General features: G+C 30.2%; 6 protein-coding genes across 9 annotated transcripts; 2 read left to right on the forward strand and 4 right to left on the reverse strand.

The window, feature by feature from the left end:
* Positions 1-650: 650 nt before the first annotated feature.
* Positions 651-5,721, forward strand: LOC110651083 (protein NUCLEAR FUSION DEFECTIVE 4). The gene is made up of 3 exons (XM_021806268.2): positions 651-1,232; positions 3,807-4,708; positions 5,032-5,721. Exons 1-3 carry the CDS (start codon positions 903-905, stop codon positions 5,495-5,497), a joined length of 1,698 nt encoding a protein of 565 aa, XP_021661960.2. The 5' UTR covers positions 651-902; the 3' UTR covers positions 5,498-5,721.
* Positions 5,722-6,425: 704 nt separating this feature from the next.
* On the reverse strand, positions 6,426-7,549 carry LOC110651086 (uncharacterized). Its single transcript, XM_021806270.2, has one exon. It carries the CDS (start codon positions 7,475-7,477, stop codon positions 6,899-6,901), a length of 579 nt encoding a protein of 192 aa, XP_021661962.2. The 5' UTR covers positions 7,478-7,549; the 3' UTR covers positions 6,426-6,898.
* Positions 7,550-10,151: 2,602 nt separating this feature from the next.
* On the reverse strand, positions 10,152-12,358 carry LOC110651081 (amino acid transporter AVT6E-like). Its single transcript, XM_021806266.2, has one exon. The coding sequence runs from the start codon at positions 12,090-12,092 to the stop codon at positions 10,587-10,589; it is 1,506 nt and encodes a 501-aa protein (XP_021661958.2). The 5' UTR covers positions 12,093-12,358; the 3' UTR covers positions 10,152-10,586.
* A 1,325-nt stretch (positions 12,359-13,683) lies between these two features.
* On the reverse strand, positions 13,684-16,491 carry LOC110651082 (amino acid transporter AVT6E-like). The gene has a single exon (XM_021806267.2). It carries the CDS (start codon positions 16,484-16,486, stop codon positions 14,828-14,830), a length of 1,659 nt encoding a protein of 552 aa, XP_021661959.2. The 5' UTR covers positions 16,487-16,491; the 3' UTR covers positions 13,684-14,827.
* A 20,271-nt stretch (positions 16,492-36,762) lies between these two features.
* On the forward strand, positions 36,763-46,401 carry LOC110648268 (topless-related protein 1). 2 transcript variants are annotated; one of them, XM_058148493.1, is made up of 27 exons: positions 36,763-36,952; positions 37,429-37,565; positions 37,675-37,854; positions 37,958-38,071; positions 38,151-38,309; positions 38,746-38,923; positions 39,004-39,130; positions 39,252-39,361; positions 39,519-39,684; positions 39,799-39,908; positions 39,998-40,067; positions 40,165-40,238; positions 40,351-40,446; positions 40,525-40,620; positions 40,789-40,916; positions 41,039-41,273; positions 41,358-41,519; positions 41,603-41,713; positions 41,941-42,087; positions 43,197-43,307; positions 43,411-43,590; positions 43,674-43,802; positions 43,886-43,981; positions 44,364-44,552; positions 44,645-44,811; positions 45,619-45,895; positions 46,186-46,401. In XM_058148493.1, the coding sequence occupies exons 2-26, from the start codon at positions 37,486-37,488 to the stop codon at positions 45,827-45,829; spliced, it is 3,426 nt and encodes a 1,141-aa protein (XP_058004476.1). In that variant the 5' UTR covers positions 36,763-36,952; positions 37,429-37,485; the 3' UTR covers positions 45,830-45,895; positions 46,186-46,401. The 2 variants fall into 2 exon arrangements, with proteins under 2 accessions (XP_058004476.1, XP_058004485.1); XM_058148502.1 differs by having other exon boundaries at positions 45,619-45,892; positions 46,184-46,401.
* Positions 46,402-48,236: 1,835 nt separating this feature from the next.
* On the reverse strand, positions 48,237-60,589 carry LOC110648264 (uncharacterized). Of its 3 annotated transcripts, XM_058148520.1 has the most exons (17): positions 60,437-60,587; positions 59,170-59,199; positions 58,903-59,077; positions 58,693-58,821; positions 58,386-58,593; positions 57,212-57,358; positions 56,654-56,728; positions 56,191-56,262; positions 55,737-55,808; positions 55,265-55,336; positions 55,101-55,172; positions 53,460-53,531; positions 52,773-52,844; positions 51,825-51,968; positions 50,730-50,801; positions 49,364-49,510; positions 48,237-48,774 (listed from the first exon to the last, which is right to left on the reverse strand). In XM_058148520.1, exons 3-17 carry the CDS (start codon positions 58,930-58,932, stop codon positions 48,590-48,592), a joined length of 1,569 nt encoding a protein of 522 aa, XP_058004503.1. In that variant the 5' UTR covers positions 58,933-59,077; positions 59,170-59,199; positions 60,437-60,587; the 3' UTR covers positions 48,237-48,589. The 3 variants fall into 3 exon arrangements, with proteins under 3 accessions (XP_058004503.1, XP_058004498.1, XP_058004490.1); XM_058148515.1 differs by lacking the exon at positions 59,170-59,199 and having other exon boundaries at positions 60,437-60,589; XM_058148507.1 differs by having other exon boundaries at positions 58,903-59,199.
* Between the last annotated feature and the right edge of the window lie 359 nt (positions 60,590-60,948).

Genomic DNA, 60,948 nt, shown 5'->3' on the forward strand with positions numbered 1-60,948 from the left:
AATTAAATTTATCATGTTAAAATTAAACATTTTATCAAAAACTAATAATGACACTAAATTAAAATTGATGAATACTTAAGAATTCAAAATATCCAAAATACACAGTAACTTATCACAACTTGATCATTTCAGGTCAGCAAGAAATATTTTACATTATTTTAGAAAAAAATAATTGCTAAAATCCCAATTGTACATTATTTTTTTATATTTAATAATATTAAAAATTATCTTTAAGGCTTTAAAATTAGGAATTCCAAATTGATCCCAATCAATCAAAGGTTACTTTCAAATAATTATTATTTATTTGGGTTCTATAAAATTTTTAAAAAATATTGTATAAGGAGTGACAAAATATGAGTAATCTATTCACCTTTATTTTCTCGTGCGGTCTATGAATGCCTATTTGATATCGTAGTTAAAGGTTTAAATTATTTTTTTAAATAAAAATATTATTTAAAATATCATTAAAAAAAATTATTTTATTATTTTAATATTATTATTAAATTTTATAAAATTTAATTTTAAATTATTTTTTAATTAATATATTTAAAAAAATAATTTCCTTAACAGTAATTTTAAAAGCGGTATCAAATAGATTTTTAATTAATAATTTCTTTTTAGAAAAAGGAAAACGCTTTTTCATTTGGAATATGTCAGATTCTGCAATTTTTTCGTTCACACAGGGAAAAAAATTTAGTTTGACTGGGGGCCGGCTAATCGTTAAATCTTCACCTATCCTCTACAGGCTTTCCGCTCTCTTTGTATGCATCCATATGTATGTCTTGCCCTAGTTGGGAGTTGGAACGAGAAGATATATATCCAAAGAGAACTCTAAAAGTTCCCTTTCGGGTGTGGAAACAGAGACCATTTAACAAGAAAAATATCATATCATGTGATCTAAGATGCCAAATATAGTGCTTAAACCTGGGAGTAGGCCACCTTGGGTGGGATTGGCAGCCGCTGCATGGGTGCAGGTGGCTGCAGGGAATGGCTACAACTTCCCACTCTACTCTACTGCTCTCAAATCAGTGCTTGGATTCAACCAGCAGCAGGTAACAATTCTTGGAGTGGCTAATGATATTGGAGAGAATGTGGGTTTGATCCCTGGTATTGTCATCAACAAGCTCCCCCCTTGGGCTGTGCTTTCTGTGGGTGTCGTTTTTTGTTTCTTGGGGTATGGCGTTCTTTGGCTTGCTGTTAGCCAAACGGTCTCCGGTTTACCTTATTGGCTGGTGAGTTTGATTTTGAAAAATTTCACGTTTTTTGTTTATCCAATTATGGACTTGGTGGGTTTGAAACGATCGTTTGATTGTATTTGCTATTCTCTAGTCACTGAAACTATATGGTAGTGAGCGAGAAACTATCCGACCTCCATGTGATCCAGTTTGTTTATTTTTAGTTTTTCTCCCCCTTTATTGAGTTTTCCATTTGAAATTGATTCCATTTCCCTGTATGTACTGGCTGAGAGTTTTCATCCTAAAATAAATTTAGGATTTTGAATCCTTCCCTTTTGTGTTTGCTTTATGGGCTCTTTTTTTTGGGTACTTGGAGAGCTAGTACTTATTTCATGGAATTGCAATAGTTGCTTCCTGGTGCACTTGCATCAGTTATCATTTCTGATCAAGTTTTGGCAAACAATAGCATGGAGTTCATTTGTCCTAGTTAATACTTGGGTTTGGATTTTTTTAGTTTTTAAGGTGGCTTGATACATTCAACCAACATTCAAGCCCATGGTATTTTGAGAACAAAATATCAGATTGATTTCTTGAAACTATTGCAGGTCGTTAATCCTAATTTTTTATGAACCTTTAGCATACCCATTTGATGTACAAATCATTGAAGAATCCACTTTGAATTTTCATCTTTTTAACTAGGAACTTGAATTTATTGTCTATCCATAAGATGAATATGGTAGAAATGTAGACATTGAAATGGATGTATGGTATTACAAGAATGATAAGATTGGGAATTATTTCTTCGCTAGAGAGTGCATGTAGCACACATTGATAGAGTGTCGATTAAGATGATTTGATCATGTTCAACATAGAGAATCAAATACTCATGTATGAAAATATGATAAATTAGTGGTGGAAGTAGTGAGGAAGAAAATAGGGTCCTAAAATGAAATGGACAGAATTAGTATCAAAATATTTATAATTTTTTGATATTGATGAAGAACTGGTCTCAAACAAAGTTGAATGGCAAAAAAAGATCCATATGACTGACCCTAATTAGTTTGGAATTAAGGCTTAGATGTTGTTGTATATATATTGAAACTTTTTTTGCTAAAGTTTTTGGTTTTTTTATTAATTTTTTTTTTTCTGAATTTTTTGTCCTTTTTGCATTTGCTTGTGTTTATAATCTAACTTCATGCTCCTTATGAAGAGGATGTGGAAATTCTTTAGTGATCACTGATCACTTTTACTGCTTTCTTTTGTATTACCTAGATGCTTGAGATATTTGTTCTTAAGTTCTTCCCACAGTACTTGTTCTTACATGTCTTGTGTTCTGTTTATGGATATTGGTGATCACCTTCACAGGGGAAATAAGTTCCAGTGATTTTTCTGGAGTACTTGCTTTTCAATCTCTCATTTCTTTTCTGCAAAATGGTCATATGAAAAAAAAGGGATTAAATTGTTTATTTCTTGAATAAAAGCAATTTATGTTCAACTATTTACTCACGTTTCCATCTTATCTTGTTTAATAGAGTATTATAGGTTTTTATTTTGTTCATCTGTGGAGTAACATAGGAAAGATGAATATGTGTTTCAGACACCACGTCAACTTTGATCTTCTTGTTATCTTGACAATGAGCTTATTTCCTGTCTAGTATTCACTTCTTCTTTGGTGCATGCATAATTATCATAACTCACCACAGTATAACCACAGCAAATTGGGATTCAGGATTGCTTATCCAAAATGTTAAAGACTTCCACTGCATTAAGTTTGGCAAATCAGGAATTCTTTTAAATTTAAGCATACAAACTTTAACCCATGACTACCGTATCACTCTAGCTTCTAGTGAAGCAATCTGTATATGCTCTTTGTAAATCTACCTCCATTTCATCCTATAACTTCCTTAACTTCTTGAATTTAGGAGTATGTTCATCACCTGCTAAGCTCCAAACCTAACTTAGAGCTACTTAATCACATTCTAACTTATTGGCAACCTGTGTAAGCTATTTAAATTTCAACCTCCATCAGTCCAAATTTTTGGTAGCATCCTGCTCCGATTATGCGTAGCAAATGCCCCACCAGCTTTCTAGGTTACTCATGAATATCATTAGTTAGATGTCATGTTCTTTTGACTTTTAGAAGCTCTCATGGACTGATGAGCTTACTATTTAATTTGAGCGCTAGTAAAACCTGTAGGTAGTAATTAATCAACTCATTTCTTCACATTTCAATGCATTATTTTGATAAAATGAGTTACCAGAGTTAAAATGTTTGTAGAGAAAGCTCAGTGCATAAACTTTCCTCTTTTCCCCCAAGAGTTCTCATGTATCTCATATTCTGTTTTGTATTTGTTTAAAGTGATCCCCATTCCCCCTAGCCCTTTTGTTCTCTCTTTTTTTTGGCATTAAAAAAAATAGCATACAGTATGCCTGTAGCTAGTGATTGTGGTCTATTCCTATAAATTTTGCATTCTTTTCATTTGAAATTCCATCTACTTATTCAGTGAACTTTTGCAAAAAAATTTTTTTTTTGGCATTTGCAGATTAAGTCTTGGTTGCAGTATTTAAGTTTTCAACTTTCCATTTTATCATATATGTGCTTGTTACCTTTGCTATTTGTTGTTGTTGTAGTTATGGCTTGCACTTGTTGTTGGCACTAATAGCAACGCATGGTTTGGCACAGCTGTACTTGTAACCAATATGAGAAACTTCCCTCTCAGTAGGGGTACTGTTTCTGGCATTCTCAAAGGTTATGTTGGGATCTCTGCTGCAGTTTATACTGTGCTTTTCAATTTGGTGCTTGGTGACTCTGCTTCAAAGCTTCTGCTATTCCTTACAATTGGCATTCCTATTATTTGTCTAGCAATGATGTTCTTTGTTCGGCCCTGTACTCCAGCTTCTGGAGAAGACTCTTCTGTCCATGTCCATTTCATTTTCACCCAAGCTGCAAGTGTTGTGCTTGCCCTTTATCTTCTCATATCCACTGTAATAAGTGATGTGATTCCTTTAAGTGATACTGTTTCATACATATTAGTTGCCATAATGGTTATTATTTTGATGTCTCCTCTTGCAATTCCTTTCAAAATGACTCTTTTTCCTGTAAGGCCTGAGAAACGTATCCCTGCAACTGGTTCTTCAGATAGTCTGGTTTCAGCAGAAGGTGAATCGGCCCCAACAAATCCTTTGTTGACACCATTTTCATCAGCTTCATATCTTGGAAGTTTTCTTGATGGTGAGGATGCTTCAGATGTAGAAATACTTCTGGCTGAGGGAGAGGGAGCAGTGAAAAAGAAAAGGAAACCTAAGAGAGGGGAGGATTTTAAATTTGCCCAGGCTTTAATCAAGGCTGATTTCTGGCTTCTTTGGTTGGTATACTTTCTTGGAGTTGGTTCTGGAGTTACCATTCTCAATAATTTGGCTCAAATTGGGATTGCATATGGTCTTGATGATACAACAATATTGCTTGCTGTCTTCAGCTTTTGCAATTTTGTTGGCCGTCTTGGCTCGGGTGCTGTTTCTGAGCACTTTGTCAGGTTATTCCTCACTGACTTAGAATCTTGTCCTAGGTTGGAATGTGAAATTATTCTTTCCTTCTAAAGAAGCACCATGCTTGATGTTTTCATTAGGCATTCACAATATTTCCAATTTTACTAGATTGAAGTATATTATTGTTGTTTTGGATTTTCCTTTAACGTGTATGTACTCGGTTATTTTCCTACCTCTGGCTTTTCAACTTTGTTTCCCCATTCCTAGTTTATGACATAGACTTCTCATATTTCCACCTTTTGGTTGGATGTGATTTCCTTCTTGTTTTAGAGGATATGATCTTTAATATGACACATTCATGATATTGCAGGTCAAAAACAATTCCTCGAACTGTGTGGATGACACTTGCACAAATGATCATGGTCCTGATATTCATTCTATTTGCATTAGCTCTTGATGGTATTCTTTATGTTGCAACTGCTATGATCGGTGTCTGCTATGGTATTCTATATTCCATAATGGTGCCAACTGCCTCTGAACTTTTCGGCTTGAAACATTTTGGCATAATTTATGCCTTTATGTTGCTGGGAAATCCTATCGGTGCACTTGTTTTATCCGGGCTGCTTGCTGGTTATGTGTATGATGCAGAAGCTACTAAGCAAGGAAGTTCTACCTGTGTAGGTCCTGATTGTTTCAAGGTGACATTCCTAGTTTTAGCTGGCATTTGTGGGTTGGGCACCATTCTGAGCATAATCCTTACAGTTAGATTACGGCCAGTTTACCAAATGCTTTATGCAGGGGGTTCTTTCCGTCTACCACAATCTTCAGGCCATTAATGAACAGAAATTATTACTGTTTCGTAATAAAGAATAGAAACATTGCCTATTTTGCAGAGTTCATAGAAGTACAGTTCACGAGGAAATAGATTGAATTCGCTACAAATGGCTACATATGGTGTAAATTGCTGAGAAATTAATCATCCCCAAGTAAGAATTTATTGGCTGTTGATGAGTAAATTTGGGTTTGTTCAGTAAAAGCTTTTGTAACGACTTGAATTTTTTGTTTTTTGTTGGGTGGGTGTGTATATATATATATATATATATATATATATATTTATAGGCCATAAACAATATTCTCATAATGTTATATTGTTGTTGAAATGCTCTTAAGAGAAGTATTTTCTTAAATATTTTAATTAGAAATATTAATTTAAAATAGTGCCTCTTCTATATTTTTTATCCTTTTAAGTTTTGCTCTAGCATTAGCAACAAAGTTCTATAGCATTTCTTCTGTATACAGAATTTAAGCTTTCAATAAACAGTAGAAATACACTGGCTGTCTTTTTTCCTGAGCATTCAAAATAAGTCCTTATGAAGAATACTCAAGTGCCTAATTTTCTTTTTTTAGTGCCTCTTCCATGTTGTGACTGATTTCTGGCCTATCAGGTAGGAATCACTTCAATATGATTTTCTCACACTACCCTAGCAGCTGTTTGCCTCTCTCATTAAATTCTATCTTCAAATGAGTATGGGTGTCAGGTCATGCTTTTGCACGCATAACACAATTTAAGTTGAAATGAATTGTGCCCAAGTTAATCCACACACACGTAAAATCCTTATGTGAATCGAAGCTTACCTCTGTGTCTCTATTTTCTGTTGCCAGTTCCGTTGTAAAGTGAAGGGCAGGTTCACAGATTTAATAAAGAAATTTCTACTCCCAAAATATGTGTCAAAAGATTAGAAAAATTGATTCCTTGAAGTGATAATTTTAGCTTCTTATTCTTTTACCAAATACACTTCACTACATATTTGCATACCTAAAGCAATGTTCAGACTCTTCTCAGAGAGACTAATGCGATTAATACCTTCTTTTCTGGCAAAGATTGAAGATTACACTACACGGAAGCAAGGGGAGACAATCTCGTTGCTGAAACAGGCTCTGACCCTGGATGCCAAAGTATGTCCTCTGTCTGACCCACCGTTACAACAACAATTCAACCTTAATCCCTAACTAGTTGGAATCCTTTATATGAATATTTTTTCACTATTCAACTTTGTATGTCTAACCTACCACTAATGGAGAGAAAAAAAGAAGAAAATATATCTTCTTAAACAGACAAATTAACAAGACTCTGGTGGAAGAACCCAAAGAAATCCAGCTCTCGCCACTAAAAATTAACATCAAGAAAGCATTTGGAAAAAGATAAGAGAACTAAAAACCGAAATGATTAGTTCAATTCAGGTTGGTTTCAGATTCTGAAACATGGTATCCCACCTGATCTCTTCAACAACATTTGACCAATACCCATCATCATCACCATCCATCTTCCCCTCTTTTTGAGGATCATACACCACTGGACTTGAAAAACTTTCTATTCGTCTAGGCCCAGAAATCACTATAGGACTTCCATTGGCGAGCAACAATCTCCCTTGCTTAGCCATCATCAATTTCTTGTTCCTCTTCAACATTGCTCCTCTCCATCTAGTTGCATAACCTGCAGGCCTTGGAACAACAACAAGAGCAGATTCATCGTGGGGATACCAAGCTCTTATGTACTTACCTAGAAACCTCTTTGTTCTCTTGATTAGTATAAGAACTCTTGCCATGGGATGTGGGCCAGCTCCACTCTCCTTCCTAGCAAGCTTTAGGATCTCCAGCCTATGTTTGGCTATTGATATCCCCATGCTTTGAAGAAACTCATGGTTAAAGTAAGCTATATCATCTTCTTCAAGCTCATTATGAGAAAAAGCAAGACCATATTCATAAACAAGAGAAGGGTCAAGGCCAGTTTTTGATAGCCAAGAGAACCAATCCATGACTTTGAATGTGTGATGTGAGCTTAAAGGTCTCTGAATACAAGTATATAAGGTGAGAAGGCGTTGATATATATTGTAAAAGAAGGTGGTGAAGTTGCTAGAGGAGACTTCCTTGCTTTTCTTTTATAAATTGGCTTGGTGGTTGATTCTTGAGAGTCGGTAAAAAAAAATCATTAATTACCATTTAATTATTAATGAGTTTTAGTTAAGTGATACTGATATTGTCTTTGAAATTGATGATATGGAAGCTGTACATATAAAGCTAATTAAGGAGCCTAAACTTTGGATTAAAGCCTTAATGAGTAAAGTTGGCATTGCATTAAGGGCGCTCCTCTGGCCAAATGTATCAAAAGTTTGACTACAAGGGAAGAATTTTTCCCGTCTAAATCTGATTCATTATGAATTCAAGACATAAGGGAAAAAATTTTCTTGTCTAAATCCGATTCATTATGAATTCAAGATGTAAATATGTGAGATCATGTATAATAAACCTATTATAACTTATTGTTTTTGAATGATTAATAATATAGAAAAGCTTTTTCACATCTGACTTAGGGTTCTGCTTTTCTTGGGCAATAGAAAAGATGGGAAGGCTTGAAAATATAATTATGTGTGAGATAAGATTGACTTTAATTTAATTTTGATTAGGTTTTGTTTAATTGTATTATTTGTTGTCTAACATCACTAGCTAATTATTAATTACTAGTTTATGCCATGATTAGGTAAACACCATGTAAGCTGATGCTGCTATTCACATCTTGGCCTATGTTATTATAGTTTATATATTTAATTATACTATATATACATGGAAAAGAAAAATATACCCACTAAATGATACCACATGAATTCCTATTTTATTAGTTTTTTTTTCTTATATGAAATGATATATATAATCTCAATGATTAACTTATAGTTTACAAATAATTTTTTTTTATTATATTCAAATTAGTTGAGATTATACCATAAAAAATATTTTTTTAATTATTAATTTTTTAGTTTTAGTATAAATAATCTATCTTTTTCTGTATAATTTTTAAATTAAAGAACAAGAAAAAAAAATTCACTATGATAAAAAAGAGTAAGTTATAATCATTTAAAATTTCCATAATTATAATTTTAATAAATTTATTGCAAAACTCACAATCTATCACAATAAACAAAATTTACAATATTGGTAAAATCAGTCCAATTCTTTTGTTACCATCATAGAACTTACAAGATATTTTATTAGGATCACATTACTATTTTTCAAGTCAAATTTTATATAATTGAACTAAATAAAAATATATTTATAACGTAAACCACATCGTAATAAAAAGATTAAATTATCTTTAAAATTATAAGGGTTTGAATAGGAATATCAATTCAAGAAAAATAACAAAATAAAAATTGAGATTTTTAATGAGATATCAATCAAATTAGGTTTGATCAGCAAATGACAAAGTTACAATTGTTTTGCTATTGAAGCAAAGAAATGATAGTAATTTTTTGTTCAGAAGTATCCCTTTCAGAGTTTCAAACATTCAGTGACCAACTCTAAGCAAAGTGACATGATTTGGTGGCAATGTTGGTTAAAGAGTGACCCATTTAATTTATAATTGAGTTGAGGAGTATACTTAATTAGCAGTGTGAGGCATCATCTTTGCCCACCTAGTTTGGTTTTGCTGACTGAAAACTATATATATATGCATGCATGCGCATGCAAATTGCAAATCCACATAATCAAAGTTGTTTTAATTAATTGTTATTAGTATTTCTTTCAAAAAAAAAAAAAATCAAATGTTATTAAATAAGTGAAGTATCAAAAACACCTAATCCCCATGTCCTTGTCGCTGCAAGATAAGGAAAAGTAATGGCCCTCAAGCGCTGCAAGATAAGGAAAAGTAATGGCCCTCAAGCTTGGAGCAACTCATTCATCAAGTATTAGTCTTTTTTTCCTCTTTTAATTATGAAAAGTGGTATATATTATGAATGAACAGTCTATTATCATTAATCAAACTGAACTAATTAGTGAGATAAAATTGAATTGAAATTTTTAGTTCAATTCTGTTTTTCCCTTTCATTCTGAACATGAATTTATTGATTTGGATTGAATATGGACATGTGGAGCGCTTGGATCTTCAAATACTAAGCCCGGGTTGGACAAAAGAGAAGGATGGCATATCTTTGTGATGATGATAAATAGTGGAGTTAGTGCCAACCAGGCAATTTTGGTAGTTGCACTGTCAGCAATAATGGGTTCGAATATAATTGGCAGTTTGAGGACTGTATAGCGATGAAAATAGGTTACTCCTTTGCTAACTTTGAAAGGATGCCTTGATGCTCTTAACGTCACCGAGTCCCATGCAGCGAAACACCCTGGTTTGCTAATATTTACATTGAAGATCCTAGAGGTGGTATTTGGTCCATTGGATCATGGTTGTCGAAAGTTGCGAAATCAGCGATTCAGCAACTCATGAATGGGCTATTTCGGCTCCAGAATCTGCTGCTAATTCCGTGTGTATTAGCTTATTCTGCTCACAGACCGCTTGCAAGCTGATAGAACTTTTCACAACCTTATTATTCTGTTGCTTCTGTGACGAAAGTTGAGTTTGATCAAGGTTGAAATCTGTAATCCTTTATTTCCCTGTGGCAGTGTTAATGGTGCGTTGGCCAAACTCCAACTACCGATATCAAGTGTTGTTGAATCATAAATGCAATACACTTTATTAATTGTAAAATGATTCTACATAAATTCTGGTAAAATTCACTTTAGCAGCATTGTTGCTGCTGAAGAATATAGTTAAAACAATATTAGCGGCGAAAGAAATTACAAAAAAAAAATACTGCACCAGCTGACGTGGTGGTTGTCCATATAAAGTACTTACCTGAACATTCTTCAAATGCTTAACCAGCTTGTCATAGTTGCTCTGAGAAGTCACAATATCTCAAACATCAGGACACTTGCAATCTGAAACAATATTTTGCCAAGGTTGCATCCATTTCCTAATATGACTTGATTGTTTGAAAATTATTAGGCCCCAGATAAAAGGTATCACCCACTTGACTTTGGAGGAAATTGGCAAAGCTTTCTTCATAGAAACTACCAACACATCAACTACGATGAATATCAGTTGGATTGGCTTTTGAGAGTATAAATATTTCCAATTACACCGACAATGCTAACTATTATTGCCATAATTAGCATAAACCATGACAACAACTTCTCTCCATGGCTCAAACCCTCACCTCGATGACTTAATCTCAATGCAACAAGCGATGGAAATATAAAACCTAATGAGACTGCTGTAGTTGCCCCTGTGAATTTGAAAGCCGTCCAAATGTTGGGCACCATGGTAGAGCCAAAATAAATCAGTCCCAATAGTACTGCTGTTACGGCTAAAGATCTCTTCCTGCTCTCTGAAAGTGGAGCTGATCCCTCAAACACCATGGCATCCACTGTTTGCCTTAAAGAGAAATGAATAACAGGAAAAACAAGAACCAAATGAAGAATATACCCTACCCTAACAATATAATCCAACGCAGAGCTAAAAGGAATACCAAGGTCCATGTCAAAATTGGTCAGCACATCAGCTTCTGTATCCTTCCCAAAGAGTAAATAACCCGATACGGCAGTTGAAGCATAAACAGTAATACAAAGAGCAGTTGTAATTCTCCCCACTCGATTCATCTTCCGAGTTGACCGCCCTTCGAGTTCATTATATATAGGCTGAACATTAAAGTGGCAAACATAAGCATTTGTCATGATGGGAATGACCACAAGCAAATCCAAAATGGCCTTCTTTGAACCAAAATCCGGAGTCATTCTTGGAGCCTCAATTTTTCCTTCAACTAGCTTAATAAAAGCAACAATAAAACATACCACAACAAAGACAAGAGCCAAAGCCACTGAAGCAGCTGAAGTTAAGCTCAATGAATCAATCTTATCCAGAGCACAAAGGGGTGCAAGAAAAACCACCACCACAACCAGAATCACCAACTTCCTATGATCCCACACCCCATGCCCTAACCATTGATCAAAAACCCCCATATGATGGAGAGATCCTGACATAACATCACCTATAATTATCAAATACACAACCAGAACACCTGCATTGTTCACAATTATACAAATCTCAGAAAAAACCTTCGCAGTTTTTCCTAAAGCACATTGAACAACTTCACCATAGGAAGAAGCCTTACAAAGTACCGAAAACCTAACTAATAATTCAACACTAATTTCAGACAGAATACCCATGAGAATTATCAACACAACCCCTAAAACCAATCCAAGAACCTTCATTGTAGCTGGCAAGGCCATAATCCCTGCCCCAATAATCGATGTGGTGAGATTAAAAACTGCACCATAAATCCCAGACCCATTATTGGATTTGGCAAGAACAAGTGGATAATTATCGATATCAAAATCGTCATCATCAACCCCACCACCACTACCATCACCATCATCAACTAAAATTTTAGCATTCTCGATCCTGGGATCTCTAAAGTTCTCCCCATCATTAAAAGGAAGCGATTTGAGGTGGGCTTTTCGTGGATTTATTGGGATCTCAGGATCATGATGCAATTGTAATTCTACATATGAGCTCTTGGGAATAGCTGCGTAATTGCTATCCATTAAATACACCAAAAAGAAAAGAAAGAACTAAACTGATATAGAACCTTTGCAGATCTTGAAACAGAGAAAAAAGCAAAAGAAAATGATCGTGAAAGCTTACAGAGAGATGACTGAGAGGGGCCCAAGATCTATCTGTGAGTCAACCTTTGTTTTCTCTTTGACGCAGAGGGACAGCGGTGCTTAGCAGACAAGGCATTGGAGCTTAGGGAGGAATACGTCTCCTCATTGGTCGAAAAATTTGCCTCTTTTTTTGTTAAGAATTTTTTTTTTTAATACTAAAGACGGCAATTTTAGTTTCAAGTCTTCACTTTGTCAGTCTCAAACTAAAAAAACTTAATTCTGCCATTAATTGTGTTTTTTCTTTATTTAATTTTAATTTACAAATTTCACATTTCAATTTAAAATTTCATATTTTTTAATATAATTAAACTTTTATTAGAACTGAAGCTCTAACAAAATCTCATAATTTATTGTTTCACATTTATTTAAGATAAAAATTTTACATTAAATATAAGATTGAATAAATTTTTTGAGTTAATTTTTAAAGTATAATTAGATTCAATCTATTTTTTTCATGTAATTAATTATTATTATTCAATGATAGATGTGAGCATAAATAGCCATTTAATAAAATAACAAACTTACAAATGCAAGAAATTCTTGTTGATTATTCTGTTTGTTTTCTTCTTGTTCAGTTCAATTGAAACGTTCTCTCTGCAAGTCTCACATGATATTTTTTGGAATAAAATTTCAATTATTGTGTGTGCTCGTCAACACAAAATTAAAGTTCTTGCTCATTTGTGAATGGTTAACTGTGATCATTTCTTTCTGATGACTATCAACGCTATCAATGATGCCCCTATCTAAATACTAATTAGTCCTCTTCTTTCTGTAAATTTAGATGCTGGCTTAATTTTAAATCCATTTATTATGATAAAAATTTATTTTATTATTAAAGTAAATATATAATTTTTTATTTATCATATCATTATTTATTCAAATAAAAATTAAATAATATAAAAAAAATATGAGCAAGGATGTAATATATATACATTCCTTACGTGATATAGAGACATATACAATTTTGTTTTTTTAAATAAACAGGAGATAACATAGATTAAGAGAAGTATAAAATTATTTTCTTATCTTGAAATAGTAACATTTAATTGAGAACAACTTTAAATCTACAACGTTTGGATAAAACAATTTTTAATACTTTCATCAAACGGGTTTGAGGTAGCTATTAAATATGAAATCTCCTGTTACTTATCTCAACGAACATCTACACACCCATGTCCATGTCCATGTCCATGTCCATGTCCTTGCAAGAAAAGGAAAAGTAATGACCCTTAAGCTTGGAGCAACTTCACTCAGTCACAAGTATTGTTAGTCCATTTTTAATCTTTTAATTATGAAAAGTGGTATATATTAATTATGTGCCCATTTTTATACGTCTATTAACTATGTTTTCAGGGGACAAACTTTTGAAGGTGAGGAGAGATTCTATTTTTTAGAGAAAAATAAATATATCAAAGTTGAAATTCTTACCTCTTAAATTGTGAGATACTATTTATTTACAGAATTATTAATCTAATAATAAAAATAAATATTCCATTATGATTTTTCATTGACCTTCTACATTATCAATTTTCACTTCTAAGACAGATATTCCATCAAAAATATAAATTAAAAAACATTTTTTTAAAAATAAATCTATCACCTTTAGCAAGTTAAGCCCATTATTCTCCTTTCCCATTGCTAAAAGAAGAAAATATAATAACGGATAAGCCCATTGTTATCCTAAAAGATCAAGGAGTTTAGCACAAAGCAGAAGCATCTGTAACAGCTCAAAGCCTTCACTAATAGAGAAAATTATCGGCATTTCAGCCCTAAGAAGCCAAGCCCTCCAGCGTTCTAAATCTGATTCTTCTCAAGTCAGTTCTCTGTGCTCGGCTACTTGCAAGAGGATAAAACTTTTCACAGCCTTATTTCTCAACATCAAGATATCACAAAGCTCAGTGTTTGAGGCACCTCCTTGATGGTGCCATTGCAGTGATGGTGAGTAGAAGGTTCTGCAGTTAAGCAAACGTTCGCCCCTGGATAATACTTCAGTTATTCAGAGGCATCCTGTTCTATACTTTGCACTCAACTCTAAAGCTTATTTTCACCTATTTCAATTGAATAATGAAAGTTGAGTACGAAAACTGTGATTCTTTATTTCCCTGTGGCAGTGTTAATAGTGTGCTGGCCAAACTCCAACTACCGATATCAAGTGCTGTTGAATCATATAATGCAATACACATTATTAATTGTAAAATTACTCTACAAAAATTCTGGTAAATTCACATTAGCAGCATTGTTGCTGTTGAAGTATACAGTTAAAACAATAGTAACGGCAAAAGAAATGACAACAAAAACCTACTGCATCAACTGAAATGTATATTTTTAGATCAACTTACATGTGTTGGGTGTCCATATAAAATATTTTACCTAAACATTCTTCAAATGCTGAACCAGACAGTCACAGTTGCTCTGAGAAGTCACTATATCTCAAACGTCAGGACACTTGCAATCCGAAACAATATTTTCCCAAGGTTACATCCATCTCCGAATTTGACTCGATTGTTTGAAATTATTAGGCACCAGAGAAAGTATCACCCACTTGACATTGGAGAAAATTGACAAAGCTTTCTTCATAAAAACTATCAACAAATCAACTATGATGAACATGAACATCATTTGGATTGGCTTTTGAGACTATAAATATTTCCAATTACACCAACGATGCTAACTATTATTGCCACAATTAGCATAAACCATGAGAACAACTTCTCTCCATGGTTCAAACTCTCACCTCGATGACTTAATCTCAATGCAACAAGCGATGGAAATATAAAACCTAATGACATTGCTGTAGTTGCCCCTGTGAATTTGAAAGCTGTCCAAATGTTGGGTACCATGGTAGAGGCAAAATAAATCAGACCCAATAGCACTGCTGTTAAGCCTAAAGATCTCTTCCTGCTCTCTGAAAGTGGAGCTGATCCCTCAAACACCATGGCATCCACTGTTTGCCTTAAAGAGAAATGAATAACAGGAAAAACAAGAACCAAATGAAGAATATACCCTACCCTAACAATATAGTCCAACACGGAGCTAAAAGGAATGCCAAGATCCGTGTCAAAATTGGCCAGCACATCAGCTTCTGTATCCTTCCCAAAGAGTAAATAACCTGATATGGCAGTTAAAACATAAACAGTAATACAAAGAGCAGTTGTAATTCTCCCCACTCGATTCATCTTCTGGGGTGACCGCCCTTCGAGTTCATTATATATAGGCTGAATATTAAAGTGGCAAACGTAAGCATTTGTCATGATGGGAATCACCACAAGCAAATCCAAAATGGCCTTCTTTGAACCAAAATCTGGAGTCATTCTTGGAGCCTCAAATTTTCCTTCGACAAGCTTAATAAAAGCAACAATAAAACATACCACAACAAAGACAACAGCCAAAGCCACTGAAGCAGCTGAAGTCAAGCTCAATGAATCAATCTTATCCAGAGCACAAAGGGGTGCAAGAAAAACCACCACCACAAAAAAAATCACCAATTTCCTATGATCCCACACCCCATGCCCTAACCATTGATCAAAAACCCCCATATGATGGAGTGATCCTGACATAACATCACCTATAATTATCAAATACACAACCATAAAGCCTCCATTGTTCACAATTATACAAATCTCAGATAAAACCTTCGGAGTTTTTCCCAATGCAAATTGAACAACTTCACCATAGGAAGAAGCCTTACAAAGTACCGAAAACCTAACTAATATTTCAACACTAATTTCAGACAGAATACCCATGAGAATTATAAAGACAACCCCTAAAACCAATCCAAGAACCTTCATTGTAGCTGGTAAGGCCATAATACCTGCCCCAATAATCGATGTGGTGAGATTAAAAACCGCCCCATAAATCCCGGACCCATTATTGTATTTGGCAAGAACAAGTGGATAATTATCGATATCAAAATCGTCGTCATCATCCCCACCACCACCATCATCTTCTAAAATGTTAGCATTCTCGATCCTGGGATCTCTAAAGTTCTCCCCATCATTAAGAGGGAGAAATTTGAGGTGGGTTTTTTGTGGGTGCATTGGGATCTCAGGATCATGATGCAATTGTAATTCTACATATGAGCTCTTGGGAATAGCTGTATAATTGCTATCCATTAAATATACCAAAAAGCAAAGAAAGAAATAAACTGATATAGAAACTTTGCAGCTCTTGAAACAGAGAAAAAGGGAAAACAAAATGAACGTGAAAGCGTACAGAGAAATGATTGAGAGGCCTTTGTTTTCTCTTTGACGCAGAGGGAAAGAATTCGAGCTCATGGAGGAATAGGTCTCCTCATTGGTCGAAAATTTTTCTTTTCTTTTTTATTATTATTTTCGGCAAAAGGTATGCCACGTCATCTCGGCCCGCATAAATGATGAGTTGGCTTGGATTTATGTCAGGTGATCTTGAATCTCGCCAACTCCGCTCCGACGTTTATTGACCAAAGCAAAAATCTAAGGTAGACATCGACGCGGTCGGCCAGATCAACGCTTATGAATTAAAGGTTGGAATGGGTCAAAGGTTCTTTAATTTCAATTTCAATTTTAATTCAATTTAACCTACTTCATTTTGATTCGATTAAATTTATTAAATTTAATTATTTTAAAATTATTTTTATTTAAAAAAAATAACTCATTTTCCATCTGATTCAAAATGAATTAACAAATAAATTTATATTTTATATAAAATATATTTAACAAAATATTTCATATAAAATAAATTTATATTTTTTAATTATAGATACATTTCTAAATTTTTTAATTATTGCATTAATATATAAGTAAGTTATTTTTAATTAAAATTAAATTTATAAATCCTATTACATTTATATATATATATATATAACGGAAAAATATTATAAAAAATCATATGCATTGATTTATAAAAAAAAAATATTAATAAATATGTAATATATAATAAAATTATATGTATATAAAATTTTTAAATAATATAATTGCATACAAAGAATATAAAATAAATTATATATATGAGAAAAAATTTAAATAGGTAAATATATTATTTAAAATTTAATAATTAATATAATTTATTAGGCTTGAGTTTAATTATAAAATTAATATAATTAATAGAATGATTGAAATTTATAATACTAATTTTTTATTTTACAATTGTACATTATTACAAATTTTAAAAATATTAATGTGTGTACTATAAAAAAATAATTTTTAAATTTTTTAATATTATAATTTTATTTTAACATGACAAATAGTGAATATATATATATATATAATTAGAAATCATACTTTGAATGCATAATTTTTATTTTAATTAAATAAATTTATATTTAAATACAAACTTAAATTAATAATTTGATTTAAAAATAATTTAATTTTCATATAAATATAAGTATTATATCATTTAATAAAATTTTTATTTATTTAGATCCAACAATTTTTTTTGTTGAAATTTCACATTTACTTTTTAAAAAATAAGTATAAAAATTTTAATTTAAAAATATGTTATAAATTAATTTGAAAAAGTATTTTATTGTAAATCAAATAATTGTCTATGTATTTTTTAATTTAATCATTTTAATTAAAAATACTAATATATTAACATTAGTGTTTTTTATTCTATTAGCATTGATTATTTATTGTTTATATGAAAAGAAAATTTTAGTTAATAATTTATTATTTATAAATAATTTATTAGTGTTAATTTATTTATTAATCTTATTTTTAAAGTTTTTTCTTATATTATTAAAAAATATAAAATTATATAAAATATTATATATTAAATAAAAATTAATAATATTGATACTATCCATAGATAATTTTATCAAATAAAATTAAGAAATCTAATTGAAAATAATTAAAAATTCAAAATTATATGAATTATATTAAATTAAATTTATTTTATTATTCTATGTATAAACTCTTAAATGTTATTTAAAAAAATTAAATTTTTCATACTAATTATATATATATTATAAAAAAAATTATATAATACTAAAAGTTAATTAGTTGTAATAAATTTATATATTTATATGATTATCATTCATATATAAATAAAATTATATTATCGTCTTGTTTTCGTGAAAGATAAAAGATCAAATCATGTTAATTTTTAGCTTTTTATGTTAATAGAGAAGGAGAGCAGACACTGACAAGGAAACTTCACTTCTCACAACTTTCTAATTGTGGTCGAACATGAAAGCAGCAAATGGATGAGGACCACCATCGTGCTGCACCACAAGCCACAAGGCTTATGAACTCCTTCTCTTTCTTCCTCTCTCTTATTATTATTATTATTATTATTAATTAAAATATCTTCTATATCCATTTTATGGAATACACAAGATTGATTATATCTGAATTTATGACCGTCTCTTAATCGAATTTGAGATCTTCTTTTAAGAGTATAATGAGTTTTATCATTACATATAAAAGTCTATTAAATTTGAAATGTGTGTATAAAATTATATTATTTTATATTGATACATTTAATTAATAAATAGGGTGTTAGAATTTAAACTCTAAATATTTTAATTTGAGAGATTTTAATATTATATTAAAAAATTATTTAATTTAAAAATTTTAAATCATAAATAAGGGATCCGAGAATAATTTTATATATGTTTAGTAGGTGGTGGGGTTTGACTTGACATTGACAAATTAAAACAATCCATTTCCTATCATTTTCCTTTACAATGGCCAATAATGCAATCCTCCCCCATTTTTAGTTCATATAAAGTCTAATTTATAAAAATAAAAAATAAAAAAAAAACTTTAAGTAATGTAATAAAAAAAAATTATAACTTGTTTTAACCTTAACTAGATAATATAAAATCATTTCTACGCTAAAGTAATGTCCAATTTGAATTATTTCTTTTCAAATTTTCTTCAACTTTAACCAAAAATAAATTAATAAATAATAAATGAATTATTCGACTATACTCGATTTAAAATGAAATAAATAATAAATTTATGATTCATAAAAAAAATAATAAAATTCATTCCACACTCAATTATTGTCTATTTAAAAATAGCGATAATAATAAAGCTATATCTAATTTCAACATTAAGAAATCTCTTAGCCCTGTCTAATTTAATTTTTAATTTTAATTATTGGACGCACTCTTCATAGTTAGATCCATTTGAAGAGACTAAAAATAAGTTTTTTGAAAAAGATATATATATGATTTTTATAATTTTTATTATTAAAATTAATATTTAATACTTTTAATTAATAAAATATTGTTCTATTTGTTCCTATATTTATTGAAAAAGTTTAATTTAATATATTTTTTTACTTTTGAGTTAATTTAGTATTGAAGTTTTCATTAAAGCTTAAATTACTCCAAAATTGTTATGCATGAAATCCATAACTTTTTAGAGGTATTTTAATTTATATTTTTAATTTATAATAAATTTTAATTTAAATTTAAATTTTAAATAATTATATAAAATATAAAATAAAGTTTTTTATATTTATAATTTTAATTAATTATAATTACAATTATTTTATTTTTCTAATTTTACCTAATTATATTATATTTTTATATTTTATTTTAGTTAATTATAATTAACTTTAAATTTTTTAATTTTAATTTTTATTTTTATTTTGAATTAATTATATGAAAGTATGAAAATATTATTTATTTTTAAGTAATTATATTTTTATATTTTTAATTTTAGTTAGTTAACACTTATTATAATTTTTTGAATTTTAATTAGTTATATGAAAATATAAATATAATATTTTTATGCTTTTTAATTTAATTATTTGTAAATATAACAAATTTAGTTTTCAATTTCAAATTTAAAAATAGCATTTTTTATTTTTATTTTAAATTAATTATTTTTTAAATAATATTTTATTATTAAAAAAAAAGAAATTATTAAATATTTATTTAATTTGATGGGTGTATCTCACCTTTTTATTACTGGACTATTTTAAACTTTAATGAAAATTAATTTAAAAATGATAAAAAATATATTATTATTAAATATTTTTTAAATATTTATAGTACTGTCTAGTCTCCACTAATGTGTTAGGAATTATGTCATGTCAACCTGAGAAATACCGACAATATATCGCGAGAAATTTAAATAGTACTAGCCGGTATGCATGGTATAACGTTTTCTCAAAAAAAAAAATCAAAAGAACGATAATTTACTATACCGAGAAAGTCTCATCAGATTTATAGATATCGGAGAACGCGACTAGATATAATAATATCACATAAATATATAGTAACAAAATAGAAAAGTCAAAATAAAGAAAGAGAAGAGATGAAGATTGACGTGGAGAACGGGTTTTTAGAAAGTTAATGATGCAACATCAACCTTCATAGACCTCAATTTCACGTTAATAACCTTTTTTATTTACCTATATTTATGCTTCAAAAATCTAACGTCAAATAAGTGGACCCACCGTTGATTTCAACCTACTTTGAGTAGTTTTTCGGTGGCTATTCCTCCTTTTATTTTTGTTACGCATTTTTTATTTTGTTATGTCTACTTTTTATTTTTTCTAATATTATCTAAATTCACATTTTTTAATATATTTATATTTATCTTCATATCTATTATTCATAATTGATAGAACTCAAGTATTTTCTTATTTGTAAAAATTTATTTGTCTTTTTATTTGCGAAGATTTGATATTTCTTTTATTGTAAAGAATTATTGTTTCCACCTTATAATAATTTATTTTTCATTTAATAATTATTACACATAATCCTTCGTTATTTTATTAAAAGATAATAAAATCCTTTGTTATTTTAGTAAGAGATAATAAAAAAAAGTACATATTTTCTTTATAAGAGAAAATTAAAGTTTGATAATTTTTAAATTAAATTTATAAAAAAAATTTAAATCAAATAATAATAGATTATCATTAAGGATGATAATGGGCCAGGCTTTTACGGTACTTGAACTGACTAAACCCAAGTATAATAAATTTAGATAATATATAATGGAATTAAAATTAAAAAAAAATTCATGATAAATTCAAGTTGAGATTCAAATTTTATATGTTTGATATTCGTTTATATAAATATTTAATTAAATATAATATATATATATATATATATATTTTATAATAATATTTATAAATTTTATATTTTATTTTAAATAAAATAAATTTTAAATATTTTGTGAAACTATTAAATTTTTAAAAAATAAATTACTAATAAAAAATAACTTTATGTAAATTATAAATTAAAATAAAATTAAATCAATTTATATATTTTTTAAAAAATAATAACCAAATTTGAGATATATTCAAGTTTTAAAAATATTAATATAAGTCGTGTTCGGGTGGTATAATTTTGATAATACCCTATCTAATTTAACATGATTTTAACTAAATTGCTAACTTTTATACTCTTTCAACATTATCAAGTCATTTAAGTCATTTAAATCAAGTGATTTATTTTAAATATTTTTATATAAAAACATAATAAATAAAATTTCCTACTTCATATCTATATTTCATCTTTATTTAATGAAAATCGTTTTATTTTCTAAAAAAACTTATTTAATGAAAGCCCTTTTCATTTCATCGCTAATTTAAAAAAAAATAATAATAAAAATGAGAACGTGTGGCACACGTGATTGTGAAATCATCTCGACAGTATCGTGTGGCGTATGGTCTGGTTGTACTTTTCTTATATATTATTTTAATACCCAACCAGACATTAAATTAGTAAATTATTGATAAGTTGGAATAAATAACATCCATAAAAAAATAATGGAGAAAATTAAATCTAAATATAATAAATGATCATTTATTTAGAAATTAAAATTTTATAATAATTTAATTTAACTTAATTTTTTTATGTTTAAAATAAAAAAATAACTTTTTATTTAAAATATAAATATAAGGACAATTTGAGTATTTGACAAGAAACACCGCATCATAATATTTGTCTTATTGAGAATGCATCGTCATAGTCTAATAAAAAAATAAATTAGCAATGCGGAGATCAAGAAATTCATTAAATAAAAAAATAAATAGAATTTTATTTAAAATATAAATATGTCATTTTCTCAATCTTACTATTCTTTATTAAAATATTATTAACACATGGCATTGAATTCCTTGGATAAATTTGACTTAATTATGTATTTCTATTCTGCATGCATGTATGTGCATTAAATAAGAAGAATATTTTAATCAAGGCGCAGATTCTTTTTTATTATTATTTATCTTATCATCAATTAAAAACACGATTGGTGAGTATTAAATGAATTCACTGTATTTTAATTTTTTAAAAATATATTATTGACAAGACAATAAATAATAAAACAGATATCAATTTATATATTTATTAATTAAATATATAAATTAAATTATATGCATTAATTAATATATTGAATGATGCGGGGAACATGCGTGTGAAAGTGGTTCACTTCCGATTAGGAAAGAGCCATAGACGTATGTTCCATTGCAATTGCATCGATGACTTCTTAGCCATGAGTTGATTATGTGATTTTCATTATATATAGTTAATTCTTTTAAACAAATATTTCACATTTTGAATAAAAAATATTATATAATTAATATTAAAAAAATAATATTAGTATATAAAAATTGTTTCTAATCATAAATATAAAAAATTATTATCATTAAATTGAGAATAAAAATTTAATATATGTATATATATATATATATATATATATATAGAGAGAGAGAGAGAGAGAGAGAGAGAGAGAGAGAGAGAGAGAGAGGCTACCCTTTTCGCCAATATTATCGATAGGACGGAAATGAAATGGATGAAAGCGTAGTGGGAAGAGAATGATGGGTCATGCGAATCAAATGGATTCTCACTTGCGTGCCACTTTGAAATCAAACCAATCCTAAAAGTTGAAAAAAGAGAACTTGAAGTTGATGGAATATATTTGATTAATTAGGTGGCGGTCATCCCTTTTTTTTTTTTAATGGCTTTTTAATCAGAGAAAAAAAAAAAATATATATATATATATAATGTGATTTTGTGGTTTACGTGTTTTAATTTTTATTAATTTAATATTATTTTTTTATTAAAAAATTAAGAAATTATCTATGTTAATGCACGTATTTATTAATATTTTTAATTTATATTTTTTTAATTTTAATATATAAAAATAATGTAATATTTTAAAATTTTTATTAATTATTTTAAATTTTATTTTTATTATTTTTATCTTTCAAACATTTAAATAAAAATTTCATGATAGAAATAATTAAAATCTACCTATATATAATATAGATGTAAATATATGTAATTAATATATGTTAATATATTATAAATTTTCTTATAATAATGGTTAGTTATTATAGTATTAATACGATAATTATTATATAATTTATAATTTACATGTAATCAAGAATACCATGTGGTAATACTATAAAAAAGAATCTCACTTGTTAAACTATTAGAACACTATCTTACTTTTTATATACACATGGTGAAAAATAAAATTAGTTACTATTAAATAACGTTGACAAAGTGGCACATTGCAAACATGATGCTTATATGGGCAGCGCCATATTTTTGCCTTATCGCATTAAACCATGAGTGAGTCTTATCTATACCCAAGTGTATACAATTAACTAATTTATACGTGTGACATTGTGATCTTATCTAAAATTATGATAGGGTCTACTTAAAATTATAATTCATTAATTTTATATTAATTGAATGTATATACACTCATGTATGTTTTAATTCATTGCAATGATTTTAACTTGTAAAATTAATCATACGAGTCAAATTATGATTTTAATAACTATGAAAATAACAAAATCAAAATTATAAAAAGTAAAAGTTACTATCCTAATGTACACATATGTTGTTTAATTATTAAAAGATATTATAATTAAATATATGTTGTTTATGATTATGAAAATATCTATCAAAAAATAGTTTTGAAAATGACATTAAATTTATTTTTATAAATGTTAAACTAAATAAATTTTAATATTATATAAAAAAAATTAAATTAAATTTTATCTTAAAAAATAAATTAAAAAAAAATAAATTCAGTCAAGTCTTATATATAATTCAACCTGTACGTGACGTCTGTTTTACAATTCAAACTTGCTATACACGTTTGCATGACGATTATGAAATTGATAACGTAGATTTGGAATGAAGCCAATACTACGGTCTAAATCCAACGAACCTAATGACTAAATAATATTTTAGGTAGGGGTGATTATTATTTTATTTAAATTGAATGATTGAATTAATATAATTCATTTTATTGATTTGATTATTAATTAGTTAATTTTATTTTATTTTGTTTAAAATTTTAATTAATTTAGTTCAATATTTTTTATAATAAAAAGGTAAATTAATCAATTACATTGAAATTAAGTATATATATTTTTTATATAAATTGAACTGAAAATAATATAATTATAAATATTAAAAAAGATATTATATATATTAGTAAATTTAATGATGAATTTATGAAAAAAATAATTATGGAAATCTGTAAATTATATAATTTATATGTGTAAAAATTAATGTGGATGAGACTCAGGAGAGCCTACGTGTGGAATGAGTTTGGCATTAGAGACAAATTTTCATATTAGTACAGTTGAGAATTGAGACCGGTCACTTTCTATCAACTCAGTCACATAAAAACAAAAAATTAATAAATAATTAAAATTAAAATTAAAATTAAAATTAAAATCAATTAAAAAAAAAAAGACAAAGGTTAAGGAGTCATTGGTAACGTACCTCCACTTTCCTTGATAAAAAAACAAGACCCACTCTCTGACAACTGACAACTGACAACTGACGCGAGAAATTGAAAAAATATCTGATAAACCCCAATTTGTCGTATCATTAAAATTGGCGGAGGCTTTTCTCACGGTAAATAGGAAAGTGATGATTTGAAGATTCTTTGTAGCGTTTGGAGTTTGGAAAAGAAAATATATAAAAAAATTAGAGACACATGTAATATATAAGTTTGAACTTATTTAAAAATAAATTTAAAAATTATTAAATTGAATATTTATATTAAATATATATAAAATTATTTAAAATAAATATACAAAATATATAAATTTCAATATAAATATAATAATTATTAAATTTATTCTCTTATAAAATTCAGTTTACGGTAGGTGCACTTTTAATTTAATTATTGTTAAAAATGTGGGAAAAGAGTTATCGGAAACTGCAAGACTACTTAAGAAAGAAGGAATAATTCTACTCTCAAAGGCGGCACGTGTATTTTACGTTCCAGGAAAAGTATGGCACGTAGGACTAGGAGCTATCTTAATTCTTAAAGAAGAACCAATAAAAGAAGACATGCAATTGGTACGGTCATCCAGCTGTAACGTGACATCTGACAAAACCACTTTATTATTTGATAGCGAAAGATTTCTATTTTCTCTTTATTTATTTATTTTATACTTAATATATTGGTTGAAGAAACTTTTTTTTTTTGAAAATTGGTTGAAATTAAAATCTGAATTTAAATTAATAACGTCAAGTCCGATCGGTGCTACATTTATTAATTGTAAAAAAAAAAAAAAAAAACCAATAAAGCTATTGTATAGTAGTTTGAGAGGGGATTATTTGTCAAAATGGTCATATGATATGAACAATTTTTTTAAAATTTATTTTACTTTAATTAAAACATAAAGAATTCATAAATTTAAAGACAATTTTAATATTAATAAGTTAAAATAATTCGCTGGTTAAATAACTTATTTTCAAAATTAATAGTAACATGCTTATTTATATTTTTTACATAAAATTATTGCATATATTATGTCAAAATTAAAATATAACATAAAAAAAAAACAATAAAGTGCTTACCCTTTAAAAGGCAAGAGATAGAAGGACCCATATGTTGCATTTCCTTTATGTTTATGGAACGATGCTAAGAGGTCATAAATAAAAAGCCAATGGACTTGAAATATGAAGTATAAAAATTTGTGTGCCCCTTTGGAGCTACCTTAGCTTCAAAGTTCTTGACCATCAACTTACATGGATTTGGCAATTATACATCATTTGTCTCATATATATATTATGTTACATGTGAATCACTACTTTCTTCTATATTTATCCCTCTATTTTCTACCACAATCACTTTTTCTACTTTGATTTCTTGCTAATGTACAACTTTTGGACCATAATTTGAATTTCAATCTTTAAAATGAAAATGAATAATGTTTTCATTTATATTTAGTAACATAAATTAAATGTTTAACTTATTAAACAATCAAAAATATTGTGATAAATGTGTGTATATTAAATTATTTCTATTAAAATTTTGATGAAAGTGAAAAGAGTTAATTAATTTTAGAGTAAAGAAATAAATTTTATCTACAAATAAATTACACTATATTTACAATAAAATTCATTTCCAAACTCTAAAACGTTATAATAAAATTATTATTTTATTATATCATTTGTATTTACAACTCGACTTAACCCTATAATTATGAAATTATTTTAATATGTTATTAAACTTTTTTAATAATATCATAATTTTTTGTTAAATTTTCTAGATTCACTGGAGGCTTAGTATACTGAATAATAAATAATGGGCTACACAACGAAAGATAATTATATATCTTTCTCACTAAGATAAATTATCTTAAAATAGATAGGTGGAACACCTAAACTTGATATGTCCCTTATTTTATTGTAGTTGCGAAAAATGAGGGGTTTTTGAAAATGATGGTCATAACCCCTTAGACACGAGACTCAAAGTTATCAATTGACGTGTTCGATTTAATCTAACCCCATAAGAAGGGACTTACCATCGAATTTGAGATGATATACAATGAAACGAACCATTGGATAATCCACCATCTCCTCCCATTACAATTCTAAGCAGAGACAATATTTAGTTATTATATTGGCGTGGAGAGTCGAATCAGAGTTGGATAAGAGCTCTCTATTTTTACAACTTAAAAATGAAGACTAATCAATCTATCATAAATTTATATATTTTTAATTTCTATGAGTTAAAGATGCATATAAATTAAAATTTAATTATTATCAAAATTAAAAAATTTAAAATTTTTATATTATAAGACAAACTTAATGATTGAATTATGCAAAAGAGGGCTATGTAATACAACCCAAGAATTCTGCAACTTCTCTAACACAGGAATTGTAATTATTGCTGAATTTGGTGGTGGGTTGTTATCATGGAATTGGGGTTTGAATAACTTTAAAATCATGCCAAATTATTTGAAATTGATTGGTGTCTTATAATAATATATATATAATAATATATATATATATATATATATATATGAAGAGGATAAGAATCGTTCATAGCTAGATTTCCAATATTGCCTGCCTAGAAGGAGATGCTTTAATTAACTAATTTAATTAGTTGGACAATGGCATTTTTCCAATATTGCCTGCCTAGAAGGAGATGCTTTATTTAACTAATTTAATTAGTTGGACAATGGCATTTTTGCAATTGGGCCTACAGAATTAATCTTATTGTAGCATCATTCATGAAGAAGATGGCATTATATATCAATTGTGCCATAATTTTTGGCTTGCAATGTAATCAAGCATCATCTTACAATATAGGCAATTAATTGTCACTATAATCTTTATTTGCTAATCATCTAATCTTCTTGTTCATGTTACCTTGAAAACAGCAGACACATGATACTTAATCATAGATAAGAATGAATTTAATAAATTTTATGTTATATAAATTTATATAAAATTAATTAAAATGTATATAAGTAATATGAATTTTATATAAATACTTAATGTAAAATTATTAAATTTATTTTTATATAAACTTCTAATTCTGTCCCTGTTGTTATTGATTTTTTTTTTTTAAATTAGAAACCCTCTTAAATAATAAATTTTTTAACAAAATTGGTTTAGGATTTTAGAATAAATTGAAATTTTACATAATTTATATAAATTATTTAGTTAAGTATTGCGTGAGAAATCTTAGTATTAGGAAATGGGTAATAATTATTATTGATAAAAATCATAAAATTGAAATATTCACATTCGTTAATAAATAATTTCATATAGCTAAATTTCAAAACTAGTACAATTTGTTGGTATCCGGCAAAAGGGGGAAAAGAAATTTAGAGGGAACATATATAAATAATTTTATATAATTAAATAAATAAATAATTAATTGATTGATTGAAAGGGTGTGATGTTAGGTTAGAGTCTAAGAAGAAGAGAACAAGGACGTGGATTTTGAGCATGAAATTATAAATAATTGAAAACGACTCATAAAATAATAATAATAATAATAATATTGATAATTCCCCAGAATAATGAAAAATGAGTGTATCCAAATCCAAGGGTTTCGTTTTCAATTGAAATGAAATGGCTATAAAAATCATAGAGCAATTAAACAAAATACTTTTCAAGGATAAATTGTCCCTTTCAAAGTGAGTTTCCTTGAAAGCTATCTCCTCCATCTATTGCTTGGCATTATCAACATCTTTCTTTTTCTTTTTTATTTTCATTTTTAAAAAAATAATAATAATTTCAGGTGTCTCTATCAACTATAGAGTAGAATTTTAGCTAAAGCAACAAATAAAAAGTGTTAAAAAAAAAAAAATTCTCACGAGCTCGGCTAGCTTTTCTCATCACAAGCAGCCGTGGCTTGGAGATATATATTGTGGTCTATCTATCTTATACTTTTTTCTTTTTAAGTAATTAATGGTTTGGGCCGTGAATGAGATGATAAAGAGAATTTGATGTCTTGTCCGGATAAGATGTCATTTTTTATTTATCCCTCGTGTGGCAACTCACACCAGCCAGCTATCAAAAATATTTGGAAAGACTGCACCACCTTAGAAGAATGAACAAACAAAGCAGTCAAGGTAGTAAAAGAGTAAAAGGAGTGGCTTCAAATCCGTCACCTCTGAAAATTTCTAGCACGGGACACCGAACTCTTCAGACTGATGCTAGTGACATCTACTGGGGTGCTGTCCTTATTGAAGAAATACAAGGAGAAAATCATATTTGTGGATATGCTAGTGGAGAATTTACAGAGCCACAAAAATATTATCATTCAGTGTACAAAGAGATATTGACTGTCAAAATATATGATGTGATCCACCTATTAATTTAATAAATCTATATGTTTGTTTATCGGATCTATAGTAAACCTGATATAAGTAAGAATTTCTCTATATTTAATAAATAAATTTTATCTTATATCTTAAATTTATAATAATTTAAATTTAAATAAAAAAAACTCAATAAATAATATGTCTGTAGCACTGAATTAATACATAATTACTTATATTATATGTGAATTTGTTTAATACACATCTCTCCCCGTTTCTTCCTTTCCATTTCTATCCAAAAAGTAAGATTGTTGAAATTAACTCATACTATTTTATAATTATTAAATTAAGAAAAAATAAATATTTGAGGTGGATATGCAAAGTTTCTGCTTTTTTTTTTTTTACTTTAAAAATTAATTAAGATATTTAGCCAATTATATATGCATGGCAGTTTGTCATTTTTTTGGTGAAATTGATATTAAAATTTAAATAAAATATTTAAATTTTGCAAAAAGCATTAATAACATGAATTTATTATAATATTTATTAAATTTAAACAATAGTTTTAATTTAATATTTTTTCATGTGCGCTTACTAAGGTGTTGCACTATCTCATTATTAAAATAATTCACATTTATAAATAGTGTTTGTTATTTATTGTCCACTTATTTAGGATATCTTGGAATAAGCAATAAAATAACTTGATATAGTAATTAACTATATAGTAATAAGCAAAAAGTAAGATTTTTTATTTTTTTTTTAATTTTTAAATGAATTGATAAAATTTAATAATAATAAATAAAGTAAATTGAAAATAATAACGAGAAAAGGCAAGAAACTTTAATTAATAATAATAAAAGTTCGAAAAATCTATAAATTTCCATAAAGAAGTGCAGGCTGTCTTGTTTGAATGTTAGGCGTCCTTGGCCTGCTTAATACCAACTCATTTTTTGATTATATTTTGGGTCAAATTCTCGTGAAGTGAGTCATGAATATGCAGCCATTACAAATTCATCAAATCATAGTTTGTTTTGATTTTCTCTCATTCCCATTTCAATAATAATAATAATAATAATAATAATAATAATAAAATTGTATTATAAATTAATAAAATATTCGCATAAACTGCAACATTTAAATATTTAAATTCATTTTCTTATATAAATTTTATTTTATGCGTATTAAATAATAAAATTATATAAATTAATAATATAAATATATTAGTTGTGCTTTATTATATTTATTATAATTAAGAAAGACTAAATTAATCACATATTTAACATGGTTTAAATTATATAAGGAAATAAAAATTTTTATAATATTAAAAGTTTATATTATAATAATAAATAGAAAATTCAAGCAATCAAAATAGTCTTATTAATTTTTTTTTTTTATATCTTAAAGGTGCAAGGAGTGGAAATATTTTAAGTTAAAATTTATCTACCTACCTCTTCTAAAATTTAAAAAAAGAAAATGATTTATTCTGCTGTGTAATTTATCAATTATGACTAATTATTATGTTTTCATTGAATAAAAAAAATAAAAATAAAACTCTTTTCATTCTTTAAATGTGAAAGGAGATCAACTTATTATTATTGTTTTAATGTATTAGACATATAAGTAGTGTGATTATGGTAAAAACTTATGGTGTCGATCATAAAGGCGAAACGTTTTTGTTAATGGATAATTATATTAAACGTACATATCACAATTTTTAAAATTAAAAGTAATTATATTTAAATTTTGTAATTTTATATTTAATTTTATTAATTGTAATAAAATATATTTATTATAATTTTTTTTTTATTAATTATTATTTGAGATAAACAAAATTTAAATTTGATTTTGATTATAATTGCTTTTGATTTCAATTAAAGTATATAATTTAAAATTAAAATATTTAAATATAAATTTTATTTGGTATTGAATTTCAGAGTCTAAAATTATTTTTTTAAATAAAAATATAATTTTAAATGCTGTTAAAAAAAGTAATTTAAAAAAATTATTTTATTATTTTAATATTTTATTAAAAATAATTAAATTTAAATTTTAATTATTTTTTAATATTTTTTAATTATTACAGGAAATTCTCCACTAGCATGTCCGCAGATATACTTTTCCCCTTGTATTTTCTCTTGGACTTGATTGACTGAGAGTTAAGGAGAATTTGGTGCGCTGACTGGACATGATATCTTTTTCAATTCGCGTGGTATCTTAGCCTCATAACATTTCGGGGGTCTTGAGTTCGAGTCTCATCCTTGCGTAAAAAACAACCTGCGCTAAGAGTGGGCCTGATGAACCCAGAGCCTGCGTAAGTAGAGCCGTGATAGACTTAGACCTGATTAAACGAGAGTTAAGAAGAATCTACTGCTCTGACTAAATAAGATATCCTTTTTAATTCTTAATAATAATTTTAATAATTATATCAAATAGATCTATAATTATTAACAAGTCAAATCATTTGGCTAATAATAATAATAATAAAAGAAAAAGTACAGTGTACTAATATATGAACTTCACCAGTTGGAGCGTTACCCCACATATCCACATCTGAAGGACAATCCAACCTAAAATAAAAATAATAAAAAAATAAAAATGGAGAATGACCATCGACAATTAGTCTCATTCAGACCGCCATTGTCTAATATTCCACAAAATTTTGTTTTTCTTTGCACTTTATTATTATTTTTTAATCCATCTTTTTCCAACTCCTAACATGACAATATGACGTGTCTTCATCACCCATCACTACCCTACTCGACCCCACTCCCCCCCCCCCTTTTTTTTTTAAATATATAAATTACACATCTTTTTAATTTAATTTAATTTATATAGTGACCCTTTTTAAATAAATTTCAAAATTTTATATTAATTTAGATTAAAATTAAAATTTAATATTTCATAATTTTATAAATATTCTTGATATGATGTTAAAGTTTAATAATAATAATAACGACATTTTGATTATGGCCTTTGAACTTGTAGTTTAGGATCCAATTAAGCATAGTTTTAAAATCAATTTGACAAGATCAATGACGTATACTTCTCATCTGTCTATTAGATTTTTTTTTAATTTTAATCTTGCTAAAATAATTGAAATTATGGATGAAAAACTTGGAGCATATGCCTTCATTTTTCTAGGGAATATGACACTTTCAAGCCTCCCTCCGTGCATATAGTATCTCTATGCGCATTAGTTCTTATCCTCATCTTTTTTTTTTTTTTTCACTTTGATTGTTACAGTTCTCTAAATAATTAAAAAAAATTAAATATAAAAAATTATTTTTGACATAAGTTGGGATATGGACCAGAATCATAAAAAGTTACATCCAAAAATAAAATTTTCAGGAGAAGGAATGAGGCAAAGGAAAATTTTAGAAAAATTTGTGTATTAGAAAGTGCTAGTTTAATGACTAATTTGTTACGATTTTTCTAATCGGATTTATGTGATAATATAAAAAATAATTATTAAATTTTAATATTTTAATTTATATAATTTAATTTATAATATTTTTTTAAAAATATAATTATCAGTGGATTTATTTCTATTTGACTGAAATATTTTCTTTTTTAAAATTCCTCTTGCCCTACTACTTTGGATAATTTATTTGTGATCATTAAAAAATGACAATAATATGATATGTGATAATATTAATTTTCCAATTAAAAAAAAGGTCAATGTCTATCGTCAACTGTAATTTTAAGATTCAAAAGTTTTATGAAAAATATAAAAAAAAAATGGAAATTAAGTTAATTTTCTAATTTAATATAAAAAGAAAAAGAAAGAATGGTGATAGAAAAAGCCAAAGTTGAGTATAAGAGTCATTTTCAAATCTTGTCAAAATCTTAGAGCCCAAGTTTTTCAAAGATGCGTTAAGTTGTTAATTATATCCCCACTACCGATAGCAAAGTCTACAAATTAATACTATTAATTCTTATTAAGTGAAATCAACTTTCATTTCCACTTTTTAATCATAGTGATGGTTGTACCAATTTCTTTTCCCTTTGTTTATCTTGCGTAAATATACACTAACCGTTAATTATAATTAACGATGAGCATTCGATTTAAATCGAATCGAATTGAATTAAATCATAAAAATTAAATTAGAAATTTTAAAAATCGAATCAAATCGAAATGAATGAAAAATCGAATCAAATTAAATCACTTTATTTTTGGTTATGTTCAAATTGAACCGTTTTAATTTTTTATTATTTTTTAATTTAAACTTGATTTTCAAGTTATTTTATATGATTTTAATCTTAGTTTGAACCTAATAACAATTAATCAATGAAATTAAATAATTTATATATATAAAATTACATATAATTTATAAATTTATCATAAAAATAAATCAATTAAAAAATCAATAAAATTATTTAGTTCAGTTCGATTTAATCGGTTTTTTTTCTCTTTAAAATCGAACCGAACTGAATTATTTTAAAAATCAAATTAAATTATAAAATTAAAGTGATTCAGTTCGATGTATTCTATTTAAATTGAATAATGCTTATCTCTTATTATAATAGAAGTCATTATGATTAATAGTTATATTTTAATATTTATTTATTTATTTTAAGAAAAAAAAGTTTTTCTAAAGTGTGCCCACAACATTCAATAGTGGGGTTGCAAAAGGATGTCCCAAAATAAAAGGTTTTGATTGAACTTCTTGTCATGGTTCTTTTGGGAATAAATTTAAGAGTTCTGTACTATAACTGAATTAAATATTTTACCAGAGGCCAAAAAAAAAAAAAAACTAACTCTTTTAAAGAACTTTCATCCCACATGCTTCGTCTCTAGCGATGAACATGATTCCTTTGTTGTATTATTATTATTATTATTATCTTTTAAAATTCCCTTTTAAGTATATTTTAGTCTAATAGGTTACATTGTTATTATATATATATATATATATATATATATATATATATATAATATTCATTCTTACCATAATAAACTTGAGAATTTATAGTTGTGAAAATGATTCAGATATTATTAAATTAAAATTTATTGATTATTAATCATAATAAGTGGATATTATCAATTAATTTTTAATAACATATTAATTATATTTTACATATTTAATTAAGAAATTTATATTCATCAACGAAATTTAAATTTTTTATATTATAATAATGAATATAATTTAATTATTAAGTTACTAAATCTAATTAGAATAATAAAGAGGATTGTTATTATTATTATTATTGTTAGAGTCCTACATTGATAATAAATAAGAAAAAATAAGAAAATATATAATCAGAGATATCAAAGTTACGAGAAAATATATAATAAGAGAACAAATTTAATTAGCTTAAAAATTTTAATAAAGATAATTCTGAACTCAATAATTGGATTTTATCGATAATATTCGGTATTCTCATAAACAAGAGAAAATTTTCCCCTTATTTAATCATATTTTCCAAAATGCCAAATAACTTCTTGGTAAAATTTATAGCAGGCTATTTGTTATCAAAGGTGGTTCACTCCATTACAGCCTATGGATATATCATATATGTTTTTTCACCATATATATATATATATTTTTTTAATATGTCGTTTAGTTATAAAATTATTTATACTTTTATGAGCTTATTTACATTGTTATTGGAACTATTACTGAAAAAATAATTTTTTTTAAATATATTAATTAAAAAATATTAAAAATAATTTTAAAATTAATTTTAATAAATTTTAATCATAAAAATATTAAAATAATAAAATAATTTAAAAATTAATTTTTTTAAAAATATTTAAAATAATATTTTTATTCAAAAAAATAATTTCAACCCTCTAAACACAATTATATATGTTGGCTTTTCTTATGTCTAGTAAATTTATTAGGCAAGATCTTGTATTTTCAAATGAATGTAGTAAATATAAAATTGATTTTATATAAAAATAAGTTTAATAATTTTTCAATTAAATATTTATATTAAAATTTTTACTAAATTAATGCACATAAATTTTAATAAAAATATTCAATTAAAAATTATTAAATTTTTTCGTTTTTCTATATGTTAAATAATAATAATAATATAAAACATTTAAACTATATTTATTTAAAATATATTATCTATTTCATTAATTATTTTAAAATTAATAAATAATAGAAATTTAATATATAAATTTAAATTAATATAAATAGAAATAATCAGATTGCGCAATTGAAATATTGACATCTCTAATATCCAAACAAAATCGGACATATTTTTTCATTTGATAATTGCAACCCATCACATCAAATCTGCCTCAGAGTCAGACTGCAACCAAAAAAAAAATTGTAGGCCCCATCGCTTCTGACACCAGTCACACGACCACTTTGTTCCATTGTCAGTGCTTCGTGTCTTCCACGCTCCTCCCTCGTGAGAGTGGGCTTGAATTTTCTGTCCTCTTTAATGCTAGAATCTTGCCCTTTCTTTCGTTTTTGGTCCTGTCCGTTTGAAATATTTCACACCTGTCCCTACCTGCTCTGTTTTCCACCGTTGATCTCCCTCGTGATTTGTTGTTTCCAGCAATTTTTGATTTGTGCGGACCATCTCATCCTTTCTATTGAGCTCTTGTCGGCTTCTTTTTCTTTCTAATTTTTATTTCAAATTCTCAAGTCAACTTTCATTTACTTTATTTACTTATCCTGGTCAATCTTACATTTATATTTTTTTAAATTATTTTTAAATATTGAAAACCATTATATAATTATATAAATTTAAGTTTATTAAAACCAAAATACATGGATTTGATAGAAAGGGTAGTAATGGCGGACGAACATATGAGATACAGTAACCCCCACACTAACCCAAACTTCCCCACCTAATTTTTCCATTTAATAACAACTTTTCCATTAGTCAATTATTGCTACACCTATATATCAAAACGGACTTTCTCTTCGCTCATAAATATCTCGCGATAAATCGTCAACAAATCTCATTTCTCATCTCATCTCATCCATTTCCATTTATCGAAATCATGAACCCAAACTACTGTATCACGTGATACAATCAGTGCCCACGTCTCCATCTCTGCGCAACTGACCCTCAATGGCAACTCTTGTAATATTCTCCTAAATCTAAGGGTAAAATTACTGGGTCCCGTCCGAGAAAAAGATTGTTGTTTCTAGAGGGATCTGAAGAGTTAAAAAAAAAAAATATAAATAAAAATCGCTGTCCTGATTTTTTTACTCTATTCCTCAGTTCTACCTTCACCTCAATTCCTAGCCGTTCAATCAACACTTGCATTGAGAAATAGCTATTGAACAGAGAAAATGCTTTGCTCTAGGGTTGCTAAGTGGGTCCATGCTTTTGCCAGAACACGAAATAACGGTGGACTTTATTGTAGAAGATATTTCACTCGAGATAGACAGTTGTCAGCTAGAGATTCCGAGCCGATAAACTCGACAAAACGTAGCCGGCTAAGTAGGGACCACAATCAACTGTGCTTATACATACGAACCGGATCTTATCTTTAATAAGCTATCATTTGATTAGATACGCACTAGTGATAAGCGAGTGCACTTATCACCCTCTTTATCTGTCTCCTCTTCCCTATAAAAAACGCCATTCCTGCAAGTTTTAATGTTTGTGTGTGTATATATATATATAAATTTTCTGGGGAGAGGAAGTCTAGAAAGAGAAAGATAAATCTAGCTTCATTTCTGGAGAGAAAAAGCTGTGGTTTTTAGAGAGAGAAAGCTTCTCGTAGCTCTCTCTCTCTCTGTATATCTCTCGTTCTGGGTCTCTGATCTCTCTGCTTTGTTTACGAGGTGAGTTTCTTAGAAATTTCGCTTTTTGCTTTACGCTATAGAATCTATCACTTTATTTTTTTGTGTGTGTTTTTATTTTTTGAGTGCTCTCTTTCTCTTGTTTTTTGCTCGACCTGCTTTTTTTTTTTGGGTTCATTTTTTCCCTTTTTATCTTTGAATCCTATCTAATATAAAGCTGCTTTCTGTATCTCTTTGATCCCTGAAAATATCAAAACCCTAATTTTGCTTTTGTTTTCTCTTCGTTTACTTGTTTCTGATCCTGATTTCATTTCATGTTAAATGCTTATTATGTGTAGTAATTATGCCCGAAATGATGATTTTTGGTGTGTTAATGGTTAAATGATCTGCTTTGAGTACGATTTTTAAATTCACGCGATATTATTATTATTATTTTTTTATCCTTTTTTGAAATAGCTGGTTAGTCATGGCTGACACTTTTTTTTATATATATAATTTTTGTGGAATTTCCTACCCAGATCTAGTGATAATTAGGTGATATTTGCGCATTTCTAAGCGAAAGCGGGGCTGTTAAGATGTCATCTCTTAGTAGAGAGCTTGTGTTCTTGATCCTGCAGTTCCTTGATGAGGAAAAGTTCAAAGAGACTGTTCACAAGTGAGCTTTCTAAATTTAAGTTTTCCTTAATTATTTATTATTGGGTATGTTTCAGTAATTATGACTTGCTGATGTGGACACATTAATTATTGTTTCAAATGTTAAATAGGCTTGAACAGGAATCTGGGTTTTTCTTTAACATGAAGTATTTTGAGGATGAGGTGCACAGTGGTAATTGGGATGAGGTGGAGAAGTATCTCTCGGGTTTCACGAAAGTGGATGATAATCGATACTCCATGAAAATCTTTTTTGAGATTAGGAAACAAAAGTATCTTGAAGCATTGGATAAGTAAGCAAAAGATTCCAGTTTACATCATTTTCTGCTTTAGGAAGTGTCGCTTGTATGTAACAATTGTTCTACATATGGATGACAATGTTTGAGATTTTGATAGGCATGATCGTTCCAAGGCAGTGGATATATTGGTGAAGGATTTGAAAGTGTTTGCCACATTCAATGAGGAGCTTTTCAAAGAAATCACTCAGCTATTGACATTGGAGAATTTCAGGTATAAGATACGGGGAATAATTCAAAGTCTCAATCTGAGTAACAATAGCAGTTGTAATGAAAATGATTGTGTCTTACAGGGAGAATGAGCAACTATCCAAGTATGGAGACACAAAATCGGCAAGAGCAATTATGTTGGTGGAGCTCAAGAAGCTTATTGAAGCAAATCCTCTGTTTCGTGATAAATTGCAGTTTCCTAACCTTAAGAATTCAAGGCTACGGACTCTAATTAACCAAAGGTAATTTTTAGGGATGTCATTTGGCCGGATGACATTTGTTTTATCTTAAAGTGACTTCTTGGGCCTTTTGCTTGACAATGTCAATGTCTTATCTAACTTGTCTTTATACATGAAAGAGGTGCAGATCCATTTGCCTTGCATGGTCTTTAATACAAGTATTTTGCATATATAATATTACCAGATTAGTTCTCATCAATGTAATATCTGGCTAGGGGTTGTGCTAGTTAAACCATTGGTGTTCTATGCGTTTCTCAAATAATGTGCCTTTTAGTCATAATTTCTGGAATGTATGTGTAAAAGCTAGTAGTGGTTATGTTTATTTAGTTTTAGCCTTTGCAGAAATCACATTAATGTTACAGGGTTATTAGGCATCAATTACTTGTTTCATTCAATATGTTGTCACAAACAAATTACTTGCTTGCTATGTAAATTACAGCTTGAATTGGCAACATCAACTTTGTAAAAATCCAAGGCCAAATCCAGATATTAAAACTCTTTTTGTGGATCATTCATGTGGGCAACCAAATGGCGCTCGGGCTCCATCACCTGCAAATAATCCTCTGCTTGGATCTTTACCAAAACCTGGAGGGTTTCCTCCCCTTGGTGCGCATGGGGTGAGTTATCTGGCCTGCTCTGTTTTAACACCATTTGAGTGATGAAATCTAATCTTAGTGCGCTTGGATTTTGTATTCAGCCATTCCAGCATACACCAGCACCTGTTCCAGCACCTCTTGCTGGTTGGATGTCTAATCCTTCCACTGTAACTCATCCAGCTGTTTCTGGAGGAGGAGCCATTGGCCTTGGTGCTCCATCAATCCCAGGTAGTATCCATAGTTTTGATATAAATTTCTAAGTTCTTCGGCATTATCATGCTGAGATTGTACGAAATGGGTAGTTCTTTTTTCTTTTTAACAAACAGATGTGTTTTGTTGCGTTGAATAGCTGCTCTGAAGCATCCAAGGACTCCTCCAACTAATCCTTCTGTTGATTATCCATCTGGAGATTCCGATCATGTTGCAAAACGAACAAGGCCCATGGGAATTTCTGATGAGGTATTATGCAAATATTAATCTAGCCATTGGTTATGTTCATGAATTTTATCTTAAAGCTATCTCTGTTTTCTTATTTATGCTTTTGAAATTGATGAATTATGTTTCTGTCATGTCTGCTGAAAATATCTATATTATTGATCTTTTCTCATTTATGCAGGTCAATTTGCCAGTTAATGTGTTGCCAGTATCATTTCCAGGACACGGTCATGGTCAGACTTTTAATGCGCCAGATGACTTGCCAAAGACTCTTGCTCGGACTTTGAATCAGGGATCATCTCCTATGAGCATGGATTTCCATCCTGTTCAGCAGACTATTCTTCTAGGTCTTTTGTTTTCTAGTCTTTCATTTGGTTGATATTGTGTATTATTTTGTATATTAACATCCTTTAAGCATTCTTGGTATGTGGTCATTGTGTGTTCTTAATATGCTGCTACAGTTGGTACCAATGTGGGAGATGTTGGGCTGTGGGAAGTTGGTTCTAGGGAGAGATTGGTGTTAAGAAACTTCAAAGTTTGGGATCTTAGCACATGTTCAATGCCTCTGCAGGTTTATCCGTTGTGCTTTTTATAGTGATAATCCTTAATGCCTGTTATGTTGGAATTACTTAAAACTACCTATTTTTTCATTAAATTCAGACAGCTCTAGTTAAAGATCCTGGTGTGTCTGTGAACCGTGTGATTTGGAGTCCTGATGGCTCCTTATTTGGTAAGCTAATCCATCATGGCATCATAGAATACATCCATCAAATGCTTTAGGGATGCAAAGGTACTTTACTGATGTGTCCTCTCTGTTCCAACAACAGGAGTTGCATACTCAAGGCACATTGTACAAATATATTCTTACCAGGGTGGTGATGATGTAAGGCAGCACTTAGAGGTATATATATATATATATATATATGATACTGAGTTGAGTGAAAGTATGGAGCTTGTTACTTATGCTGTTTGATTTTCTTAAATACGTAATGACAGTTGACTCTGATATTTAGATTGATGCTCATGTTGGTGGAGTAAATGATCTTGCATTCTCCACCCCTAATAAGCAACTTTGTGTAATAACTTGCGGTGATGACAGGACCATCAAGGTTTGTTTTTCGTATTCTATGTGTCTGTTTCAAACATTTTAGACATCATTGGTTACTTATTTTGTTTTGCAATGCTAGGTATGGGATGCTGCTACTGGTACAAAACAGTATACTTTTGAAGGTCATGAGGCACCTGTTTATTCTGTCTGCCCTCACCATAAGGAAAACATTCAGGTAGCTTTCAAGTTTCACATTACCTCTCCACTCCCATCAAGGGGGCTTCTTTTAGTTGTTCCTCTTTCCCTACTTTGGGCTTGGCATGCTTTTTTTCCTCCTTCCTATGACAAATTATTGCCAGTCTCCCCATGTTCTTGATATTTTCTTTTGCTTTTTCCCCCTCAGTTTATTTTTTCAACCGCATTAGATGGGAAGATAAAGGCATGGTTGTATGACAATTTGGGATCTCGTGTTGATTATGAGGCTCCTGGTCGCTGGTGCACAACCATGGCTTACAGTGCTGATGGTACAAGGTTAATATGCTCAACTTAGTGTGCCATTAAATCTTGTATTTTGAGGTGTATTGGTGCATCGACAAACTAACATCAACCTATTCATTTGGCCCTTTTCTTTGGGTTTATGGTTGGAACTGTAGGCTCTTTTCATGTGGGACAAGTAAAGATGGGGAGTCACATATTGTTGAATGGAATGAAAGTGAAGGTAATGTGAAAAGGAGCTATCAAGGTTTCCGCAAACGTTCTTTGGGTGTTGTTCAATTTGATACTACAAAGAACCGATATTTGGCTGCTGGTGATGATTTCTCTATCAAGTTTTGGGATATGGACAATATTCAAAATTTGACATCAATTGATGCTGATGGAGGTCTTCCAGTAAGTTCCTTTTGTACCAGTAAATTGTTAAGCGAATATGTTGGAGGGTGATAGATGCTCATTTTTGGCTTTACTAATTTGTAGGCAAGCCCACGTATCCGCTTCAACAAAGATGGCACTCTCTTGGCAGTTTCTGCCAATGAGAATGGTATTAAAATATTGGCAAATTCGGATGGTCTTAGATTGTTGCGTTCGTTTGAGAATCTTTCTTATGATGCCTCACGAGCATCTGAAACTGTTACAAAGGTACTATTATTAGATTATTAGTTCTTATGCAACATTGACCTGTTAGCAATCAAGTCTTGCCTAACATGTTTTCTCTTGTTCAGCCCATAATTAACCCAATCTCAGCAGCAGCAGCAGCGGCGGCGGCAGCTGCAGCTGCAACTAGTTCTGGACTTGCAGATAGAAGTGCTTCTGTGGTTACTATTCCAGGAATGGTTAGTTGAACATACTTCTTGTTTTATATCTGGCATTACAATTTTATTGTATTAACAACCTGAATGGTAATTACCCTTCATGTGCACAATTACATATTTACTTCCGGTAGTGTATGTTTATTTATGAGAAGTAGAGTAGGGTCTATGAGCATGATCTAATGCATTTTCTGCTAGTGCCATATGAATCTTTGTTATAAATTTTGCTTAATGAAAGTTGATTTTGTTAGAATGGAGATGCTCGGAACTTGGGAGATGTGAAACCTAGAATAACTGAAGAAGCCAATGACAAGTCGAAGATATGGAAACTCACTGAAATTAATGAACCATCTCAATGTCGGTCCTTAAGGCTTCCTGAAAACTTGAGAGTGAACAAGGTAAAATTTGCTCAATAGCATCCTCTTATATTTTCTTGTTTGCTCTTGAGTACTTTCATGTCTGTGTTTCAACTCCTCCATCCCACCAGATATCACGTCTGTATACTCGCCAGTGCACATCTTAGTTAAGACTCACCAGTGCACATCTTAGTTAAGCACCTGATGCATAATGAATATAATTTTGGCGTGCATATAGTCCCGGTTCATACTCATACCTTAATATTTGGTTGTTTGCTTGGACTCATCTTCTCGTTAATGCCGATACTTATATCTTTATGAGGTGATATGGCATGAGGAGGATTAGTCCCATGTGGCAAGTGAAGCTTTTTTAAAATTAAGGAACTTGCCATTGACAAGATCCTGTGAAAGCATTTTTTAAAATCTTTTTATGCTATTCAATATGGATAATTCAAGAGTGTTCGTTAAGTGATGGGGGTTGAAATTATATTAAGAACTCATGAAGGTGGGCAACATATTGGGACTAACTTTTGAAGATGCTAATTGTGCTTAACTCAAATGTGCACAACTTGGAGGGCCTATAAGCCTCATCATGCAAACTTCATAGTAAGTACGTAACTTTCAAATTGTTGTCTCAGTAATGTGAAATTACATAACTTCATAGGATGCCAAAATGTTAAAAATAATGTGAAATTACTCCAAAATTTGAAATGAGAGTGGATTTCTGTTTTTCTTTTTAAATAGCTTAAAGGTCTTGGTGTGAGTCTGTGAGGGCATGTAATAAATGAAAATCTGCCTGCTTTAGTTAATTGCTAATACGTGGCGTGAAAGACCAGCTTGATTTAAGCAAAATTTTCTCCACTAGGAAAAAAATTATTTAGGCAAATATAGGTGCTTTTTTTGAAGAGTTAAGTGAATAATTATTTTCTCATTGTTATTCCAAATCGACCCTGCTTTGTGGATCAGCAGTGGGTAATGGATTGCAATATATTACCCACTGCTGATCCTACTTGTAAAACTTTCTATTTATTGCAATGTAATGCCACTTGAAATGAATTCAAGACACATGTGCCCCACTTGTAAAACTTTCTATGGCTCTTTCCTTCTTCCAACAATGGTATCCTCATTAGTTTCCTTTCTGAATATTACAGATATCAAGGTTAATTTATACAAATTCAGGTAATGCCATTTTGGCATTAGCATCAAATGCAATTCATCTGCTATGGAAGTGGCAACGAAGTGATCGTAATTCAACTGGCAAGGTAATATGCAGAGTACTTTTCATAAACCATCAGTATTTGTATTTTTTACTTAAATTTCTAAATGAGTTCCATTATGCGTTAACATTGGTGCTTCATCCTGTAGGCAACTGCCAGTGTGTCACCTCAATTATGGCAACCCTCAAGTGGCATTCTGATGACCAATGACATTACTGACACTAACCCTGAAGAGGCTGTGCCATGTTTTGCTTTGTCCAAAAATGATTCTTATGTTATGTCAGCATCTGGAGGAAAGATTTCCCTTTTTAATATGATGACATTTAAGGTACTATATGAATCCTTAGTTGTAATTTGGATTCTTCTGCCGATTTCATTTGACTAAACTCATCTTCTTTTGGTCAAGCCCAGACAATGACAACTTTCATGCCGCCCCCACCTGCAGCAACATTTCTTGCTTTTCATCCTCAAGATAACAATATTATTGCTATTGGCATGGATGATTCCACTATTCAGATCTATAATGTCCGTGTTGATGAGGTATAATTTAGTTGTAAACGTTTATTCCATTGTTCGTGTTTAGGAGTAACACTTGTTATTTAGTGCTCTTTTTATTGGTGCAGGTCAAGAGCAAGCTCAAAGGTCACTCTAAAAGAATAACAGGCCTTGCCTTTTCCCATGTGCTGAATGTGCTTGTTTCATCAGGAGCAGATGCTCAAGTAATAATCTTCCCATTGTCTTATGTTCAGTCACTTTGGTCAGTTTTCAATTGTCCTAGTAGGATCACAAAAAGTTAAATATGCATTTATAATCGCTTTAATTTGTTTTTAATTTGGCGTTTGACATAACTCGGTGCTTTATTAATTTGCAGACACTATACAGAATAATTTTTTTGGGTTTTTTAAGTGATACAAAGATAAGAATTTAGGCTTTTGTTTCGCTCTATGCCATGAACTGCTTTTTCTTATTGGCAAATTTTTACATTTTCTACTCTTCTTTACACAAATTTGCAAAGTAATTCCTAAATCTAAAGGCTCCTTTCTATTGGGGCCTTCGCTTTGAATGTATTCCCTAACAATCTTTCTTTTGGTCTTTCTCCAGCTTTGTGTCTGGAGTTCTGATGGATGGGAAAAGCAGAAGACGAGATTCTTGCAAGTTCCACCTGGGAGAACTACAACTGGACAATCAGACACACGTGTACAATTTCATCAGGACCAGATACAATTCCTGGTTGTACACGAGACTCAGCTTGCAATATATGAAGCAACTAAGCTAGAGTGCGCAAAGCAGGTAGCGTTTGTTTTTTTTGTCCACCTTCTGGCATAAGATACATGATGCCCTTTTGTTCTTAGTTTTTTCTTTTTTATTTTTTTTCTGTTTAGTGGGTCATACGTGAATCCTCTGCACCAATCTCTCATGCAACATTCTCATGTGAAAGTCAGCTGGTATATGCCAGCTTCTTGGATGCAACAGTCTGTGTGTTTAATGCACAAAATCTGAGACTACGTTGTCGCATCAATCCTTCCTCTTATCTTCCTACTAATGTCAGGTAATGCCCTTGCACAATTGCTCAACATTTGTCTACTTAGATTCATCTACCCCTTAATTGGGTGACATGTTTCCACACTAGTTTTTGTTGCTAGGCATTTTCACGTGAAGTGATTCCCTATTTGGCGACCAATATGTATTTCTGATAAGTTATTTAACTCATATTTTAAAATGCGAAACTTGACTGAATTATTACATGGCTATCATTGTTTATTTTGTCATTCTTACAAGCACAGCAGAAATAAAACCTAACCAATGTTTTTCAATGGGAACTGCCTTGGCGAGCGCCCAACCCAAACACCACACACCCCCCCCCCCCCCTCCCTCCAACCTTTTATAAATTATTAAAATTTAAACTTTGATTTGGCTTATTCTTCCTATCAATACCTTTGCAATGTGGAATATCACATTATTATGTTGTTCTTGAGAAGGGAAATTTTCTCTAGTGTTGACCAAGTAGTGGCGTGGGCAAATTTTCATATCATGAAACCCTTATTAAATCTTTCTAAAATTTTTTGTACCCTAGCTTACTGCAATATTAAACAAATAATGGAAGAAAAAAAAAATGAGTATGATCGAGATATGTTATCATGGATGATTCTGAATCAGCAAGAGTGAGTTTCAAAAATGTGATTGAACTTGCAATAACTTTGACCTATCATAATGATTATTGGGATGTTGCGTTATTAATTAATTCCATTTATATTTTGTTCTGCATTGTTGCTAGTCTGGTTGGGTAAGAAAAGTGCTTTGCCTCCTATTTATGCAACAGCCATGTCAATTTTGACACTTGTTTATTGTACGGCAGTTCTAATGTCCACCCACTTGTGATTGCTGCACATCCACAAGAATCGAATCAGTTTGCATTGGGACTATCTGATGGTGGGGTTCATGTGTTTGAACCCCTTGAATCTGATGGCAAATGGGGTGTGCCTCCTCCTGCTGAGAATGGGTCAGCAAGCAGCGTGCCAGCTGCTCCTTCTGTAGGACCTTCGGGTTCAGACCAAGCCCAGAGATGATCTAATGCCCGCCAGAGCACAAGTTCTTTTACATGCTTGGCTTGCTGGCCTCTACTCCTAAGTTAGGTATGACTGGCATTTTGACTAGCTTCTATACATTTTGAGTGTTGCTTTTAGAGCTTGGTACATAATCATCAGGATAAATCATTTGATTCAGTAAGTTTAGTTGAAGAACTATGATTTTGCCATATGAACTTATATGTCGTTACACTAATATTACCCTTTGCCCAGTCCATAATTGGTTGGTAGATGGGTCAGTCTTATCCAAAGATCTTCCTTCTTATCTGCTTTACCTACTATTTTATTTTCTTTCTCCTTTCTGACACCTATTATCTTGATTCCATTTTGGTTTGCAGTTTGATGATCATGATGTGTAATTTACTCAAGGAACGACTTGCAAAAGATGTAGATTTAGCATGTTTTTGTCAGATACTACTGTGTTAGGTAAATGCTGTAGGAATATTAATAGTGCTTTTCATCGTTTAGAAAATTATATCTTGAAGATTTTTTGTTTTCCATTCTGTGTTTGTTTTCTTTCCTTTCAATTGTTCAATAGTCTGAAAATTTTATTATTTGTCTTGAGCTCTTGGCATCTTCAAATATTAAAGCTGCTTACGTTTTTTTTTTTTTTTAATTTGTCTATATATGGAAAGCCTCTTCTGTAATTTTCCCCTTCCTATCTTTCTTGTCTTTTCGGGATTTTTGTCTGGAGCAATGGTAGATTTAGCATCAGGAGGATCCAACGTCAGGTCTGGTCTCTCATCTTTCAGCTTACTCTTTAGTCTAAGCATTGTGTGTTTCCAGTTCTTGTTGCCGCCATTTGTACAAAGTCATAAATGCCCAATACAAATGGATAGGACAGTTCCTTCTCAGCTTTTGTGGTTATTATGTAAAAAAATTATTTTTTTCTATTTAAAAAAAAAAAAAAAGATAGAAGTGAAAGAAATTAAAGTAAAAAGAAAGAAAAAGAAAATAGGAGCAGTGATCAATTAATTGTGTTGTAATGTACTCTAGTCTAATATAAAGGAGAAAAGGGAAACTGAAGAAATAATAATGATATTCAAGAATTTTTTTTTTAATTTAATTTTTTAAAAAACAAAAATACCGTTTCAACTGTTTAATGAATATGATAGTATTGCTCATTTTGATTATTAAATGAACAAAATTAAATTCTATAGAAGTTTAAAGCTTAGTAAATAGAAAGTTGTGAGATGTTTAATCTAGGTTTAGAAGGGAGTTGTAAGCTCGTCCCGCAGCACGCATTTTAATGATCAAAAAGACTTGAGATCTCTAACGCGTCGTGTATATAGGAACATTAGAAGGCGGAGCTACACCATTAGCGTAGGGCGATCGTTCCCCCTCGCAATATTTTTCATTAGTCGTATTTTAATTACATTTAATATATAAATCTATTTTAATCATAAAGATAATTCATAATGAAATAACTTATATTATTTTATGTTAATTTATCTATATTTTATTCATAAAGGTAAGCATCTTCCTCTCTTCTTCCTTCACCTTGTGTATGCTTCTCCCTGCGAATCCACCCACTCGCATGGCCATGTGGGGACAGTTTTTTTTTTCTTTTTTTTTAAATATAGTTTCAATGTTTATTATTATTATTATTATCAGCAAATAATGCATTTGAGAGCGCATAGGATGGCTCTATTTACACACTATTTATTATTTATATTCCACATTTTATTTATATATATATATATATATATATATATATATATATATTTATATTTATAATTCACAACTTTGTTAATGCCACCCAATGAATGTCAATTTTTTTTTTCATTCTCTTAATTTCGTTGTGGAGAAAAAAAAATGAACTACGCATAAAATTATCAAGCGAGAAACATATGTTAACACATTTTTATGTATTCTTTTTAATGTATGAATATGTTTGTGTTTTGGAAAAATTAATTATTGAAAAAATGCATGTTTAGTGCATAAAATATAAATGTTTCAATGAAAAAAAAAATGTCCATAAAATATGCTCGAGTGTAAAATAAAAAAAATAAAATTTAAATATTCATATTTTGTTTTATAAAATAATTATATGTTAAAATTTCATTTGTTTTGTAACAAATAACTTACATATATATAAAATATTTTTGTATTTCAACACAATTTTTGAAGTCTTGAAAATAAAAAAGTTACATTTTAGTAAAAATAACTTAATTTTATTTTTTCAAGTATCATAAATACTAAAAATTGCAAAAATTATTTTTCTGAAACAAACAAAATCTAAATTATAATTTTTAGTTTTTTAATAGATATTTGAAAATGCTAATATATTTTAAAGAGCTAATTTAATAATAAACTTCAACAATTGCATGGGAAGTGCAAATACCCATGAGGGGGGCAAGCGTTGCTCCGCGACCCATCCAATGTTACATATGGCAGAAATAAGCACAAGCAAATTCAAAAGCCTGCGCATATATATTTATTAGGCAGTGCAAAGCAAACATTCATCCAAGTACATACACATAAATCTCTATCTTTTTTAAAATCCTTATTTTACCATCGCTCAAAAGGCCTGCCAAGGAAGCTTATCTACAATTTCTTTCATACCAAACAATATGAAAGAAAGCTTCACACAAGGTGCAAGCTCCTTTTTATCTATCCATATGTACAATCCTACGTTTCATTTATCTTCATTTAAAACACCAGCACCTTCATTCCTTCAAACACAACCTATTTGCAGCATGTTCCATATCCTTCTCCTCCCCCCTGCCCCCACCTCAACTACTACTCAGGCCGGTAGCTCACCAGTTGAGAGAGGTAAGTTGACTGAAGCTTCTTAATGTCATTAGCTGTCACCTTGCATGACTCCAAGGTCAATGATCTTAAATTTTTCAGTAGCTTCAAATGCTGCAACCCTGCACTGGTCACACGGGAATTTGAGACGTTCAACGAGACCAATCCTGTCAACCCTGCATGTGTACGGTCAGATATGAGTTGCGACAGAATGAAATTTTTGTAAATCCTCAGCAACCCTATAAACAATATAAAAAAAATGGGAGTCATGTAATTCAGTACACAAAAAAAAAAAAAAAAGAGAATTGGTTCGCCTTTTACTCTGTTATCACACTTAAAAACATAATTATCTCAGCAAAACTTAATCCCAAGCTAGTTAAGATCAACTATATGGATCATTTTTTGTCATTCAACTCTGTTAGACACTATGTCCACATCAAGCAAAAGGAGAGGATAATTAAAAAAAAAAAAAATTACTAGCATAGCCAGTTATCAGTAGATGCATAAGCGACTCTGGAATCCTTAAAAAATAAAACAGTCAAATCCAAGTTTATTGTGTAAAGAATGTGGGGTCTACACTAGAATAACTTTATCATAAAAGTTTCAGCATTTTCATAAAAAATAAAATTTCAGCATTTATCCAATCATCTTCAACCATACATACAGTTTAGCACAAAAGAAAAGTCAAATAAATATCGATCCGCTACCCAAAAGAAGCAAATGAAGTCGGGTAATTCATATAAAGTGAAGTGCTTCAGATCATACCAGAAATCAATTCCAATGATTTATCTGTTAGATTGCAGTTCTGTGACAAATTTAGCAGAAGCAGGGATGAAAGATCTTTGATGTTCCTTATGCCAGCATCAGTTAATCCACCACCACATATTTCCAAAGACTGCAGATTTTTGAAATCTAAAGCAGTAGCAGCAATTGAAGACAGAATGAGAAGGGAAAAAGATGGCAGGAACTTTCTCTCAGAAAGCATGCAGGATCCAACTAAAAAGATTTCAACTTTAAACACGTTCCAGTAATGTCATGAATGAAATTATTTCACCATCTAGCAACAACAAGAATGCCTATACAATAAGATTTTTTTTTCCAGCTATATCAAAAATGAATGAAGAAATAACTAGGTAAAAATGCTTTCCTATTATCTTTGCTGATTTCGGTTATTATAATCACACATATTGGAGAACAGGGTAACATTAAGTAGATCAAACTTACTATTGGCCATATATATATTATACAGGTACAAATTATTTCACAATTAGGATCCTCTCATATTTTAGCTCGTATACTCAAAAGCCACAACTTGAGCCCTGATGTGATTTATTTTAACACCATTACCATCTTTCCTACAATGGTTAAAACCTAAAAGCCTAAATATTTTATTTCCAACGTCACCCTCCATTCTCACTTTGGAATAACAGCCTAAAATCCTTTCCTCTTCTGGTCTGACATCGCTAGCAAGCAATATCATCAACCAAAGCCAGCCATAATCTCCTGCATTACTGCAGTTTTGTTATACTCCTTACCTAGCTTCCTCACAGAGCTACTAATTTTATAGGTCAGGCTATCCCAATTCAGCGTGATATTTTTGCTTATGCTCAATTCAGCCTGATATTTTTGCTTATGCCCAAGCCCAGCCCTATTTTCAGGCATAACTTTTAGTCCAACTCTATATATATCTTATTTGTTGGATGGGCTAGGCTAAAAGAATTCCCACTCCTAGAAGGAAATCCCTTGTCAAAATCCAGCATTTCAATGGACTGGGTCGCCCCAAAGTTTATGAATAGGTTAACTTCCTCATGCAAAACCTACAATTCAAAAGCTTTTGCCCCAGTCTCTTTGGTCAGTGGAACCTTAATCTCCCCTTTTAAAGTTTGTCCCACACCAATACTGTAATCTAACACCAAAACAAATTAAGATAAACAATTCTACCAAAATGAGCTTTTCAGCTGAATGTTCGAAACGATGCCATAATCAGACAAGAATAAATGACCAATAATTCTTCCAAACAAACTATTCAGCTCTACAGCCAAAATGGCAGCGTAAGAAATTATCCACTCAGCATCACAAATAATTTTTTTCCCTTTGGTAGACGAGTTAAAATAAGCATAGAATAGCATACTTCGCAAATAGTTTGTTCCAGAATCTGTAATACGAGCTCCAAAAAGGTCCAGATGGGTCAATCCTGTCAAACCTGAAAAAAGAAAAGCACAAATATATAATAAGTTGTATGAATCAGAATACTCGCAAATTCCCAAGTTCAAATAAATATGGGGTGCACTGTTATATAAAAATTACAAACAGATTCCAAGACTAAGAATCATTCAACTATTACTTTACAAGAACTTGCGTTACACATTCTCGTTGAATTTAGTTATTTCGTCCTTAGCCCAATACGCAAGCCTTCTCTTTCTTATTTATTTTAACTCCAAATAATCCCATTTTTCACTCAGAATAACTAGTTCACTTCAACATAGCTAACATAAAGCACAGTTAAGATCTAATTGCCTTCACCCCAATAGGGTAAGCAATTTCAGAGGGACTCTCGAGGCACTGAAACAAAATCATATCAGAAACAGATCTCCCCGAACTATAGTGAACACTATAAGTCGACAGATGAACAAGATTTTTTGCACCCAATTTGAAAGCAACATTTCCCATAGGCTTGGCTTTGAAAAACTTTCAAGCCAAGAGACTGCCTAAAAATGCATGACACAGGACACTCTTAAGTAGGCACCCCAAACAAATTATTGTCACCTAAGAATTAGAAAAGCACCAAAAGAGGTAGATATAGATCTTGCCTCACGCATTAATTGCCATTTTCCAGGCAAGTCAATAATATAACAGAAAGGGTGCAAACTGCAATCAAACAAAAATAGAGTTGATATGGATGCAAAAGTGCATACAAATATTCTCATGATCTCTTCTGCAGTTACCATGGTCATTGCTTTCCAACTCTCAAGCAACAATACCTTTTTTTTTTGAACCAAGTTAACCAGGATTTCAAATAAAAGATGAAATATCCCACATAGAATTAGAAAAGTACCATAAGAAGGCACCTCAACACGAAAACATATTACTAGAAGATCAAATAGGTTATGCATTCCAAAGATAAGCTCACTTTAATTGATGTAACAGGCTAGAAAAGATTCCAAGGAATCAACAACATCAAGAAACAGATCATCTATAGGCATCATCCCCACAAATACACACTTACTTGATAGGGCTGCAAGTCCACTATCAGTAATTTGGCGGGCATCAAGATTAAGCGATTTAAGAGAAGACAATCCAGACAATTTTCTTATACCACCATCTGTAATCATAGTGAATGACAGATTTATACTCTCCAAATTGGTCAAACCTAAAATGAACAAACGAAGAGAAGATTAGATTATGCAGTGTATATAAACCAAGAAAATATTTGTTTATTAAATGAGCATAAACCATAAGTTCATAACAGAAACTGCGGTGAGAATTTTGTAGGAACTGCTTGATTATCTCCACATGAGCACGCCAGCTGTTGGATGAGAGTGAAATCTCCCATCCAAGAGTTGGCGCACTCATTCACGTGTACACAAGCTCATTGAAGAGATATACTTCCATTTCCCTTCAATAGTCTGCCAGACTAATTTATGCTTTTAATGCATAGTGGCAGGCAACCACCAATACATTTATTTCATGTAGCCTTTCCAGTTAGTTCACAGAAAAAAAAAAAGGTCTTACCAATTATCATTTCATTGAGTTAGAGGTCAAATGAATTTAGACACGCTTTAAAAAAAAAGTTGCATTAAAAGGCTGATAATAAACCAAAAGGACCATAATCAATTATAATTTAGACAAAGTTCATATTATAAGGTGCTGCTTCAACCAGTCTGGATTCTAAAAGATAAATCTAGTACCGAAGCCTGCAAATGCTTATTATCTTTGCCAATAGATCAACCTATGACCTCCAAGGCCTATGCCTCATAGGTCTAGACTTTGAGAAATAATATTTGGAAATCACATATAATACTCCAAAGCATTTAAAAATATTACTCCACAAGCTTTCTCAAAATACGGGGGGAAAGGACCCCTTACCAAACATATCTCACTCGATAAAACTGTAAAAGGTTGCATTCAGATGAGAAGATGACGTTTCAAACAGAGACAGGATTTAATTTCTAACCAGATAGGTGGCGAAGCCCACTGCTTCCAACTTCAGTATCTGACAACACTAAGCATTTCAAACGATGAAGGCCTAAAAAACCAAAAAAGAAAAAAAGGGGCATGAAAATGCAGCATAGTATACTTCAGACAACATTAAACTAATAATGGGAAATGAGATGGGAAAAAATAGAGGGAAAATGTATGTTGGATTGATCATCAAAACCTTTAGACAATGCATTCACAAGGCTATATGAAAACAATGCCCTGATGAACTTTTGCCTCAAAACAAGGCCTGATAGAAAATACTGACTTCATGTCAATAGAAAATCGCAATCAGACTGTTGAGTCTTGACAACAAATTATATGTTCACTTTTTTCATTGCTCCTGTAAGAATTTGTAAGTCAATTCATAATTTCAGCAGCATTTTTGCAACAACAACAATGGTTAAAGCATGACAACATGGATTCTAGAAAATTTCTTGATTAATTTCACTATTTGAGACTTTTTAAATGACATAAAACGGAATATCAATTTCATCTACATCAAAGATGCAAATGCACATAAAAAATGAATTAGCAATTTCATCTACCACATACAAGCACCCTTCTAGATAACCTTTTAATTAAAATAAAATTTCAAAAAACTGAAATAAACACATTCGGAACTTTTTCTTTTTAACAAAAAGGAGGCAAATCATTTAGTCACCTGTTATGTTAGCCAGACCCTCATCATCAATTCTGCAAGAATCCAAGTTCACGCTCTCCAAATTTGTCAAACCTGCTCAGGACAATGTAAAAGAAATAATTTCCTGAAGAAGAACATCTAACATAAGTTTTTACAGATTATTCACCCATTGTAATGCACAAACTGATTTCTGTTTCCAAATTTTAGACATGACATTGTAATAATTCCAGAAAAATTCAAGATATTCAATACACTTAGAACAGCTAACAAGACATTCTGCTCATAGAATTCCAATTTGAAACGATGGAATAAATTTCAGGTAAATTTTGCCAACAATCAAATAAATACTGAACCATTTTGCGAAGCCTATTGATGCTTGACTAGCATGTATTCAGGACAGAAGACATCCAAGGGGAAAAGTTAGTGGCAACTTAGAGAGTGTTTGGCCAGCTTATAAGCTAGGATTTTAAGCTAACCTCTTTGTTTAGAATATTTTTAAAGCTCATTAAAAAAAAAATTAGGGGAGGGGAGCTTTTCTTTTGGGTGCTTATAAGTTAGTTTGACCAATTTCAATATATACTGTTCAAGTTTCCTATTTGAATTTAAAAAAATTGTTCTGGACGTCTTTGTAGAAAAAATGAATCAGGTTCAACTCTATCCCAAAAGCTAGCTCAAGGTGAGGAAGTGTGCCTAAGTTTTATATTTAGCTCAAATACCTTATCTCAAATCAATGACAACCTCCTCACGCCCAAGCATAAGGAATGAATATGTAAAGGGTAAAGTTTGCAAACAAACACATTAGTGGGTGGCCCAACATTGAAGTAAGGTAGGCTTTGATACCATATAATAAAAATGGATCGCGTCTAACCCTAACCCAAAAACTAACTCAAGGGGAAGAGATTTGTTCAAATCTTATACTTAGCTCAAATACATAGCAGTCTTGAACGTTGTACTTCTCGTTTGTGTGTGTATGTGTGTGTTTGTGTTCTTGCTTACTTTGTTTTTCTACGTTAATTTAAATAAATTATTTCTATTAGAATTTTCTAAAAAACAATTTCTATTAGTTTTTGATAAACTATTTATTTATTTAATTTAAAATTAAATTATATTACAATAAAATAAAAATATATTTTGATAATATTATAGTAAAAAATTAAGTTAATATAATTTATTATTTAATAATTTAATACCTTTGTTAGTCATTTTAATAATAAATGCACTTTAAAGCTGCTTTTAACCAAACATTATACGTAACTGCTTATAATTTTAAATGCTTATAAACTCAAATTGATATTAGGGGCTTTTCAGCCAATTATTATAAGTTAGGCCAAACACCCTCTTAGTATAGAGTTCAAACACTAGTGAAATAAAATCTATGGACAGAAGAAATTTCAGAGCCTTTAATGAAAGGAGCACTTTGTTTAGTGTTCAGGAACCAAAGGAGGAACTAAGGAATTTTACACTTCACCATGTTATATTTTTCAGTTCTCTTAGGAAATCCATAATTTTCATCTTTTCAACCTTACTATTAATTAGAATCCAGAAATCTTATCTACAGGTTCAAACAAAAGCATGAAAGGAACAATTAATTAACATCTAAATATTTTATCAACAATTGATGGAAACAGAAACATGCATGAATAAAAGAGAGAGAGAAACTACCTTTCAGGTGCACCAAGCATGCATCCGTGATTTCATTGAAGCCCAAGTTTAGCACCTTTAGTTTTCCGAGCTCTGCAAAAGGCAAGTCACATTAGAAGAATAGGATCATTTCTAACGTTTTTGCATTCATCAGCCATGATTGGAAAAATACGAGTTGCACTTACTCGAAAACCCCTCGCATCCATCATCAGAAATATGGCATCGGTTAAGATTCAAATACAACAAAGAAGTAAGAGCTGGACAAAAAAAAAAAAAAAGGCAATAAAGAAAGTTAAAACCGAACCTTTAGCAAAGATTTAGATTACCAAATAAGATAGAATTTCCAAATTTTTTAGAAACATCTCCAGAAACACACTCATCATATTTTATTCCTCAAAGATTCTCCATATTCATAATCATTGGAAAACCAAGCCTATTAAGCAAGAATCAATAGTCAATTTTAAACAGAAGACATGAGTTAGGGGTATAGTATGCCGCAAATCATCAAAAGCACATTCTCATAATTTGCTAAGAGAGTGACTACAAGCCATTATATCAGTGTGAAATAGAAAAAAAAAAAAAAAAAAAAAAAAAGGGGGAAGGTTGCAATGACCAATAGAAATGTTAAGCAGTTGAATCGAAACATAGAATGCAAACCAGAGATAGTCTCCAAGCATGCAGCCGTGACTGGACACCCTTCCAAGTTTAATAGATTAAGCTTATGCAGACCTGAACCACATAACTAAAAATCAATTTTTCTCCTTTTCTGGATGTAGAAATCAACTTTAACAATAATTAAGAAAATTTATGTTACTGAGTCAAACAACTAAAGGACAATATTGCCATATAAAGTGGTCACAAAATGTGAGATAATGTTCATGAGTGCTAATTGGGTACCTCTAGCAGCACAAAAATAACTGAATAGGTATCACTCAACCAATAAGGACATGGCTCCCCTAGGTAATGCTCAACATTATACAATTTCAAACCTCTGCTTGTGTACATTAAGTATCACTTACTAAGCAAAGCATGGAACTGTCCACATTTTCCAAGAATATAGCATAATTTATTGTTTTTAAGATTAATATAAAAATAAAAGAGAATTAAATACCTTTCAAATAAGAAATACCCACATCTGTAACCTTGCTGCATGAAATTTGTAATCCTTTCAAGTTTGTCAACCCTGAAACAGAATGTAATGAGCAATTTGCCTTGCTGGAAAAACTAGAAAGTTATTAGATAAAATTTAAATTAACAGATTCACAGTTTTCACATGAACCTATCTTGAAAATAGACTATTTCAAATTCCTATTCATTTTATTCTCAAGTCCATACCTTGTAAAAGGCAGATTCTTAAATGATAGACCAGTAATTCCACGTCATCCAATGACACTAACCTAACCAAAATGCTATCAAGCTGGTACATATGCATGCACTTTTTATGTGTGTGTATGTGTTCATTGGGAATTAGAGAAAAGGGGGGTGGGTAGGGTTGTGTTTTTTTTTTTTTTTTTTGGGGGGGGGGGGGGGGGTGGCGGGGGGTGTTGTGCGGAAGAAAGAGAGAGGCATATTACCTGAAAGATGCTTCATATCTGCATCCTTTATGCAGTTACACCATTTGATACTAAGAGACTCCAACTTTGTCAACCCTGTAGAATGACAAATACCACAAAAATCAATTAAAAATTGAAATGTTAACACATTCCTCATTTGGTAATTTTGCAGCTTGAAAGCTCCAAGTTAAAGCTTCATCATTCTATATTCGTCAATTAAAACCCCCATAGCACGTACAAATACAAGCATAACTAGATGTAATGACTCTTTAGAAATACTTGCAGATGCCACTGTGTGTGTCAGTTCAAATGCGCATACTTACACAGATACACACAAACAGATCTTTCAAGGATTTCAAAAATAAAAAAACCCAAATAGCTTTCGAGGTTATTAGGAATAAAATAAATAAGCACATGACAAAGGTAGCACTACATGATTCCCAGAATATGACACAAATACACACAAGAAGATCCCAACCAAAACTATCATAAATTTAGAATGAAAAGACAGCATTTCTTTTATAAATAAAGAAATTTAGAAAGTAGTCTGATCAAGCCAACTTTAAAGGTTAAAAATACCTTTGAGATGAACAAGTCCACCGCCAATGCCAGGACACCTCTCCAAGTCCAATTTCACCAAGTTAACTAAGCTAGCAAAGGCACTCATGCCTTGTGCTGTAATTGAATTGTTTCTTCTAAAACTCAAACTTGTCAAGTTTGAGAAGCCTGTAGATTTTTCAAAAAGATAAATATTACAAAAACTAATCCCAATTATGACTGCATGCTTAATCCCATAATTTGAGAAAAATGAAGGGTAAAAAAGATTCAAACAGAGAAAAGGGGAAAAAAAATAAAGAACAGGGAAGTGCAATAAAGAGTTACATACATGAAAAGATAAATATATTAATGAACAAGAGTAAGCACAAGTAAGTACAACAGTATCCCAATTAGGGGTGGTTAGAGTTGAAGGAGGAAGAAATTGAACTTTATTATTTCTGATGATTATTAGGCATATGGTAGACACGTGGTGTCAAAATCGCATAATATAACACAAAACATGGGCAAAACTCATCAAAACAAACAAACAGCAACAGATTAATACTTTTAGAACTCTCCTCATGCCATATCTTGATGCTTAAACTTGATAAAATTCAAATGAAGGTCCAACCATCCACATGCCTAAGAAGTATAATTTTCCTAGATTAATAGAATAAAGAATTCTATTCATGCATAAACTACTTCCCATCAAGTGAAGGTCTAAAAGAAGTCAGATGAGAAGCAACCAAACAATCTAAAGTTGCTTTCAAGTTTAAAGTGGTTTGGGAGCATTGACAATAAAAAGGCTTAAATAAGCCCACAAAATTATAAATATACCCCGATAATGGTAAACAAAAATAGAAATATGAGTGTTGTTAAGCAGTTACAATTGGCTTCCCTCTGAAGCATGGAGGTCAACTGGCTAAAAGAAATCGAGAATGTAGGCAAGATAAAGGACTCTCCTTTATTCTAATTGGCTTAGGTCCAGAGTAGCATTGCATTCAGATCACAATCAACATGTTTTGCTACTTTCCTCTTCCTTTTATTATCTTATTGCTTTATATTACTCAGTCCTACCTTTGTCCTACACCATTTTCTACAAAGTTCAGAAAAATATCATCATAAAACAACATAATTGTGGAATAGAAGGGCAGAAAAAAAGGAGTTTTTTTTTTAAAGAGGGGGGGAGGGTTTGGGTGGTGGTGGGTTCGATTACCACTGATGTGATTAAGTCCAAGGTCTGAAATCTGGTCACAATAATTAAGATTTAAGGCTTGAAGGTTTGTGCAGTCATTTAGATGAATCAATCCAGCATCAGTGACATCTGAACCAGAAAGATCCACAGAAAGCAAAGATATCCCTTGTGAAGAGATAACTTCCATCCAATCATCATTAACGCCAGGGCATTCTCCCAAGTGAAGATCCTGTCAAAACCCACAAGCAGATTAGCAATTGCAACAATCAACCAGTAAACGGTGACAAAGATGTTCAAATAATTTGCCAAATAACTCGCTAGAAAATACCTGGAGAGCACAATCTCGAAAGGATTTAAGAGAAATATCAGTCAAACGTTGAGAATACACTAATTCATTGAAAATCTGCTGACTGATGTCCCTTGGAAGCATTGAAAATGTACTGTAATTATCTATGTCCTGTTGGAGTAAAAAGCTAAACCAATCAGTCCGTCTGGAAAACAATTTGGGGATCTTGATATGGCATCAAACAGAATTTACCTCACAAATGTTTTGGATGCACAATTCCATGAGGGATGGACATCTTTGATTCCCCCGCTGCTCACAAGCAGGTCTAGAAAATGAAGTTGCCGACCACTTTGAGCTTGCACTTTTGCTATATCTTCTAGCACTCCGACTATGAAAATTATCTTCATTGTCCAATTGATCTCTCTTCCTAGAACAAGCTCCCCCCATTGAGGAAATATCTTGTGATCAATTATATGTCATAAAAACTGCAACTGAACACTACCCTAATCATTCAATTACCAAAAATAGAATTATGCACTCTACTTCACCCTGTAAAAATAAGAAACAGTATAGCAGAATAAGTATTCAGTCCAAGTATCGTCAAGTAATGGATTCCTAAAAATAATTTTCAATAATTCCTTATTATAAAAGCGCCATTTCTTTCAACAAATAATTCTTCAAAAATACTTCTTTTGGGAATTCTTAAAAGTTCTTACCATCTTCTAGCTAAAATTGCAAACAAGCACAATTAACATAGTTGCTGTAAATAAAGTTATAAATACGGTTAAATAAGCTACACTTGCCTATTTAAATTTTAAACCATTAAAACCTTGTAAAAGCTCTGCACAACCAACAATGCTAATATCACAGACATTTAATTAAAACCAACACGAAAAATGTCTAAACAATTGAAGTTATAATCTTTTTTCACCAAATTAAGGAAAAACAACAATTAATGTCATTCACAAATTTGCCAACATCATTAAATTAAGCATTTTATTTTTCATTAAAAAAAAAAAAAAAACTACTTTAGCACACTGGAGCTCATTAATAAGCGGGCTATAGACTTGCAGCATTGTGAATATAATCAAATAAGAATTACAAATGAACTGAACTATCTTCCAAAAGGAAAATATTATAACTAGAAAACAGTAATCTTTTCACAAGTTTATGGAACATAAATGTCGTTGAGTTCCAGAAAAATTTACGGTGAACAAAATTAATAATCTGATATTTTTCATTCCAAAAATAAAAAATGAAAAACTCAAAGAATAGTTGACCATATTGATACAGATTCACAGTTAAGGTCAGTTAAACCATTTCGTCTCCTCAAAAAAAATAAAATAATGAATTCAAATCAATAAACTGAATTACAAATTTCCTCAGAAACCAAACAACAAAAAAGAAAATCACTGAATAGCAAAACTAAGCAAAAGATAAAACAGAAGACTAAAAGGAAAGTGAGGGAAAAAAGGGGGAACTTTACACCAAAACATAAAACAACAATTATTAACGGAGATGTTTGATCATTAAAAAGAAAAAAAAAAGGAAACAAAAAAAACACAAAAGATGGAATTTTTTTATAAAGCCATAATATATATATACACATCATGACAAGGACAAAGGCTCAAAAAGCAAAATTCCCTTTCCCAGAAAGATCTCCACAAATCATTTTCAAGGAAATCATTTTCAAAGGAAACAAACAGACTCGAAAGCAAACCACAACAAAACCGAGGAGCAGAAAAGAAAGAAAACGCAGAACCGATTCTCCAATCTCCATCAATACCTTATCATGATCGGTTACTGGAACCGATTCTATTTTCTAAGAAATCACCAACAATTAACACACAGAGGAGAGGGCTAGGGCGTAGGGGGAGAGGGAAAGAGAGAGAGACAGTGATGGAAACATAGTGTAAGCCGGAGTAAAAGAATAGAACAAGGCAAGGTGGCTGTGACCGAACCAGAGCCCAGACCATTGGATGATTGACACGTGGAATAGAGTCAGTGAGAAAGGATTGGCGTTAGGTGCACTGAAATTAAAAAAAGAAAAAGGCCGAGATAAGTATGGAAATGTGGGGCCCGTTGAGGGTCCCAGTGGAACTTAGATTTTTTCTCTAAATTGTCTATTCTCTTTTTGCTTTTGCTTAATCCATTAACGTAAATGGGGCCCATTGGGTTTTGCTTTTGAGGTAGCACGCGCAAGAGAAAAAAGGTTTTTTTTTTATATATTTTTATTTTTTTTTTTAATTGTAGGAGAAAAGGTTTTTTTCTTTTTTTGTTGAATAGTGAATTATTATT

The sequence above is a fragment of the Hevea brasiliensis genome, chromosome 1 (genome assembly GCF_030052815.1).
Source record: "Hevea brasiliensis isolate MT/VB/25A 57/8 chromosome 1, ASM3005281v1, whole genome shotgun sequence".
NCBI lineage: Eukaryota > Viridiplantae > Streptophyta > Magnoliopsida > Malpighiales > Euphorbiaceae > Hevea > Hevea brasiliensis.

What these genes read in the sequence shown, in the direction of transcription:
- LOC110651082 (XM_021806267.2), bottom strand. Translation starts at nt 16,486, where the DNA reads ATGAGCTCGAATTCTTTCCCTCTGCGTCAAAGAGAAAACAAAGGCCTC.
- LOC110648264 (XM_058148507.1), bottom strand. Translation starts at nt 59,097, where the DNA reads ATGGGGGGAGCTTGTTCTAGGAAGAGAGATCAATTGGACAATGAAGAT. An exon ending in TGGACTTAATCACATCAGTG is followed by an intron (nt 57,359 to 58,385) that starts GTAATCGAACCC and finishes AAAAATCTACAG; the next exon opens with GCTTCTCAAACTTGACAAGT. An exon ending in ATGCTTGGTGCACCTGAAAG is followed by an intron (nt 53,532 to 55,100) that starts GTAGTTTCTCTC and finishes TGTCCTGAGCAG; the next exon opens with GTTTGACAAATTTGGAGAGC.
- LOC110648268 (XM_058148493.1), top strand. Translation starts at nt 37,486, where the DNA reads ATGTCATCTCTTAGTAGAGAGCTTGTGTTCTTGATCCTGCAGTTCCTT. An exon ending in CATGTTCAATGCCTCTGCAG is followed by an intron (nt 39,909 to 39,997) that starts GTTTATCCGTTG and finishes CATTAAATTCAG; the next exon opens with ACAGCTCTAGTTAAAGATCC. An exon ending in ATGTAAGGCAGCACTTAGAG is followed by an intron (nt 40,239 to 40,350) that starts GTATATATATAT and finishes TCTGATATTTAG; the next exon opens with ATTGATGCTCATGTTGGTGG.
- LOC110651081 (XM_021806266.2), bottom strand. Translation starts at nt 12,092, where the DNA reads ATGGATAGCAATTACGCAGCTATTCCCAAGAGCTCATATGTAGAATTA.
- LOC110651086 (XM_021806270.2), bottom strand. Translation starts at nt 7,477, where the DNA reads ATGGATTGGTTCTCTTGGCTATCAAAAACTGGCCTTGACCCTTCTCTT.
- LOC110651083 (XM_021806268.2), top strand. Translation starts at nt 903, where the DNA reads ATGCCAAATATAGTGCTTAAACCTGGGAGTAGGCCACCTTGGGTGGGA. An exon ending in CCGGTTTACCTTATTGGCTG is followed by an intron (nt 1,233 to 3,806) that starts GTGAGTTTGATT and finishes TTGTTGTTGTAG; the next exon opens with TTATGGCTTGCACTTGTTGT. An exon ending in GTTTCTGAGCACTTTGTCAG is followed by an intron (nt 4,709 to 5,031) that starts GTTATTCCTCAC and finishes ATGATATTGCAG; the next exon opens with GTCAAAAACAATTCCTCGAA.